This window comes from Xyrauchen texanus, chromosome 24 (genome assembly GCF_025860055.1).
Source record: "Xyrauchen texanus isolate HMW12.3.18 chromosome 24, RBS_HiC_50CHRs, whole genome shotgun sequence".
Classification (NCBI taxonomy): Eukaryota; Metazoa; Chordata; class Actinopteri; order Cypriniformes; family Catostomidae; genus Xyrauchen; species Xyrauchen texanus.
In genome coordinates, this window is record NC_068299.1 from 19553761 (window position 1) to 19625849 (window position 72089).

The 72089-nt window shown below is 37.4% G+C and overlaps 3 protein-coding genes and 1 pseudogene across 6 annotated transcripts; 3 read left to right on the plus strand and 1 right to left on the minus strand.

Annotated features, from left to right (window-relative positions):
- Window positions 1-23855: 23855 nt before the first annotated feature.
- Window positions 23856-26354, plus strand: LOC127618193 (homeobox protein MSH-C). The gene is made up of 2 exons (XM_052090503.1): window positions 23856-24342; window positions 24862-26354. The coding sequence occupies exons 1-2, from the start codon at window positions 23934-23936 to the stop codon at window positions 25275-25277; spliced, it is 825 nt and encodes a 274-aa protein (XP_051946463.1). The 5' UTR covers window positions 23856-23933; the 3' UTR covers window positions 25278-26354.
- A 217-nt stretch (window positions 26355-26571) lies between these two features.
- LOC127617523 (zinc finger protein 511-like) lies at window positions 26572-30153 on the minus strand (annotated as a pseudogene).
- Window positions 30154-31546: 1393 nt separating this feature from the next.
- Window positions 31547-41213, plus strand: LOC127618189 (zinc metalloproteinase-disintegrin-like brevilysin H2a). 3 transcript variants are annotated; one of them, XM_052090494.1, is made up of 25 exons: window positions 31547-31880; window positions 31975-32081; window positions 32201-32274; window positions 32383-32455; window positions 32564-32640; window positions 33138-33321; window positions 33455-33514; window positions 33604-33672; window positions 33811-33980; window positions 34122-34203; window positions 34342-34475; window positions 34600-34777; window positions 35168-35257; window positions 35363-35558; window positions 35722-35788; window positions 35929-36097; window positions 36655-36732; window positions 36958-37042; window positions 37181-37298; window positions 37411-37594; window positions 37712-37747; window positions 38514-38564; window positions 38690-38761; window positions 38867-38941; window positions 40192-41213. In XM_052090494.1, the coding sequence occupies exons 1-25, from the start codon at window positions 31829-31831 to the stop codon at window positions 40234-40236; spliced, it is 2526 nt and encodes an 841-aa protein (XP_051946454.1). In that variant the 5' UTR covers window positions 31547-31828; the 3' UTR covers window positions 40237-41213. The 3 variants fall into 3 exon arrangements, with proteins under 3 accessions (XP_051946454.1, XP_051946456.1, XP_051946455.1); XM_052090496.1 differs by lacking the exon at window positions 32201-32274 and having other exon boundaries at window positions 31865-31880; XM_052090495.1 differs by lacking the exon at window positions 31547-31880 and having other exon boundaries at window positions 31979-32081; window positions 32232-32274.
- Window positions 41214-41569: 356 nt separating this feature from the next.
- On the plus strand, window positions 41570-50817 carry spef1 (sperm flagellar 1). Of its 2 annotated transcripts, none has more exons than XM_052090504.1 (7): window positions 41570-41704; window positions 41964-42075; window positions 43163-43313; window positions 43545-43590; window positions 45334-45394; window positions 45582-45678; window positions 49961-50817. In XM_052090504.1, exons 1-7 carry the CDS (start codon window positions 41590-41592, stop codon window positions 50072-50074), a joined length of 696 nt encoding a protein of 231 aa, XP_051946464.1. In that variant the 5' UTR covers window positions 41570-41589; the 3' UTR covers window positions 50075-50817. The 2 variants fall into 2 exon arrangements, with proteins under 2 accessions (XP_051946464.1, XP_051946465.1); XM_052090505.1 differs by having other exon boundaries at window positions 45593-45678; window positions 49961-50097.
- The last annotated feature ends 21272 nt before the right edge of the window (window positions 50818-72089 follow it).

Sequence of the window (72089 nt, forward strand, 5' to 3'; positions counted from 1 at the left end):
AGATAGATAGCAACATATTGTGTTTCTTCTTCATGATAAACCACAAATAATCTTAACGAGATAATAGATGAACAGATTATATTCCTGTGTTGTATATTTCCTTTTTTACCAATAAGATATTACTTGTATTGATTAACACATTACATTTATTTCAACTGATTAATTAAATAATTTCACGGACCTATGCACAAAATAAATTCTTTCTTGTAAGAGTTTTCATGAGGGCAAGTACATTAAATACCATTTGAGGAAGAGATAGTAATTCATGTCTACAGAGCTCTGCATAGGAAGGGCTGTTTGCGTTTGAACCTCTAGGTTTGCTATATTGTAGGTCAGCTTGTAGGTGTACTGCAGAGGTGTGGGGTGATGTTACAGACTAGGAGAGAGTGTGTTTGCTCTGCTTATTATGGAGAGGAGCCAGTCTTCTCCGAGACCATGGGGAGAAGATGGCAGCACTGATAGCAGCCACATGGGTTCCATCAAACTAATTGAAGCAGGCTGCTCTGCACCAAATCTGAGCCCTCAAGGATGTGACCAAACCAATTGATTTAAAGGCAATAGAAACAGTACTCAAGAAATTGCATTTTTACCAACAGCCCATAATGCAAAGCAGGGTTGTTTACTGCTTAGTAGGTGTGTATGGCTGAATATGTATTTTACTTTTACTGATTAGAGAGAAGTATGAGCCCACACGCCGCAGGGTTTTCAGGGATAGAGCTTCACTTCAAAATTGCGAGTGATGAAGGCATTCTTTCCAGTGCAAGAAACCGAGTATGATATTACAAGTGATTCTATGCTTATGTCAGATGCCTTTGCTGCACTGGAAGATGTTGAATGAGATCTGGAAATGACAACTCTTCACATTCAGCGTGGAATGTTTTAATATATTGATAAAAGTGGAATTACCTGCAATTGTTACTTCAAGGATCCATTTCTACTTGATCTAACCCACACAAACAACTTAGGTTTGTGTAACCTAATTTTTCAGGTTGATTTAGTCGATTAGTTAACTTTTTAGACTTTAATAAAACTCATTTAGATGTTACCACTTGAAACACATTTGTAGGTTACCTGAATATTTATAGTGTAAACTTAAAAACTCTTAACATAAAAAATGTCATTTGTGTGATAACATCTCAATTAACAGGATTGATTCTTGAATATATTATTTAACATCACTGAATCACCCTGAATACATTAGGTTACACCAAGAAAACAAATTTGAAGGGTTAGAAAGGCAGGAAAGAATGATGGAAAAAGTTTCTTAAGGTAACAATTGGAGGATAACAGTGTAGTTTACAGTGTAATTGAATGTAATATGATTAGACATAAAATAATAAAGACAATTTTTAAAAGGCTTTGGCAACAGAGAACATGAATACACTAATACACTGTGTATCATGATGTTTGATAAAAAATAAGTGTAAAAAAATAATCTGAATAAAAAATAATAATAAAAAATAACCTTGCAAGATTTTATTATAGTCAAAAATATTTTAAATAATTCTGAATCAACTTGAATGTATTAGGTTACACCAACAAAGGTACATTTAAGTGTCAGATCAGGCAGAAATTATTTTTCACAAAGTAAGGTTTTTTCTGTTAGTTTTTTTGTTTGTTTGTATTTGCTTTTGTTTTTACAAACAATCTGAAACAATAGTAGATCACATGATTGGTCACCAATATACCAAGTCTTTAAAGAACAAGAAGCGCTTGGGAAGTAAGTACCAAACAAAGCTTTCTTTGTAACACACATCTGATCAGCTTAAGTGTCACATCTCACTCATCTTCAAATTGTGTTGAAAATGATAGCTGTGTTAGTGCTCTCTTCAGGGACTAAAATAAAAATGTTTTTCATTTTGATTCTTTCTGAGCAAAAACATAATTTTTTCAATCCAGTTCAAAAGTTCTGCAGCCACCTTTCCAGATGGTCAGAACAAAATAAAAGAATGGTTTGTTTCATTCTTTTTGGAATGACAGTACTTTGAGCTAATGGATGAAATACAAGTTGCAGTGTTGCCAGATCTCGAATAAGCAATGTGTTCTGGAAAATAAAAGCAAAAAATAAGCCATGTGCCTCACCAAAATAAGCCATTAAGTTTTTTCCGGTGTGGTGAATTTATCATCATAGAAATTATAACAAGCATACATTTAATTTACTAAATTTTTTATTACAGATTTGCTTCTCAGTCAAAACCCGGCAGCATAGAATCTGCATCATATCTATGAATAAAGACTTGAAAACAACCGAGAAATGTACTTTTTACCTCTAATAATGTTTTCCTTGTATCTGGATTAACCGTGCATGTATGTGTATTAATTATAAATAGTTGTTAATAAAGTCTTCATTCACAGAATACTACATCCACAACAGGCAATTAGGCAAAGACATTTGTGATGCAGCAGTTTCCCTCAGGATCAAAGTACATTTCATTTTTTCAGGCAACATAAAGTGGTGTAATTCCAAAGATTAACTGTGATAAACCCTTCGGCCTTTGGTTTCTTGAAAAAATTATTGGAAAGATATTAACCGGTTATAATTGTGTACCAGCATTTTTCACTCCGAAACAATCGAAAATTACATGGCTTCCATTTTTGGTTTATGTTCTTTGAACCATTTTTAGTCCCTGGCTCTCTTATCATAAGAGATTTAAGCAAAGAGATAACAACAAGGCTTTCAAAAAAAGGATCCCCCTCATTCAGAGCAGATTAACATAGGTCTTCTCTAAAAAAAGATACAAAAAGATATGCCAGGTTAAACAGCCAGTGGTCAAAACAAGCGGTTGACCTAAAATACCTTTTTTCTAATTGTATGTCATTCCACTAAACTAGACATCCTTGTGTGTGATGGGGCAGGGAGAGACAGGGCTCACATGCACAGCCTGCCCATTGTTCAGAGCCATTGTCCTTACGATTGTCTGGCTCCAGACCTCAGAAACCCTAATTACATGTCTGTAAAAACCACATACAATACCAATGTAACAAGGTAGCTTATCACTAGAGTCTCTCCATGCCCAATTTTCATCCTCTTTGTTAAGCTTTTCTCCATGTCTTGTGTCTAAAGTAAAAGGAAACATATTGTACTTATTAGCTATAATAAATTAAGAAAACATAAAAATGTAGATAGCCAGATAGGTTTCCTATGGTTTAAGGGGTGCACAGGGTCCAATTGGTATCTGTGTTCAAATTAAAATCTGTAAACAGGCAGTTCAAAGTAAAGGTGAAAAAGAATATTACTTTTACAAAGTGTTTTTTTTTTCTTTTGACAGAAAATGTCACTATTTAACCACCCTAATGTTGCTTTAAACCCATATTACTTTTTTCTTCTACAGAACACAATATTTTAAAGAATGTCGCAATCAGTGATTTACACACAGCAGGAGTTGTTAGTGACACACTTTAAAGCTCCAATATCAATATAATTGGTTCATTACATGTTCTGTTATTAAACCGTTATACAATTACAATAAATGATATATGATGTTATTGACATGATGACATGCAGTATATGATTTGGCCTCTTACACGAGTTGATCAATGATTTGATTTGAGAGTGAATAATAAATAAAATATAGGTCTATTGGTCATGCATAGTGACTGTATGTCTTCAGAACACTTGACATAATAACGTTTCGGTCAGATGGACAACTTTTCACAATTTTGGGTGTTTTTTAAAGCTTTAAAGTGAGTTACTATTAACTACTATTGTACAGAAGTCAGCATTCACGACATTCTGTAAAATGTCTCATTTTGTGTTCCCCAGAAGAAGAAAAAAAATCTTACAGGTTTGAAACAACATGAGGGCATCTAAATAATGACAGAATTTTCCTTTTTGGGTGAACTATCCCTTTAATAAGGATTTTCTCTTTATCAACATTATATAGATGGGAACTCTATAGTCGGAAACATTTTTTTATAGCATACAAAAATGCATGATAAATGTTAGAATTAATAGAAATGTTATTAAAGATTACCAGCTAATACAAGAGATTATTCATACAATTTGCAATGAAACTGCATACATGTATAAAATCCATACATTTCTTTTGCTTATATGATGTTTCTTCAAAGGCTGCACCAAGAAGGCCATTTGAGTCAGTAATAGGACATGACATACAGAGAAAAACATACAACCAAGGTCAAATATGGTGCTTGTTAAGATAATGAATGCCCCATGTGAACACTATTCTGTACAGCTCTCACATACCCACTCATGAAACTGAAGCCAAATAACTTTTTTTTTTACTTGTATTTTATGCTGAATATTGCCCAAGTCTCCAAACATTCTGTTTCATTCTGTATGGAAAAGACTCACGCTCCCTTACCAAACTGACACCAAAGAAAATATCAATCATAAATATGAAAGTTTCTGTGCCCTCTGTTGTAAGTTCTGATGTTTCTAGCATATATTTACAAAGTGATTCTGAAATCTCTGATGTTAGTGTTAAAATAAATGTTTACATTTTGCATTTACTCTTCCATTCTCAGTCTACTCTACGATATTGTAAAAAATTTAGTTTAAGATTAAAGATTAAGTTTCTGCCAAAAGACAGTGTAGCACCCCATAGTTTGGCAATGAAAAAATGCACACTTTACTGGGCCGTATTAAAATAAAACAAGCTACTAAAAGTCAACAGGAAAGCTTGGACTCTTTTTTTTTTAACAGTGCCTCATATAAATAATGCAGAACTTAGTGATTCTCACTAAACTGGATTATAATTGCATTATTGGTTTATGTCAACTCCTGAAATATCCCAAAGGGAAGTTCTTTGCCAAAGACTTGCCTTAATATGTCTCAAATTGTTACCAGCTGACTTGAGAAATGCTTCTCTTAAAAACCTCAAAGCAAATAATACAAGTAGCAGGCAATATTCATAACCCTGTTCGGTTTTATTGGTGTTCATTCAATGGCGACATGTAGATCACTATTTAATTACATGTATTTTGTCTAATGCTTTGCACGAAGTCTGCGATGTAGTTTAGTCTCCTCAAGCTGTCTCCTCAGGCTTAGTTTTATCCATGCTACTATGAAAGCATCTCTTGACTTTCTTACCCTCCTGAGACTATCATCAGAGCTTTGTGGAGTCAGATCAAACCCATAATAGCCCTCTCTCTCTCTCTCTCTCTCTTCGGCTTGAGACAGGACATAATGTCTTCCGGCAGTGGTTTAAATACACCCTACCAGCAAACTTAGATCTTAAATATTAAACTAAGGAGGCATTTTAACTTTATAGCTGAAAACCTGAACTTTGTTTACAGCTATGAATTAATCCAACAGCCAGATCTGTTTACCACATGATAGATAATGTTTTTGCATTACATTATGCCTAGCTTTGGGCTGTGGGAGAGATTTCGATTACTTCGTTTTTCGGACTTTCTCAGCTGAGATTGACCAATTATGTCAAGATGGTGACAAAGGGCTCAGAGAGCCTGGTCTGCATGTCTTGTGTCTACCTGGTCTCCATCTTTATCATTAAGGACTTCTATGGAGCGAAGAATAATAAGCTTGTAGTTGTAAAGTTTGCGCAGGCTGAAGGCAGGATGAAAACAAGACGATGAATTGCAGCATCCAGGTGCAGTTTTATTTAGTGCAATAAATCCTAAAATTGTGAATTCAAAAGACTTGACTCATAACTAGAGAACATGAGGGCTTAAATATAAAGACATGGGCAAACACATGACAAAGACAACCAAAGACAAGGCTTAACTAATAACAAGCTAACAAGAATACTAAATCATGAACTAGTGAAAATACAAGACAATAAACCAATGAGAACAAGACACATGAACATTAGGGAAACAGGATATCACATGACTAGACAAGGAAGTGAACTAATTTCACAATAAAAGACCTTTATTTTATTTAAATGTGACAATGGAAAAGGCCTTTAAGCCATATAAAACTAGCTGTACATATAAAACTAACTGTACATATAGCTATGAAAGTAATACGCATGCACTGAAAAGTACGAGAACTTCGGGAAATTAAACATAATTATATATCTGATTATAAAACTTTAAATTACATGAACATATTTAAGACAGATAATATTATTATTATTATAATAATAATAATAATAATAATAATAATAATACAATTATTATTAATAATGTTATTATTCAAATAATAAAACATTTGAAAATTGTGGGTGTTATTGAACCAAATTAGATTTCTTGCATTTTCTGCACATTTCTGCAGTTATGTTGTAATGCATGTTAAAGCACATGTAATTCCATCTGCGTTCCATCGCCTTAAATTGTTTGTCCAAGGTAACAAGTAAGTAGAGTAGTAATTCACCTTATCGAATTGAGAATGTAATTAAGAGAAAAGTAACCAGCCCCAGGTAGGCAATAACAAGTGGAGTTGATTCAAGAAAACCCTCCAAAAGTACTTAGTGAAATTAGAACAGAACTGATAACATCTACTTAACAAACTTAATTAGTTCTGGCACACAGATGTTTCAAAGTATTCCAGGCTGTCTATGATAAGGTTGCCCCATCTTTGCATTTTGTTCTTGGCACATGCAATGCTTTATGCTATATCCTACAATGGATGATATTTTAAACCAATCCGTTTTTATCTAAAAGATAAAATATCCCAACAGAGGATCTATGTCATTAGTTCCCTTCATGTTAATACCTTCAGTTCACCCAAAAATGACATTTCTGTCTTTATTTACTTACCCTCATGTCATTCGAACCCCAAATTACTTTCTGTCTGATGTGAAACACAAAAGGAAATGTTGTATTAAATATCTTGATTTAGTGCTAAAAACAGTGCAAGTTCTCGCATAGAAAGGCACTCCACTGTGATCGAGCTTCTCTCATGCACACATGAAGATTTTCATAGAAAATTTACTTTTTGAGTTGTCGCTGTGCAAAACCGATAATATTCCTTCAAAATACTTGAAATATGATGCACAATTCAAATAGATAACTTTTATGACAATTTGGGTTCTTTTTTAAGCTTTAAAGTGATGCCATTTTTCTGAAATGACAGACCAAGTTATTCATTAAAATATCTCCTTTTGTGTTCTGCATAAGAAAAATAGTCATACGAAATGAGGGAGAGTAAATTATGAAAGAATTTCAATTTTTAATAGTTCACTATTACGGTAACACTTTACAATAAGGTTCCATTTGTTAACATTAGTTAAGAACATCAGTTAACATTTAGCATTTAAGGTTTCACACACAGAGAGAGAGAGAGAGAGAGAGAGAGAGATTGTTTTTTCACTATTATTGTATTATTGTATCTTTTATATTATAGATTATATTATATTATATTTTCACATTATAGATTATATTAGATTTTTATATTTATTTATTTAAAATCTATATAGAAACAACTTTGTAATGCTTTGGCAATATTGTTATAAAACTGTCATGCCAATAAAGCTGAATTGAAATTGAGAGAGAGAGAGAGAGAGAGAGAGAGAGAGAGAGAGCAAGAGAGAGAGAGAGAGAGAGAATAAAGGGACATGATTAAGACTTTATGTCCAAAACAACTAAAAAGCAAGTTTTTCTTTAATATTGCAGATTACACGCAAAACAGGAAAGCCAAGGGGGGACGTAGGCACACTGGTGTGAACTGAGACCTCACCACTGTGAGGAAAAGTCACGCAGTGGTGACTTTGGGCCATCAGCATCAGGAAGCCCAGCTCCCTTGTCCACTTAAGTGTCTTGATATGAATGTGAAAGCTGTTGTTAATAAAAGTTTCAAAGGGAGAGATGAAAAGGAGTAGAAATTGAGCAGCCTGGGCAGCATTATTCCTGCTCTGTATGGTGGCTGCCCTGGTGGAGGTGTTCCGCCAACTGCAGGGGCTCACAGAGGTCGCCGGAGATGTCGCCACCATCGCCCGTGGGCAGGGGCGAAATCGCCCGCCTCTCGCAGGCTTCAAAGAGCTGGGCAATTACACTCAAGTAGCCAAATGAATAGACGTCTAAGCTTGCCAGTAGTTTCTTCAGAAAAACAGAGGAGGCATTTGAAAGCGAGAGGAGGGGAGAGCCACACCTTATGAGTAATGTGTAACAACTCATCTGATAATTGCAGGGGGAAAAAGCTGCCTGTCTTCTCTCTGAAAAAAGCAACTTGCGCCAACTGTTGGCTCTGACCGTAGACAGAAAAACCAGAGAGGAAAAGGCCGAATGGCAGTTCTCCATATGAGCAATGTTGTTTAGAGAAGGCGTCCATTGTGAATGCTCCTCTCGAGCAGTGGCACATACGAAGTCAGCTTCCCATTGAGTGGCCTGAAAAGGGCTTTTGATTGGAAATTGTTCTGGTAGGAGAGCACACCTGCAGTGAGCGGTCTATAGAGCCTTTTGGAGGGCCCAGCAGCTGCCAGAGCTGTAAGTCTGGGCACCTAGTGGTTCGAAGAATAGAAGCTGTGGAGTCTTTCAATGCAAAGCCACTTAGTAACAGAAGGCATGTGCCAAGCTTGCAAAGACAGAATGAAAAGTGCCCTTCAGAGTTGACTAAATATCAGAGGGGCACTTTTTTAAAACTCCCCCAGCTCTCTTTCCTCACTCCACTCTCGCAAATCTATTTGTGAGAACAATAACAGACCAGAGAGCCCAAACCACAGAAATATACCAACAATCGCCTGGGAGAGGGGTGAGGAACTCAGCCGGAGTGTGGAAGCCATCAATTACATAGAGCAAAAGTTAAAAACCCAGTGGGACTGACACATTAGAACGTAGAGATATGCACGACTGCAGGCAATGGAAGGTTCTACTGTGCTGTGGTCAGGCTAAAGAAGGTCCCAGAAATTTTCCCTGTGGAATATGGACTATGACTGGGAACGTTTGACCACAAGTCTTGATTTTTGTTGCACAGTTCCATCTTCCATTGTTTGGAAATATATCTTAGGTGGGAGGATTGTATAATGCAAAATTGCTCTTCAGAGACAAAACCTGAAAACCGCTTGTTGAATAAACCGCTGTTAAAATTGGAAAGTAATTTAGACAAATATTGCATGCAGTACATTGCATATAAACTCCATAAATCAAGTTAATTTCCTGCTGTAAGATAAACACACACATTTAACAACAATTGCACTGTGTAGCATTTGGGAAAGTATTAAAAGTCTGACAGACTTCACAAACAGCAGAGCGCCTAAAAAGGGATTAAAAGCAGTTGACTCTCCGGGCACTGATGTCCCATATTCCCTCGCGTTCTTTCGCCTAAAACCTTCTGAAGATGCCGCCTGACACATAGAGAGCCATGTGCAGGAATCACACAAAGCATTGTCAATTGAAGCATCTCCCAGCAGCTAATTTATGATGCCCTCAAAGCAATTTTCACAGTCAGAAAAGTGCAATTGTATTTTCCAGCTCATTAAACCCAAGCACAACAAAGCTTTCATCCTCCCGCAACCCCCTCCCTCCCTTTCCACCCCTCCAACCCACAGTCTGCATTTCAAAAAAGGCAACATGAAAACACAAGCCTCCGCTAAGTGTAAAATAAACATTTTGCTCTCATTTCTCTGTTTTTATGGTCAGCACCAGGAATTTGTCTGTGAATAAGGCATGGATGAGAGCACTGCAGCTTGAAGGATTCATAAACGTGGAGCCACTCAGATTCAGTGAGAATGTAATGCTTGTTTATTCAGAGGGCCTCTCTACTCTCCTCCTTCCTCTTTGTTCTGGGTTTCATGGGAGGACTTGGAAATTGTAATCTCAGGACAATCATGCTGACTTATTTGTTCAGGCCCTGTCTCACTCGTAATCACAGTAAACCCTTTAAATCAAGTGAGTACCTGTTAAAGAGCCTCACTGTGAGCTGCCTACATTCCCCTGCCTTGGAAAGCTCCCTGCTTGAAACACTCTTGAGTGCTTAAAAAGTGTTAGCAGTTAAATCAATCTCCCTTAAAAGTGTGCTTGATAGAAGGGCATTGCTCAGGTTTGATCTTTGTTTTTTTATGACTTGATCTGACATTAACACAGTTCAGTTTCCAACACTTTAGTTTTTTTGTGTTTTGTGTTTACTTTGCAAGTGAGGAATAATGCTAGAATATGCTGACTATCACTCCTTATTGTGTTTTTTTTTACATGTAGCTTCTAGACTTATCCTTATAAACAGGACCTAGCATATCTGGTACCAACTGAAGTTTTTTTTTTCTTACATGATATACAAACAAATGCGTTTGCAGAGGTTGACATGGAGGGTCGCTGTGCAAAATTGCACAAGAATGGCCCACTTTGAAGAAATACTGAATATCTGCTTAGGAAAATGTGCCCTCAGGAACATTAAGGGCAGGTTTTCTGTCAGGCCTCAATCAAAGTTGGGCTGAACAACAGAAAGAGATCATTCACACAGTGTCAGATGCTTTTGTGGAAACAAATTCATTGTATGGATAGCCAATGCAGACAGAGTGAGAGCAGGATAGAGCATTCAAAATGTGTGGTCACATTCTTCGGTTCTTGCTAAACCACAAAATGGCCACAATTAGTTTCTCATCCCTATAGTCAAAACCACGTGACCACGCTCATTGTCCTTTGCTTTCCCTCAAAAATCTTGGTTCAATCCCACAGCTAGAGTCCAGAAAAATTGCCTCAATTATCTGTCGTCATCTCTGTGGTGCACCTTAAGTGTTATTTGTTTTTAGTGTAATGGATCTAAAACTCTGCTGGAATAGAAAAGAGAAAAGAGAGTGACTGGAAAAATGCCAGTAACTGAAACTTAGTCTGTCAGGGCTTGCTATTAAAATTGATGATAAAATTGATCATTCAAGCATTTCCCTCACAGCATGCTTTCAAAATGATTCTGACATGAAAATGGCACTGCAAAACCTCAGGTTATATTCTGAAAATCTACTTCCAGTCCACTCAAGATCCTGTCATTAAGCAACATATTCTCACAACTCTTTCTATACTCGTGTTTACAAATTCCTTTTTTTGTATGTATATGTCAGATAAAGCATTTCATATCTATGTTTTCGTATTTTTGAATGCTTATACAGCATAAGTGGCGGGCTACATATAACAAATAAACAGATTGAATAGATTTACATATATAGTATATATTATGTACAGTATATATATATAGTGTTGGGGTTTGAGTTACTTACAATAAATTATCATATAAAATTTATTGTGCCAACATTCCAAATATGTACTTGATCTTTTGCGCACCACAATCCATTAACTAACTGACTAGGAGGAGGGTATGGCCAGGCCGTGAGGACGCATGCCTGGTGGTGAATTGTCTTAATCAGTCGGAAGGGGGATGCCAGTTCAAGAGAGAGAGAGACACACGCAGCCGCTATCTATGTTGTTTAACATTATTTAAGTCATTAAAGTTATGTTATGTTGTTGGGCCTCATGTACTCAGATAGGAGACAAAGGCAGGCATACAATCATAAAGCCTGACTGCAGCCTGTAGGAACACTCGGAGCCTGATAACACGAACAGCACCCAAATCATACAAAGGGAGTCTAAAACAGACTACAGATCCCTTCAAGCCTTGCTCACTTTATACCTAGGTGTGGAATTCTGAACTCTGAACTCCTATTGGATGAAACGTACGACAGAATGGTCCCTCAACCATGATGTCATTGAGAGTATAAAACCTCAGAGATCCTTCTAAGCTTTGCTTGGCAGTATGCGCCACATCTAGTTGCAGCCCTGCTGCTCCCAGGTGTAGCCTTGATGCCCGAGGAAGTAAGGTACGTACCTGAACTTTGGCCATACAATCTCCATCTCGCTAGACGAGCCGAGATTTCTCCGTGTTCCACCAAGCACGCTAATGGTCTGAAGGAGACCTCTGAGCAATCTGTGTCTCACCCTTTTGCCTGCAGAAGTGATGAAAGAATATTTATTTTCCTTCTTCAACCGAGTCGACTTTGCTGATATCTCCGCCAACATGCCGAGAATCAGCTGCCGTTCCGCCCACCGACAGAGCAAGGAAATGGCCTCCCGTCATCAAAAGAGCTTCAAGGAACCGAGTCAAACGGCGGACGAACACGCATTTAACCCGCGTTCTCACGTGACTGTCTGTGGGAGAGGGAAAGAGTTAAAGCTCGTCACCTGGGCTGTAGTTAGTCTAACATCTGTCTCTCATTATACTAATGGCGGAGGGAGACCTGATAATGCACGCCAGTGCATCAGAGTGGAAGAGAAAGAGAGAGAGAGAGAGAGAGATGCACGCAGCAGCGTTGCATGTGTGTCTGTGTCCTTATGTTTTATGTTGTTTTAAGTTCATTTATGCATTAAAAGTTTATGTTGATTATTCAGTCGGTTCTCGCCTCCTCCTTGCCCGTCCTTTAACTGTTACAGTTAAACCAATCCATATTGTTAAGATACACATGACCATGCCCCATGCCACAGAGGTTTACATCTGGGCAGAGATAGATTATTATAGTGTGTTATTCTAGTGTATCAAGGCTATTGCTTGTATAGTTTACGGGTCGCTGGGTCCGCTCATTGCTGTTAATAAAACTCAAGGTATTATTGTAACTTACTGTTACCACGAATGAGATTTGCTGTGTTGTCATCCTACCACATTGGGCTGTTTGTGCATTTCTGCCATCGCGGGTGAGACCGGCACACTGAGTTATCCCATTAAAGAACCAATGACGGATTACGAGCCATTCACCATATCTCTGAGTGATAAAACTATTGGTTGCCTTCTCTCCCACGATCGCTAAAACTGGCTTCGGAGCCATCACTCTGTTCTCTCTCTTAAATGAGCGCAGGGGATTTAAGCCGCGATGACTAGGGCCATAGACAGCCTTAGTGGCACTGAAAAAGCCTCTGATATCACCTGAATCTGCCAGTCTCTGGAGTTCTAGAGCCTTTTCTGTCCACCATTTGTTCTTGAGCTCCCTCATCAATCTCTGAACATCAGCCTAGGCTCTAGAGTGTGCTGTCCTTTTGGCCTCACATGTTATGTCGTTTTGCCACTCTCGGAAAGCTTTTCATTTTCTGGAGATAAGTTGTTCTATCTCTGTGTCATTTTCATCAAACCAGTCCCGATGTTTCCTGGACTGATACCCAAGGGTGGATTTGCATGAATCATGGATGGTGGATTTGAGAAGGCCCCAGTGGTCTTCGATGTTATCAGGATATTCTTGCAGAAGGCTTTCCTTGAGAGAGTCCTGAAGTAGCTGCTGGGTGGCAGTTTCATTCAGGCTGTCAAGGTTCAGTCTTCGTCGGGCCTGCTTCTTCTGAATCCTCCTCCTCTTTTTAAGTTTGATGGACATTGTGGATCGGATGAGGTGGTGGTCTGTCCAGCAGTTGTCAGAGGAGCACACTCACACACACACACACACACACACACACATTCCTCTCATGTATTATAGGCTTATCTGTTACCATATCTGGTCATGTTACTGTTTAGTTTGTAGTTGGAAGTCGGATTTTTATCGACTGCATTGTATTGATAATTAATTGATATTACAGCATCAATAAACTTTGTTATACTTTAAAGAGAAGTGTTTTTGTATTGTTCTGTATGCACCAGTGTCAAGGGCTGGCAGGGGATGGCAGTGCTCGGATTCAAGCCTTCATTGTTTTCCTTTTGAAAGTCGATGTTCTCCTGGACGTCGACTTTCCTAAGAGAACAATCCTATATTGAGACTACTATACTGTATAACTGCTGCGGTACACCAGGAAGTGAAGGAGCCATTACCATCTGCAAGGGGTTGAGGACTCGCTGCCGTCTGCCGGGGAGGAGCAGCTGTCATCCTCCAGGGGGTGGAGGAGTGGCTGAAGACCAGGTGGTGGCATGTCCAGGGACTGGCGAGCAAGTTTTTCTTTCCCTCTCACCTGTCACTCCCCTCATCTCTCCCAGGGCTCCAGAGAGGCGGGGAAGACCTGCCGGCAGAAGAACAGCCGGAAGGGCAACACTTCCCCTCCAGGAAGGGAGGGGAGGAGAGTACCTACACCGTAGGATTCCCCGGCCTAAATTGGGCGGTGGAGGAGTGTGACGAGGAGGAGGGAGTAGCCGGGCCGTGAGGATGCACGCCCGGTGCTGAACTGTCCTAATCAGTCGGGAGGTGGATAAAGATGAGCCAGAGGCATCAGTTCGAGAGAGAGAGAAACACACACACACAGCCGCATGTCTATGATTGTTAAACTTTATTTATGTCATTAAAGTTATGTTGACTGTTTTTCTGGTTCCCGCCTCCTCCTTACCCATCTTGTGAACCCTGTTACACTAACTATTTTGTTTTATCTATCTATGCATTATATTTTATGTATGCCAATGTTTCTACACATATATGACTGAGAAATGGGGAGGCTGCATTAATAGGTGTATGTAGGTACTCAAGCAAGAGACTCTGTGGTGGGTTAAATCTCTCATCTGGGACACTCAGCAGTTCATGGGCAGCTTACACTTATAATTGTTCAAAAACATGAGTTTGAGCTAAAGCAGACCAGATTTTTCTGTGGGGAAGTCAAATGGCTTTAGGAATAGGGCCATGATGTTAGCCTAAACTGATTGGGTCAGGTCAAGCTCTTGTTAAGTCAAATAAAAGGTCAAGATACTTTCTACTTATCTGGGTCACCTGAGGCCTGTGTTTTAAGTGCCCCCTCTGGACAGAGTAAAAAATCTTAAGGAAACCCTAAGCACATGGACATTCAGGCCAAAGCAGTTTCCCTTTTTGGGTAGTTAAGCATTTATCACAACAACCCATTGGGTTCTGGTTCAAGAGGTCTGTGGAGAAATGCTGGTCAGAGAGTGAGAAAAGACCTCTAAATCATCTATCTAAATGAGTAATAATTTCATTTACATTTATGCATTTGGCAGACGCTTTTATCCAAAGCGACTTACAGTGCACTTATTACAGGGACAGTTCACGCGGAGCAACCTGGAGTTAAGTGACTTGCTTAAGGACACAATGGCGGTGGCCGTGGGGATCGAACCAGCGACCTTCAGATTAACAGCTATGCCCACTATTCCACCACCACTCCATTTCAAGCAATAAAACAGCTAGTACATTGATAAACTGACAGTACTAGTAAACAGTTTGAACAGACCCTCCCATTCACTTGAATGAGAAAGGTTGTCCAAACTTTTGACTGGTGTGTCCAAACATTTGACTGATGTATGTCATGGGCACATAATGGTGGTTTATGTTTATGATTTTTTATGTTTATCATATGTTTATGTCAGTATGTAGCTGTAGCCCTGCTGTTTATCAGGCTTGCTAATGCTAACGCTACCTGCAGCTCTGTGTGAGAGGCACAAACTGAGGATAGATTTAGCCAGTGTTCTGATATTTATACTTGGCCTGGCAGCTGATATGAAATATACTTCTGAGTCTTGCCTATTATGTCACAATTAGGGAGGGGCAGAGAATTTGACTGAACAAAATTTTCAAATCCATCAGAAAGATTACGATTTGGATTGTGTTGCTATGATATTAGACAGTTTTTAGTTGGAATAAACTTGAGTAATCACAAACATAACCACCAGTATGTGCACATTCTATGTTATTAACAATGTCCTACAACAGAAAATAACTCTCAGAAACTCTGAATTGATTGTGCTTACTTTTGAATGCTGGGAAACCTGGAGTAGGGTTAACCTTGTACTCTATAGTAGGCTATCATTTGTAATAAATGGCCATAGTCAATATATTTTTGGACATGAAATGTCTTTGAATCTGTCAGAATGTGGCTTTTTCTAATGCTATATACTGTACCATTGAACCCACCTGTGCCAAATTCATGGCTATTCATTGACATGTGTACTGTAAATTTGCATACACATGCAGCAGATCAGTAACCACATTTCCCCTCAATCCCTGACATTATTTTTGAAGAGTGGCTTACTGATTTATCTGTACAGTGACAAAAGATGCTGCGTCCTGGCTTTTGTGCGTGCCTGTGTTTGTGTGTGTGTGTGTGTGTGTGTGTGTTGGTGTGTGTGTGTGAGCGTGTATCACTGTGTGGGGACCAAATGTCCCCATAAGGATAGTAAAACCCGAAATTTTTGACCTTGTGGGGACATTTTGTCGGTCCCCATGAGGAAAACAGCTTATAAATCATACTAAATTATGTTTTTTGAAAATGTAAAAATGCAGAAAGTTTTCTGTGAGGTTTAGGTTTAGGGGTAGGGTTAGGTTTAGGGGATAGAATATAAAGTTTGTACAGTATAAAAACCATTATGTCTATGGGAAGTCCCCAAAAAACATGGAAACACAACGTGTGTGTGTGAGTGTGTGTGTGTGTGTATCGGTTGGAGCAGACTGATAATAGTGAGAGGACAGGCAGGAAGATGAAGCAGAGCTCCTCCTCATAGCACAACAGTATGTGTATTTTACTAATAATCGAATCTTCAGCATTGGAAACTGACTTATTTAGGCTTTGGCCAGACTAGTTTAAATATGAGGATGAATCACTACATGTAATATGATCTCCTTTCAGACCCTCCGCTGTGCTTTCTGTCTGCAGTGTTACGCACATGTGTAGCTGTAAAAAGCTGACAAGAAACCCAGTTATGCATATACATGGCAGAGAAATCGACGTTCTGCAGGAGAATTATACCTCATTTACATGACAGTTAAAAATCAGCTTGGAGAGAGCCGATTGTAAGTGCATCTAAGTGAAAAAAATGCTATTTTATAGGCTATTTGTCCAAATGACCAGAAAGAGTAACGGTTCTTCCATGCTCATCTGCAACACAAAGTCTTACATTTTATCCATAAAGTCTATCTCCTATCCACATACTGTGTAGAGTAGCTTATGTGTGGGTACAGGCTTAATATGTTTTCTTTTCTTTCTCAACTCCATAACTCCACGACTCCACCCCATGAATGCCAGATTGCCTACACAATGTCAGATTGCCTACACACCACTAAAGATACTGATCTACCACAGGTCAAAAATATCCCTGTCCTTCATACACTTAACTTCATATTTTATTTACTAAGATTGTTTATTTTTCTGGGATCTGTTATTCATTTTACTGTGGAACAGTACTGTGGAACTGATGGACTGAATAGTGATGTAATCACTAAGATCCTAAGACGCAAGGAGCCATAAACCTTTTTGCTTAGCTAAGTCACTATTGTTCATCTGTGGAATAAGGTGTAATGATGTTATAAAATAAATTATATATGTTAATTAAGTTTTAAATAGAACTGTTAAGAATGCAGATGCTTGGTCCAAATTCCATAAAGTATACCAACTGTTAAGTATGTACTATATACACTAATCTTTATAGTACACTGTGTTTGCAGTTAGCATTGAGGTTTTTCTAAAGATGTAATACTTAATTTGGTCTGATATTATTTGGGTCGTTTACCTGTGTAAACACAAAAGACTCAAAACTTGATGAGACACAGCTAGAGTTACTTTTTAAGCTGTCTACTTCAAATAGATTTTTCATTTACTATAGAGTACATGCCAGATCTATCACAGCATTTTCTTACTATGGCAACTCCCCCAAAATCCCAGTGTTTATGAGTGGGCTTTGTTTCAGCGGAATTCAATTGTTTACCACCATTTTTGCATTTGGTTGTTTGCATTCAGAGTGTTTATATATATTGTGTTTTATGTTAGAATTGAGATCATGTATTTGCCAAACGGTGCCTTTTCAACTACAGATTTGTAAAATGGCTTGGCAGAAGAAATGGCTTCATATTTTTTATGTTGATTTGTTATCATCACTGTTTTTAAATATGCAATCCTCATGTTTTGGGATATTAATATCCATTGTTGTAGGGTTGCTAATATATTAAATGTTTAGAGATTGCAGCAGCTTGTCAGTTATCCACTGTTTAGAAGACATGGAAGATAACTGTACATGTTATGGAAGACCAACTTCATAGTGTATGTGTGCGGTAACCATGGTATGCTCACCCATTAAGCACAATAAACATTTTTATGTTTGTTAATGTTCAACAATTAAGAATAAATAGTTAAATTAATTGTTTGCTGTCTTTCTGCAGTTATTGTTGAAGCTTAAAAAGGTGTCAAGATTTTTAAAATGCTGTAAAATTTTATTTTATCTGAATAATACTGGTAATCTGTAAATTGTTTTATTTAAGTTACATTACTGATACTGTAAATTAAAAAATACAGTATTAAAATTGGAAATGACTATATTTTATTTTAAAACACTTCTACTGTATTCAAAAATATACTACTTGGACATTACTGTGCTTTATTTTACAGGTAAAACACTATTACCATAAACAAAAAGCAGTACTTGTGTTTTATTTTGCAGTTACATGGTTGCTACTGTAAGTAAAAACACAGTAAAAATATAGTTTTTTCTTCTACGGTAAGTTACTTGTTAGTTGTTGCCAGTCAATTACTGTGATTTTTTTCTACAGTAAGTTACTTGTCATTTGCTAATAGTTTATTACTTGTGATTTTTTTTTTTTACAGTAAGTTACTTGTCAAGTGCTGTCAGTAATTACTGTGAATTTCACTGTAAGTTTCTTACAGTGTACCTTCGTTTCTCCTGACGGCCAGTCCACACCTGATTGGCCCCAAAGTGCTTCGGCCCACCGGGAAAATGCCTGGTATGCCAGATTACTAGTCCAGCCCTGATTCACATTAACATACTGTATGCTTATGTTTCACAAAAATAGACACTTTCTTTTAAGTTGGTTTGGCAAGAGAGTATCTCTCAAGGGCATTAATGCAATGTACAAACGCTCAGGGTGAAAAACCCCATCTTAAATATAAGTGACTAGAACCATGAGAAATAAAATAAATAAACTGAAACAGCTAGTGACACCTCAGAGAAGAGAGGTACGTTGTTTTGTTAACATTTACACAACCCTGGGTTCATATTGCTGCTCTTGTTTGCTGCAATTGATACAGCAATAATCATTATACAAGAGGTAGTTCTCCCCAGATTTGGCAAAGGCATGATTGTGAGATGTAAATAATAGTTTTACTTTTCCATGAGTGGGATACAGCCGTTGTGGTCTGCCTACTTCTGTCACATCAACGCTTAATTTTGGCCACCATTTCACAGAGGGTTATAACTGTGTCCCTTTGTGCCTCTGACAAGATACTCCAAGGGTTTAAGGTTCCAACTGTCCCTTTAAAATCCTGGAACAATGCTCAGATGTAATCCTGTTGGAGCTTGATGCCACTTGCTTGATTTTTCATGTCAGTGGTCAGTTAATGGACATCATGTGCCTTGTGGCAACAACTTCATCTTAGACTGGTCTGACTTCCCACAATGCTCTTTAGAATTGAAGTGAACAGGTGCTCAACAAAACGTGATTTTTTTTTTTCATGGCAACACAATGAGGGTTTAAATGATTCTGCATACTCACTGTTGTCTGACACAGATTCCTTTATAGATTGCAGTTTCTAACATTTTTAAAGAGGTACAATTAGCAGGATCACATTTTATTCGTTGTTATTGTGTTTAATGGCTCTGAAAGCATTTCAGTCTCTAGTTGACTGTAGTGTTTGAATCATTGCACTGAATCAGCCAACTTTCAACTACACTGTGAAAATTTACATTCTACTCCTAGGCGACCTTAAAGGACAGATCTACTTTTAAGGTCTGTAATGACTTCTGACAGAGTTTACTTGCCTCCACGCTGTTACAGAAATTACTTCTGGAGTCAAAGGCGGAAATATCTGAAACAGAACACCACCCTGGAAGCCTAAAGCCAAACATTATAAAGTTATCCTTCAAGAGGGATATTTCATATAGGTATATGTATGAAAAATGCAAAAGATAATAGGATAGATAGAAAATGTTATGAATGTTTTTCAGCATAAATATGTTTACTTGACAGAGTTAAATCTGTGACCAATAACAACTAAATGACATACAAAATGGATATACAAAATGGAATAATAATAATTGTCTAAACTTGAATCTTGTGTGAGAACCTTATTTGTACAATGGATTCAAGAGTTGCCAAATTTAAGTAGAGCCATGGACAGACTGCACCCCACTAAGACACAGCTTGATGCAAAGATGAAAACACTCAAAATTGGACTACTGTAATGTGCGTATGTAAATTGATCTTGACTTGCCAACAGAACAAGATCTGGTTAAAAAACAAAAACTTTGAAGCCAAAAGTTCAAGTTCTGTGCTTTAGAGTACTCAAAAACACTGGTCTCATTTAAAATGGTTACTTATATCCTTTGAAATCTCTGCAATGATTTTCTTTGGTCGCATAAAAGCCTATGATTATAACATGATGCCATTACAATCTGTATGGATATGCCGCAAGATTTAATGTTTGCAGACAGTCCATTTTAGCCATGAGTATGGAGAAGCATAGACTTTGTTATGAAGATCGAAATCTGTGAATATGACAGTCAGATGTTTTATATGCTTAGAAGTATTGCATTTTCATGGTCTTCATGGTCCAAAGAGAAATGGGGCACAGATCAGAAAGACACAAACATGCTAGGATGAGATTACAAAATAGAGCAGTAAAACAACAGAGATATAGGGATGTGACCATAAACTCCATAAAGGACATATATAGAGGGGTTATCCTCTCTGAACTACGGCGTAACCACACATCTGTGACTGGCTCAACGTAGAGCATGTCTGCACAGCTGGAGAGAGTATGAAATGTCTTGAATTATTAATGTCACTCGGTCCAAAATGATGGCAATGAAACTTGAAATGTAGCTATTTCACACATTTGTGTACAAATGGTATTCCATCCAGTGCTAGCATTCTTCTGGAATATTAGTCTGAATTTATCAAATCTCATTCAAGGCCATGTAAATCTTGAATATTTCTTAAACTGCATGGACTCAATTTTCACAACAAAACACACTAAGTTTTCTTAGTAAATAAAAAAACAAACATACTGATTATTAAACACATCACTCTATAACGTGCACAACTTTTCCCAACAATTTTCCCTTTGAAAAGAAGGATCAACATGCAATTCTGCCTGTTTTTTTTTTTTAAACATGAGAATCAAAGTTAAGGATGGATGAGAAATCTTTGTAACCCCCTTTGGACATAGACAAACATTCCTTCAAGAATCAGATCTTTGCAAAACTTTGAACTCATGCACAGAGGGCTAACATAAACAGAATTGTGCTGCTTAAGAGCAATTGTTCCACTGGCACAGCAATAGTCAAATCATAAGGGATTCCAAAGAAAAACATTTTGTGTTTACATTTCGAGCAATTATACTAACCTTAAGAAGAGTAACAGGAAAAATTAATTATTCAATAAAAAAAGGTTGAGAGTCAATGGAGACTGGAGGAAAGATACGTGACACTGAATTTCCCCAGATATAAAATAGCATCCTAAGATGACGCAAAGGAAATGACTTAATAGCTATATAGAAGCAGAAGGCAACAGTGATGTGCTCAGACAGAAAGCTTAATGGGGTCTTCTAGCATATCAACTTTGACCTCTGTTGCCAAAAAAAAAAAAAATCCTGGTTTATTAGTTTCAGTGAGCTAAATTTCTGTTCTCTCTTGAATTACTCTCTTGACACAAAAAATTACTTATCAAATATACTTTTCAATATTCACTATTCAAATTTTGTTTACTAGAGTAATGGCAAAACCGATTTTAAAAGCAACAAATGTGATGTTTCTGAGATTCTCCTTATCAGTTATTAAATTATTGCAAAAACATCACTCCAGAATCAGTGTAGTGAACAGGTGAATAAATGGCCCAGTTTTGTATACATAAAAGTTGTTTGGGCTCTTTGATATCTTAACCTTGTCAGCTTCTACCATTTTGGGGAAATGAGCACATATGCACACTACACTACTTACAGTATTTTGCTTTGTAATAAAGCAGAGAACCACTTCCTCTGTAAATGTTTCAATATGTGCACTGGTTTTGAAGAACACTTGGAGAGGTATTCTCATGGGAGGAGGTTACATGGGCCTAGCAATTACATTCACTAAGGATTTTGCAGAAAAGCATTCTTCGATTTTAAGATATTTTAGATCCATTGAATGAGCTACAAGGTTACCTAATTCAAAGTGTTTGACAGACAGACAGACAGACAGACAGACAGACAGATAAACATAGATAGATAGATAGATAGATAGATAGATAGATAGATAGATAGATAGATAGATAGATAGATAGATAGATAGATAGATAGATAGATAGATAGATAGATAGATAGATAGATAGATAGATAGATAGATCACAAATACACAGTAGTTTATACCATACTTTTGCACACTAGCCCTTATAAGGCATTAGGCATAATTTCTACAGTTTTCAAAAAGACAAATTTCTGCAATTGTCTATTAAATGTTTCTAACCAATTTTTCTAACCTGCACTCTTAAAATATCAAGCATGGCATTGTATAAATGGTATGAATCAGATGAACTGCCAAAGAACAGTCTTTGACCGACAAATCATTTAAAATTGATTAAAATATATTCTGGCTAAAAGGCAAACAGTTGACCTTTAATGGATCCATTTGAATTGTTGAGGTGAAACACAATAACTCTTAGTTTTCTAAAAAAAAGTTTTCAGCTATTAACAAGAACATATGTTTTACAATAACATAGTAAATGGCATAATTAAAATTCAAAGCACTGAAAGAAATTGATTTCTTGAGTTCTTCAGGTCTCCAATGGCATGAAATTAATGTCATAATCCAAATGCAGGCCCCCGGCTACTTTGAAGATAATAATTACAACCAAATGTGTCATGAAGACAAAACTTTTAAAAATACTTTAATACTAACTGCTAAAGAAATTCAATTTAATATACAATTCAACATTAAATAATAAAAAAAAAACGTATTAATTATTCGAGTTATAACGAGCCACACATTCATTATTCAGTGCATTTACCATCTTGGCACACATGCCCAAATCCGTTTTTAGTAGAAAATGTATTTACTGTAAGCCACCTACCCTATTTTTTCCTGTTATATTTTCGAATAAATCTACAGAGTAAATAAAAATGATCAAGTCTAGCGCTTCTGCAAGAGGCATTCAGTGAGGCAACAGTTAACCGAGTGGTGCGCGCTGTCTGTGGGAAGTGATTGCCCTCTGGCTATTGCCTTGACATTAAACTCTTCGAGGACAATTGGTTAAGTGGAGTTAACTGTTGCATATTCTCCCTGAGGTAGCTTCCTTTTTGATCTTGCCGAGACTGGCGCCTTCCAAAACAGGGCTAGTCTGCGTTATGAAATGCTTTGACTTATGAGGTTGCCAGTTGCGCCCCCATGGAGGCTTTTTGCTGGCTTAAAGGGCCAAGACAGGCTTTAAATTGCCGTAATGCAGCGTGACAAAATCATCGTCAATTCAGTCACACCATTTTGTCCAGACACAGTATTAAGGAAAAAGTTGAGAGTTGTTTTTTTGTCATTGAATACTATTCAACTTATTAATATTCGTTTTTTAAAAGCAAGCCTGACACAATTTAGAAAAAAAAAAAAACAACATTTATAATATTTTCCGTGGAAAATAAAGAAGAACTCTGGTATGTCCAATTACTATCACATGCGAGAAATAAAACCAAAATGCAGTTAAATTGCCATTAACTAATAACTATTGTTGTCTTAAAGAAATTCTCACAAAAATTCGCAGACGCAGAGGCAAGGAAGTGGTTTGTTTCGCTGTATGTTTTCAATAAAACTTCAGTTAATGAGTAGGCCTATGGAGGCCCGCTATACAGACATCCCCTCTGGTTAATTGCAACAAAACTTCTCAAATGGCTCCTTGACTTCAAGTCTGGAGCCCCCAGAGCAATCAATAAACCACCTCGGCAAGACAAGTATGATTAACCATGCAACATTTCTTTCAAAATCATTGTGACGTCTCAAAGGAACTGCTCTGACCAATCAAAATGAGCATGCGGAAAGTCATGTGGGTGACATGTCAAGCCGATTGGAGGGCGGCAAGGAAAAAAGAGAACTTTTGGACGTTTATAGTTGGGAGTGCGCTCAGCTAGGAGATCGAGGCAAGCGTCGCAAAAGCGCGACTACACAAGGGGCAGGCAGCGCTGGAAAAGTAATTTTAGGACTACTCAAATATTCTTATTTTATGGCCCCTTTATCGTTCATGATGAATTCTATTCAGGGGCACCTTTCCCAAGAAGGAAAACTACCGGAACGCAAAAGTGCAGACAAAGAGGAGGCTCAAACCAACGATAAAGCGACTGTCAAAGGATGTAAAAGCAAGGCTTTGTGTCTTCCATTCAGCGTGGAATCTTTAATATCAGACAGAACGACCACAAGGACTTTATACGTGTCATCTGAATCGGGTATTATATCTCCGACATCCGGTGCAGATGAGCGGCTGAGGCTCTCACCAATGGCTCTTTACGCAGATCGAAAGATCCCAATAGACAGCGTCTCAAACCTATCCGACTGCAAGAGAGGAGATATGGAGGAACTTAGTGACAAGGGACAGACCGGCTGGTTTCAGACGTCCTCGTACACCTCTCCGCCAAGTGAGTGGTCAGATATCACAGCACAGTATGGGAAGCCTGTCAAAACATTTCGCACTTTAATGCAATGACGCATGACATATAATAAAGATTTGTTAGCCAGATAAACGCAAATAGACTGGTTACCACATTCCTCGAATAATTATATACATATTTCATCAAGCTAATTTATTATTGAAACGAGTTATAAAATGTTTGCATGATGGCCAATGTGATGTATGTGACGCTGTTTAGAAGGAAGTCCAAGGGCGTAATAATGCTTATGCAAAGAACGCATAAAGTTGCTCATTTTAGGGCATTACATTTAATTGAGAAAGAGTGATGGATTTTGCAGATTTCTACATATACCTTTTGAAGTACAGGCTAATCTGATTTCGCACCCTAAGCTTAATGAAATCCTAATAATAAAACAAAAAAAAAAAAGTGCAAACCAGTTAGAAACAGCCACTATCACGTGCGGCAAATCAATACAAAATGTAATAGAATTATTCTCATATTAATGTGTTTAATTTTGTTTTGCAGGGCACTCAAGTCCACCCCCGTGCACCCTCAGAAAGCATAAAAACAACCGAAAACCTCGGACCCCGTTCACCACCTCGCAGCTACTTGCTTTGGAGAGAAAATTTCGTCAGAAACAGTATCTCTCCATTGCGGAGAGAGCGGAATTTTCCAATTCACTCAATCTCACTGAGACTCAGGTTAAAATTTGGTTTCAAAACAGACGGGCGAAGGCAAAAAGACTCCAAGAGGCCGAGTTAGAGAAACTGAAACTTGCAACCAAGCCATTATTACCTGCGTTCGCCTTTCCGTTCCCACTAGGAACACATGTTGGTTCTCCATCCCTCTACGGACACTCCAGTTCCTTCCCTAGACCTGCGTTACCAGTCCCAGGACTTTTCGGTGGGCCAGTAACCTACGGAATGTATTACTTGTCTTAACCGACTGAAGCACGTCCTTTCTATAATTCACCGTCAATAACTGCTGTGTTTTTGCCAGTCAAAAGACGAGTGAAAAGAGCAAATGTGTTCTCTTTAAAGAACTTAAGCAATTATCCAAATTTAAAAGAAATGACTCTTGCTATAAGTTTACTCCAAAAGTGAGGGTCCCAAAATTGGAATGGGGGGCTTTGAGTGTGCAATGTATTTCCGCCCTTAATACAAACTTTATCTTGTATAATATAGAATTAAGCAGACATACAATTATGTAGCTAAATGTATTTTTACCTATAAAAGAAAATAATTTCCAAGAGATTATTTCAACTGGGGCACACATCAGCAGAGGGACTCACATGTTGATATGTGATGTGAAAACACTCCTGCATATTTTACACTTGATAAAAAATAATTTCAGTTTTACTACGTCTTATGAAATTGCATTTCATAAGAATAAATAATTCGGGCCTAAATGGATGTCAATGTGAGCAATATTCTACATGTCGTATCTTCACGAAAACCAAAATATTATAGAGATTGTACCCCGCAATAAGTTTCGAAATGCACGCTGCCAACAGGTCGGCCAAACCTCACATTTTTCACTCTTTCTTTTTTGTCAATAATTTGACAGACTACCTAATGTTTACCCAATTAAACCCAGATTTTAATAGCCTTGCTTGTTATTCCATTGAAATGTACAATGAAGAAAAGCATCGCCCGTTATCGTGTAACTTCACTGAACTTGTCCTCACAAACAATCGTTGTTACTTTTTTTTACGTGCTGTTGGATTCAAAGAGGATTTTGACCTGTTTTTTGGTTTTTCGTCTGATTAGCCATTATCCCTTAGTAGGCTACATGTATGTTAGTTTGCTAGGTTGTAAGATTAATCACTAGATTTTTATTACTGTAAATACACGTATATATTACAGATTTTTGCATTCCCCTTTTGTTCCAAATAGGATTACTGATATTTATACACTGTTTACATTTATCTTGTGTAAATTACTGTATATTTCATGTGTATATACAAATTAGAAAAATAATCTTTTGCATTAAAAACAATAAATCTCACAGAGACAGATGTGTACAATGTCATTACTATGTCCACCAGTTTTTTCATTTTTTTTCTTTATAAGTAGCCTACATTAAAGATTTAGAGAACCGACGATTAGGGATTTGGCAAATGTTCAATTGAAGGGGAATCAACGCTAAATTGATTTTTGTGTGACGGGCAGCGTGAATAATTTCAAAGAGACACCAAAGAATACTCCTAAATCTAAATGTTAAAAAGGCATTTTAAAAAGAAACAAAAATAAGTAAAAAATGCAATTCTTTAAATAAAAATGTATTTAAAATAGTCAATGTTTAATATATGAGTACTAGAACCTTTATACGCTATTAATTAAGATACAAAATCAAAATCTCATTGAAACATTTGAGAACACACATTCATTGCAATGCATTTGTACCTTTATACGGCGTTAGACATATATATAAATTAAATTGATTTTAATTGTTTGGAAAATATTGCAAAACTTCTCAGCACAACTGATACTCTTTCACATCTGATTATACATCTCATCCAGAGTAAAATATATAAAGGGGACAGACATTTAAAAAAACAATTATTTTGAGAAAAGTTTTATTGCAAAAATAAAACTTACTAATACAGCTCTGAAAAAAAACACATTGTACATTTACCAAGTGTGCGAATGCATGACAAATTTTCAAAGAATGAAAGCTTAGGCCTACTTCTTCCTTCTTCCTCCTTTGAACCCTCTGACTGAGCCTTGACTGAAGCAAATGGATGGTGGAACTCTGTATATATAACAGTCATCATAGATAATTATGATCACTGAGTAATGATATTTGGCAACAATTTAATATTTAAATATTTATAATATGATAATGAGTCAACCCACTTGTATGAATATTGTAGCTTTGGATTAGTTGCATGCACTGATCCATTTCTACAGCCTTCAGGCTTTCTGACTCGAGTCAGAGACAAATCCATTGACTCAGAGCTCTCATATGTGCATCCTTCTGAATTCTGTTGTACCATAGGATTGATTACAAAAAACAAATAAAAAACAATTAATTCAGTAAACTAAGAATCTCTTTTTCCAAATATTTGCCATAATTTAAACTCAGTATTAATTTCAAACCTTCCGCTCTTCTTTGATTTGTCAAATCTGAAGTCTGCTGGATAGCTATGTGTTCTGATAAGATGCTCTTTCCTCTTTGCTCGTTTTGAATTTCAGTCCACATCCCTCAACCAAGCACTCATCCTGAAAAGCAAGATTAAAGATTAAATCACCATACAGATACAATTTTCCAACAAATGAGCAGAGCGTATTTTTGTTGGTTCAAGACGTGAGTGTAGGCCTATAGGGAGAAGGGGAAGTGTACTATATTTTTCTTTACGGCTGGTATGTTTTGTCCTATAAAATAATTATGAAGTTCCATGCTATTTCAAACACACACACACACACATCATTTTAAAAGCCACAAAAAAGCCAGTAAGTGGCATAAATTCACTGCTCATATGAGATGCTTGGTCTCACATTAGTTTGCACAACTAAAAAACAACTAAACTTTTAACAATGGTTTTTGTGGTATTTTCACTTATTGTGGACGTTCACAGCAGATATGGTTGTTCTTACCTGGTAGGCATACGCCCAAATCATTTAATACAAGACAGCATTCAATTACATTTTGTAGGACCAATTAATTGCTGGATATAAATTAGCTTGACATATATTTTTGAAAGGTCTAATTAAACCACAATGGCACAGTATCATCAACTTCATCAAGCTGAGTTATATTAAACTACATCTAACACATATTCTGACACCATTCAATAAAACTTTTGTGAATAAAGTGACCACAGCTCTCCATACGACAACATGGATCCCTCTACATATGTGGCACTCATGACAACTAACTTTTCTGGTGTTGCTAATGATATTACCATGCACTGCTTCTCTGCCATGGGCTGGAAGAGAGAGTCATTCGACTCCAATATGTGCATGTCCAGTAGTCCATTTGACGGAAAAGAGCATTTGCAGTTGGAGCATACATGTCGATGCAATGAACTGTAGTGGTGTTTGTACCCTTCCAATGTGTCAAATAATTGTATGCATCCCGCAATGTGACATCTGAACTCTGAGATGCTAGGAAGAGAGGTGAGATAGTGATATATTAATCCCACTTTATAACCGTAGCAGTTCAGACTACTACACAACTACACTGTAATTTAATTGTTTAATTTTATTGTTTGAACAATTATAATGCATTATGATCTGTCACAATGAGATCTACAATTCATATAAAGATTTTATAAAATGAGCAAAGTAATAATAAACATAATGCCGATAATGAGACCAACTTGTGGCACTCACTCACATTGGAGGCAGGTAATCATCTGCAATAGATGTTACTGCATCCTGTAGATCAGGGGTACTCAATTAAAGTTCCAAGAGGTCCGGTCTCTCACATCAGACATTATGTAGCTTACATGATGTCAGAAGTTATATAGCTAAGAAATTATGTATCTTTTTTAAATAGTTTGTATAACTTTCCATGTTGACAGCAATAGTATTTTGTAAAAAAAAAAAAAAAAAAAAAAATCCTGATGAGGACATTGGGGGCCCAGAGACATCTAGTTGGGTCTGAGAGATCTTTTCCAAAAGATTAAAAAATGTAATCAAGACTTCATCAGTCGAGGGCACTTGGATGTGAATATTAAAAGATATGATCAACAGTTTGTTTTGAAGCTGAATGACAGCACTCCAGTTTTGTTGAAATATTTTTAAATTCAGAATCTTTGTATGGGACATAGGAGGACTTTTGACAGATAAAATACTGTGGGTTCAGGGGTGTCCCCTGAGAGAAAATGTATATAAATGTAAAAGCCTGAATGGACCATTTTAATATTTTCCATAAAGTGAGAATCTACCACCAACAAACAAACAATTTACATAATAGTAAATCATTAAATATCTGATTGATAAATTTAAGGATAAATAGGCTTTCCTTGCCATGATGGCATCTCTGCTTAATTTTCACAAGACAAAAATTTCTATATTATGAAAGTCTCGTAACATGCTGATTAATTTAGCAAAAACTTTTCTTTTTTTTAAACGCTATAGTCTTAAGGCGGCACGTTAACTTGTCCTGACACAAAACTGGCTTAGCTGAGTCGGCTGAATCACAACAGAGAGATGAAAATAGTATCACTTTACTCAATTTTTGTTTTCTGCAGTGAGTTTAAGCGAATTATGCCAGTATCTGTAGCAGTGTCTTCGCTACTGTTGTTAAAATAACCTCACCAGCAACTCGTAAGTACAGTAAATTATGCTTTATACGGCGCGTGCGCGGAGCGGGAATAAAAGTGAGGAGTGATGAACGTGCTTTATTCCCGCCCAAGAGAGAAATATTTATCTTTAGCGCTGAACGGTATTTATTTCCGATACATCCCCACCCAATAGAAGAAACAATAATAAGACAGGTTATGTGGTAAACACATCACACATAACGTTAGTTTTCAGTTATGTCATTTTCAAATGTCTTCACCAATTTTAAGTAGGTTAGCACATTCCGAACTAAACATGCAATTGTTGTTGCTATATTGGCAGATGGGAGACAAAGTTTTTCAAATGTAATATTTAACAGAAACAAATTAAGCTTTACTCCTGATAAAATATTCTTGTAACGCTGAGGTCTAAATCTGAATGGTGAAACAGCATTTTCAGCTTCGCCCACTCTTTCTTTTTGTTGAAATGCAAATTAAAATTCCCTCTTTTCAGTTACTGGTATATTATCTGCAAGAATTATTGGTCTACCAGATTCTAAAAGTTCAATTAATTCAGGTTGCAGCATAAAATTAAAAATTTCAGTATAGTAACTGATGCTATGAGCATTCCTTCACTGACAGAATACCAACGCGCTTCCGTGTCAAACCCTTCCAAAATAAAAGTCTCTTGACTGCACGCACGTTTACGTAATAATAATAACAATAATAATAATTATTATTATTAATAATAATAAATTATTATTATTATATTCTATTAAAACAAGTTTTATTTTTGGTGAAGAGCAAAATCTCATTCAAAAAGATTTAGTTTTTCTTTTATTGCCTTTCACATTAGCCTGTTACTACATTCACATTAAAGGGATAGTTCTCCCAAAAATGAAAATTCTCTCATCATTTACTCACTCTCACACCATCCAAGAGGTGTATGACTTTCTTCCGCAAAAGGCAAGCAAATATTTTTAGAAGAATATCTTAGCATAAAAGTAGCCTAATTAATAAAACTCCAGTAAAATAAATCTATATCTTCAGAAGCAATATGATTGATGTGGGTGAGAAACACCAAAGTAATCCATACGACTCCAGTGGTTAAGTTTATGTTATCATTTCCAGTGGTTAAGTTTATGTTTATAGGTATTATTGATGTGGGTGAGAAACAGATCAACATTTAAGTACTTTTTTATGAATGCTCCTCCCTCCCCAGTAGGTGGCTATATGGGCGAAAAATATGAATCACCAAAAAATAAAGAAGAAAAATTTGAAAGTCAAAGTGGAAATTGATTGTAAACAAAAAGACTTAAATATTGATCTGTTTCTCACCCACACTTATCATTATGACTAAGACAGCAATTGCGAGTGGGGTGGCCAATGTTGGTGGCCAGGCTTAGATCCATGATGGCCACGACTACCTCAAAGCTCCGCCACTGCTGCTAACGTTCCCCTAACATGCTGGGAACATTCTACTAACCTAAAGGGAATGTTCTATTTATGTTAAGAACATTTTCCTTGCTAACCAACAGGGAATGTTGGCATATCTGTTCTGGGGACGTTCTGGGAACCAGGAGCTAACGTTCCCAGAACGTTCTGGGAACCAAAAATTGTTAGCTGGGGAAATATTCATTTAAAAATCTTTGTTTGCATTGTTGTTTGTGCAGAAGAAAGTCATACACATCTAAAATGACACATTCATAGAATATTCATTTTGGGGTAAACAATTCCTTTAATATCTGTTTGACCCGTGTAAAATAAAAACTGCACCTGCAGAATATAATCACAAGATGTCAGCAAAATCTAAGAACTCCACACTACTTGCTTCCGCGCTTCAACTTGTGAGTAGACGGCTTATAAATAAAGATTTATTTTAAATAATAATCAAAGAGCATCTATAGGCTACAATCGGGGCTCAGCCGGAAAGTAGCCTATATTTGCCATTTCCATTCATTAGCCTACAAATTAATACTATTAATTACATTTACGCTAATCAATAACTTTTCCGGTAACGTGCATCATATATTTTCCATACAAACAAACACATTTTTTTTAAAATTATTAATTGCGATTACACGAAAATCTTGATACGTTTACAGATCCGTTGACTCAAGTGTGACCGGATGAGGAGGTCGTAATCGTTTTATGTTAATTTACCGGATAACTGAGGCGGAGTAGTAAGTTTTCAAGTAGCCGAGTTCCTACATCAGCTGCCCAAAAGTGCACCAGAGACGAGGTGCTGCAGGACATTTAATCATGCGATACACTGGATTATTTATATCACTGCTTTCTTTTGTTTATACATCGGGTGAGCGCAGAGAATTTTCACTACGCTAAATAAAAATCAGCCTTTAATATTCTGATCACAAATACTGATTCATTATTTACCTCGTGCGTTTCAGAGACTCTTGAGGCAGCGGATCCAGCTTTACCTCATGTGATGCGCTATGATGTTGTCCGACTTCAGGCACTGAACGAGCGAACGAAAAGGAGCGCCTCTTCTCTCAAGGTTCGGTCATTTTCAATCTACTTTTGCAGACCAAAATGTTATTGGTATATCTTAGGTTTATTAGTTAAAAGCCAGCGAAGTAGATTACTTTTATTTATGAATGCCTGCTACCCCGTTAGACCTATCCTGAAAAACTTGAATATGCTCTAGCTGTAGATGGGAGGAACTTCAGAATTTCTTTGCAAAGAAATAGGTGAGACAAATAAAATCAACTTATGCTGTAAACAGTATGCTGTGGCAAATAAATAATCTGTGCCTTGTGTTCACACTAATTAAACTAAGTTTCTATCCTCACATGTAGAGAGCTTTTAGGAAAACATTACACTCTGGCACATTATAACGAAGATGGGATTTTGGAAACTTCAGGCAATACTGTAAGTTTAAACAGCAAAATAGCGAACGTAATTAGATTATTATTATATAGTATGTAATGATTATGAAATGTATATTATTGTTTAATAGTGCTTTTTTGCACACTTCAGGACCACTGCTACTATCAGGGATATATACAGGACATAGAGGATTCTTCTGTCAGTGTTGGTCTGTGTTCTGGAATGCAGTAAGGAAACATTTTCATGTTGATCAACTTATGTCTAATGTTTGTTACATACACGTACAGTTCTTTTTTTTTTTTTTGTACATTAAAGAATAATACGGTCTGACATTTCAACATGGCAGTTGCATTTCTGAGGATTAACAAAGTAGCAGTCAGTGTTTTGATACTTTATATTCTATAAAGGTATTAGTGAATAGCATATAGATAGACCTATTTAAATTCTAAATAACTTTTATTGTAAAGTGGCATCAATGTTTGCGGTGTAGTGGTTAAAGATTTGGGCTGGTTCCTTGTGCCTTCGAGCAAGGCATTTAAATATATTGAAGGTCCAGGGGGATTGTGGCTTTAAAAAGTGTACTGTGTCTTTGGATAAAAGTATCTGCTATGACTACTTATTTAATATAAGTTCAGTTCCAACTAATGTTTCATGCTTAAACTCAGGTGCCTAACATTTCTCCTTCAAAAGTTTTATATATTTTTTTTTATTACATTTTTTTTAGAGGATTTCTGAGAGCAGAAATGCAAGTTTACTTAATTGAGCCCCTAGAAGAGTCTGTGGATGGGGACCATGCTATATACAAACAAGAGCATTTAAGGTCCAAGCGGGGGGCTTTTGGATACATTAATGACACTGTCAATGACCTTCGTCCAAGATTTAGTGGGCTGTATAAAAGCAAAAATATGGTAATTACTAAGATTGTGATGAATGTGATTGGTTTAGAGATGAAGAGTGTGTTTAGTTTAGCCATTAGAAATATTCAAACATTTGTACAATTAACGGTTTAAGGAGAATAACTTTATTTCATCTGCTCGTCAGAAAATCCCCAGTGGAAGAGAGCGGATTGTTGAGTTGGTTTTGGTCGTTGATCATATGGAGGTATAAATGGAGTTTAATGAACAAATAATTCTTGGTTTCTACTGTGTCGTACTTATAATTGTTAAAAATACAGATGATATTTTATTTAGTACAAAAGGTTTGGGAGTTTAAAGGACATTGAAGCAAGAATGATGTTGGTCGCTAATCATGTGGACAAGGTAAATTCTGTTCTTAAATTAATGTGTTTATTGTGTGGTTCTTAGTATGTGATTTTCAGTGTATGAATTTATACAGTTATGAAAATTTTATTTTTTATGTATTTCTTTTTGTTATGGTTCTTTTGCTTTCACTCTCAGCTTTACCGACCTTTAAACATACGTGTCATGTTGGTTGGGCTTGAGATTTGGTCTCAAAGGGACATGATTGATGTCAGCTATATACCGAATGATACTCTGGCAACATTTTTAAAATGGTGTCAGGACATTCTTATCAAGAGGAAGAAGCATGACAATGCCCATTTTATTACGTGAGTCATTGGCTGCCTATCTTAATCATTCTCTTTAATGTGAATACCACATTTTTACTTAAAACTGAATACTCTTTGTTTAAAATTGGTCTTTAACCCTGGTTTTTGAGAAAATGGCTTAAGGTTTCTTTTTTCATTTAGTGCTGTAGATTTTCAGGGATCCACTGTTGGGTTGGCAACAATGAATGCTATGTGCTCTCCATCCTCTGGTGCTGTGAATGAGGTATGTTTACAAGCATGTATATTAGTAAATGAAATAAAAAAAAATAAAAAAATACAATTATCTTATCATTAAGTAAATATGTTTTGAAATAAGCTTTGGTTGTGGTAACATTAACGAGACAAGTTTTTCTATACAAAGGACCACAATGAAAACCCCATTGCAGTGGCTTCTACAATTACCCATGAAATGGGACATAATCTGGGCATGTCACATGATAATGCAAACTGTGGGTGCTCCTCTAGGAAGGGCTGCATTATGCAAGACACCATTGGGTGAGGCTAATTAAAAACACTTTTTACATAGACTTATGCTATGACACAACAAGAAACATGTGACCATGATTTCTTTCCTATATAGTTTTACTATTTTACAGACCATAATGTCATCTTCCCACAGGAGTGTTTATCCTGACTCTTTCAGTGCATGCAGTCAAGCATCCTTAAAGACATTTTTGCAGAATTATGATGCCAGCTGTCTGCTAGATATACCAGATGATGGCGAACTATATGGGGGCCCAGTGTGTGGGAATGCTTTTGTGGAAAAAGGCGAGGAGTGTGACTGCGGAACTGTCAAGGTTTGACATGTTGGTTTACAATTTTCCCAGTTGTTGCAACTTTAGTTTCCCAGTTCAATTCTGAAATCACTAAAATAGTGTGGCAGGGCGGGGCCGGGTTGTGATTCTACACATCCGGTCCCTTATCAGGCTAATCAAGCCTCTGAGAGGGATAAAGGCCGACTGCGGAGGATGTGAGAGAGAGATTGTTTACGGACCTGTCCGTTGTGTGCGTGTGTCTTTGTCTTTTGTTTAAGTTATTCATTAAAATATTGTTTATATTGGCAAGCCGGTTCTCGCCTCCTCCTTTCCACTGAACTACGTTACAAATAGCTATATGTTTTTAAGTATATTTACTCTGGCAAAGGATATTTTGTTTGCACATTAAATTTTGATTTCATCTGATTACAGGAATGCAACAATCCCTGCTGCAATGCCTCCACTTGTCTGCTGGTCGAAGGTGCCCATTGTGCACATGGGGAGTGCTGCCACAATTGCCAGGTATCAGCAAATGTCCCTTAAATTAAAGCAGTATATCCATATATGACATGAGAATTATTTGTCGTTTAGAACCTTCATTAGTCTCTTGTTCATCCTCCCTTCTAGCTGAAGAAATCAAGCAGTCTGTGCAGACAAAGTGCTCATGACTGTGATTTGGAAGAGTACTGTACAGGAGAGTCAGTCTTCTGTCCCAAAGATGACTATAAGATGAATGGACTCCCCTGCAATTCTAATCAGGGTTACTGTTACAATGGACAGTGTCCAACACATCAGGAACACTGCAAGTTTCTGTGGGGATCAGGTACTTGGTCATTAAAAAAACACTTAATTAGGGTTGCTCTTTATGCTGGTACATTTCTTTTGTTGAATCAATGTTTTTTGCCTAATGAATTTCACCAAAGAACAAGGAATGAATGACTAAACCAACTTAGTAAAATAAAGTAATTATCTCTCAATATGTTCAGATGCTGTTGTTGATGACAATTCCTGCTTTCAGCACAATGTATATGACAGAACTTCAAAATCTGCTGAGTAAGTGTAACTTAAATTGTAACATGAAATGTTTTATTTGATGTTGAAAACCAAAATTTATATTTTCAACAAGAAATCTTTTGTGTTGTGATCTGCCCTTTTTTCTTTTTTTTATGACACAATTATCTCACATCCTCTAGGCACATGATGTGTGGGAAACTATTCTGTTCTGGTGGGAGTTTATTCCCTATAACAGCTAAAAAATTTAGAGTAACCTTGGAATCAATAACCTGCTACATGGCTTTGGATTCCTCAACCACAGAAGACTTGGGGATGGTTCCTACAGGCACCAAATGTGGTACTAATAAGGCAAGAAAATTAAATATCCTCTTCCTTTATGACTGTGTGAAGAGTGTGTCAGTTGGAAATATAATTTGATTACCAAACATTACTTTTGCGAATAGAATAGAATATAATCGAATAAAAGTAGAACAAAGAGTCCTGCAACAGAAGGTATAACCCTCACAGAGCCTGGATCTCAACATCATTGAGTCAGTCTAGGATTACATGAAGAGACTAAAGCAATTAAACATATATACTGTAGATAGAAGAACTGTGGCAAGTTCGCCATTCTATCTGCCAACAACCTTGATAAACGGTGAACAATTGTACCTAAGAGAATTGGTGTTGTTTTAAAGGTATAAAGTGGTCACACCAAATATTGTTTGATTTGTTTTTTTTTTTTTACTGCACTTTCTATGCAGTTTATTGATAAATAAAAAATAACATTATATTTGAAAACATCCTCACTATACATTATTCTGTATATAGGCTAAATTGTCTGAGCACTGCTATGTTTATGTGTACTTTATAAAAGCAGTTCACAATGCAGCAAAACAAACAAACATCTCTTTTCCTATCAACAGGTGTGTTACAACAGCCTTTGTCTGGACATTAGTATATATGGCACTGAGAACTGTTCTGATAAATGCAACAATCGTGGGGTGTGTATTTTTCCATATCTGTATGATAATTATTTTTATTCTGTTAGAATTAGGAGAAAGTATTGTTACATACAATGTTTGTCATGTTGTGGTATTTTTAAAGTTATATTATTTGAATGTGCTAAAGGTATTTAAAATGTAGAAGTCGATTTTAATATTCCTTTGAGATTTCTGGTTTGTCAGAGCATCATATAGATACTAAAGCTTGTTATTTATATTACGAAGGTGTGTAACCATGAGAGAACATGTCACTGTAATCCAGGCTGGGCAGCACCCTATTGTGATGTTCAACTGTCAGAATTTCCAAAAAGTAATACCACTTACATCCTTACAAGATCAGTACTACTTCATGTATTATGAGTGAGCCAATCCATTCACTGACCATGCAAAACACATTGTGTGTAGAGGAGAGCAGAGATGATGTCAAATGTGTGCTTTTTATTTACAGGCAAAAGCGCTGTGATAATAGGTGTGACTACATCTGTAGTTGTCCTGATACTGATTGCTGCTATCATTGGAGCAATGTTGTGTCGTAGAAAAATAAATGCAGCATTTAAAAACAAAAGGTACAATCTGAACTCATGAACTACCAGTTACTGTAATTTTCATTTAGTGGTTGAATGCATTGCAGTTGCAATACTATTAATGATGGACATGTTTTCAATTATCATCTAAAAGGTTTTTGAAGGACACCCACACTTCCTCAGGCCAGTGCAATCCAGCATTCCAACCGGGCAGTGCAAAGAACAGCCCCAGATGCGCACAAACACGCATCAGTCATCCAAATTTAATTGAGTCGTCCTCTACTCTAACCTGCAAAGCTCTTTATGCTTCAGCTATGAGCTGTAGACCAGCACCAATGGTAAGATCATTCATTTGCCCCTAAAACAAGCTGTTCTGTTTGTGCCTACATTTTAGAATGTAGGAATTTCGTCTTACGTCCATATTGAATACCTATAACCTTTTTTATTATTCACAGCCTCCAAAGGACCCAACACAAAATAGGATTGAACAGGTAGTTACTCTTAAATAAAAAGGTTAAACTACCTCCCCTCTCAAAAAGACTTCTCTCATCATTTACTCATCCTCATGCCATCCCAAATGTGTGTGTCTTTCTTCAGAACACAAAGTTTTTTAGAAGAATATCTCAACTTTGTAGGTCCATACAATGCAAGTGAATGGTGATCAGATCTTTGTAGCTCCAAATATCACATACAGAAAACATAAAAGTAATCCATTTGACTTCAGTGGTTAAATCCATATCTTCAAAAGTGATATAATAGATGTGGGTAAGAAACATGTTTAAGTCCTTTTTTTACTCTAAATCTCCACATTCACTTTCAAATCTGAAAGTCACATGTGGGGCCTGTTTAGTTTCACTTTTACATCTGAAAGTTAAAGTGGAGATTTAGAGTAAAAAAGGACTTAAATATTGTTCAGTTTCTAACCCACACCTATTATGTTGCTTCTGAAGATATGGATTTAACCACTGAAGTCATATGGATTACTTTTATGTTTTCTGTATGTGATTTTTGGAGTTACAAAGGTCTGATCACCATTCACTTGCATTGTATGGACCTACAGAGCTTAGATATTTTTCTTAAAAGTTTAATTGTTCAGTGTTCTGCTGAATAAAGTCATACACATCTGGGATAGCATGAGGGTGAGTAAATGATGAGAGAACTTTCATTTTTAGATGAACTACCCCTTTAATATATTTTCAATATATTCTTGGTTGGATAGTTTTACAACAAATTTACGTTACATCTATATTCTATTAGATTGTGAAACCCTCCATCCCACCTGTTTCCAGAAACATTCATCCTCCTCAGGTGAGGCCTAGAAAATCTTTTTGTCGGTTCAATTAATTTTGAAGATGACATGCAAGCCAAAAACTTTGCGAGAGTAAATCATTTTGAATTATGCATATGTCAATTCTTGTGATATTTCTATCTAGGCAAAACCCCTATTGCCACCATCTAAACCACTATCTCCGTCAAGACCTTTACCACAACTGACGCCCAAACTGGTAAGAGACAATTTCTAGTTATTTCTTTGTTTAGTCAATAGCTAACCCAAGATGCTAGTGACATAAATCCTATTCAATACTATTATGTTTTCTTTGCACAAATAGGTGACTAAACCAAAGCCACCTCCAGTGCCTCTAGCAAAACCTGCAGGGTTACTACCAGTGCATACTCCACCACAGGTGAATTTACATTTTGGATTATAATGCCATTTTTGTACAAGTTAATATGAATCTTTAGGGTCTAAATGAAAACTTTGTAATATACTTTTATAAAAAATTCTCATTAGTATTTTAAGAAAACACAAATTTTACCTGCTCAAAAACAGCTCTGTTTTCAGCACGCCGTTTCAGAGCATATGACTTTAAATGATAATGAGCTTTGGTCACCCCGCCCCTCCGTTCTGGAGTTATTCTCCGTATAACTGTTTTTTGACATTACTTCTTAATCAGTAACATACAAGTAAACCAGGTGTAACTTAGTGTTACCATGTTAACTGTAACACCTGCGTACACAGTTTTTAATAACACAATAACCATAACGCGTTGTTCATTATAAACGTGGGATTATGAATTATATTGAGAACGTCGTAACGTTATGGAAAACATGCCGTAATGTACCCTGAGTGTAAACATTAGCCACATTCATTGTGAAGCGTGCAAGCGATTTGCAAAGATTAATATAAAGGTTAATAAAACGTTACACTTACTTCTTCTGGAGGTGCAGAGGGAATATAATTAGTTGGTACCGAATCTTTTTTCAGCAGCAGCTTCTTAGCAAAACCAGCTTTATACTGACCCTCGTTTATAAAGCAGTCTGGTGAAAAATGATTCGCGCAAACATGAACGCATTGACGTTGCCCGTGGGGAATATTCCCATCGTAAACAAAACTCAGCCACTGCGTCTTCAGCGGTTCAGATTTAGGAACATGAAAATGACTGCTGTGTTCATTATTACACCGAAGAACAGAACACCACAATCGCTTAGGCGCCATTCTGCTCCAGTGTATCAACAATGATGACGGACTATGATTGACAGCTCGCTCACGAGCGAGGGCGGGTCTGTGTTGAAACACTACTGTCAATCAACAATCCTGGGAGGGGCGTCCGACCGTGTGACGTCACACGGTCGAACGGCTCGATTTGAGGCAGGGGAAAATATATAAGGAGATTAAAACAAAAACACTGGATGGATTTTTATCATAATAGGATGGTTGTGTACAGGCACAGCCAACACACATGTCAGTACAATCAACTTGAAAAAGTGCATGTACCATTATATGACCCCTTTAACATGTTTTATTGCTTTTAATTTTTTTAGTAACCGTTCCTGGAAACTATAAAATCACTGTTTATTCATTAAAATGCCTGACTGTCTATTTGACTAAATAACTAAATGTCAATGTTTTACTGTCCTTTTGCATTCACTGTAGGTCATCCAGAAAGTAGCACTGAAACCACCTGCCAGGCCCAAATGACTTGGAACAGTTTGAGTCATTGGGAGCTTCAGAAGAAGCTTGGTATGCAAAACAGGGGGAACAATTTATGAGCTGAACAAAGCTCATCTTTCTTTGTGGTATTGCTGGGAATGTCAAGATGAAGTTAAAGGAGATGTTAAAATAACATGAAGCATTTGCACTCACTCACTTTCTCTGTTATCTTGGTACGACTTTGTACTGTATGTTTCTGTTGCTGTATTTTGGCCTATTTCTGTTTATTTTTTCTATGTTTTTATTTGTTTTTTAAAGAATATGATTTGCCGCAGTTAACAGCCATTTCCAGTTGTGTGTGAAAACAACCAGCAAAATGTCAATACAGGGCATCCAACATCCATCTAGTTAAATCCATGCAAGTCTACAAAGTCCCTCCTTCAGAATCATATTGCCTCCCAAGTAGCAGAGAAAAAGTCTGATATGTTATAAAGAACAATTCTTCAAAAATAAGTTTAGTGCTTCCAAAGTTCAAGTATACTTTGTATCTCTCAGCAGGTAGAAGAATTGAGCAATTTCTGATGCCAAAAAAATAAATAAAATCCTTAGTTTTACACATCTTGAACTGTTTACAAGATATGAGACCTATTAGACTTCTTTGAACAAAACCACTGGATGCATTCAGTGCCTTGTGAATCCGTAAAATAGCACACTCACTGTCCTTTGTTTGCCTATATTTGCATTTTGTCTTTATATGTTTCTGAAAACTTAATTGTTGAGTTTAAAATTTGATTTGTGATCTTTGTGCTTTTTTACCCTCAGACAAAGGCAAAAATTTGTTTTTAGACCACCTACAGTTTAAGATAAATCTTTTGATCTCAGCTGGTCTGATTTTATTCTTTGAAATTCTGAAAATAAATCTTAATTATAATGTATGATTTTATATTTGTGAACTATAATAAAGTGTTTCACATTTTCTTGTAATTTGCTGGCAATCACTCATGTTTTTTTTACTCTAAGATATATCGGTACAATAAAGTTCTTTTTGTTAATATTATTGAATGTTTTGGGTATCATGAACTAACAATGAACAATATTTTTACAGCATTTATTGATTGTGGCTTATGTTAATGTATTCAAATATGTAAGTTCATATGCATTAGCTATTGTATACAGCTTTAATGTTTAAACAATATTAGTATATGTAGAAATTAATATTAGCCAAACTAAGATTACTAAATAATGTACAGTTATTGTTAGTAAAGTTTTACCATTTTGAGATATTTTGAATCGCATTGTCTAGAGTAACGAGATGACCTCTGTCGCGCCCTGTATTTTTTAGTTGCCTAGTAACGGTTCAAACAACCAAGCTTTTATTGACGCAAAAGCTTGTTTCAAATTATGGACAGTCCTAAACTATTAGACGAAGAAGTTTTGCAAGATCTATACGCGTGGATAGATAAAATACCACTCTCTAGACCAAAACGGAATATAACAAGAGATTTCAGCGATGGAGGTATTTAGTTCCTTTAATAAATAACTAAATAACAAGGCAAAACAATTATCTTACAATTGTTGACATTTTAAGCATGGTTATCCTGCATTTGACCATTTAGTTAAAAAAAAATCAGGCCGTATCTCACGTACTGCTGGTATAATGACAGGTTACTGTTAACTAATATAGGGCTAAATCTTATCATTTTACTCTTCTCTGTACACGCGCATTTTTATTGAGGAAGGACTGTCAATACGTATTTTAACATTTTCATATGCAGTTATGGCTGCAGAAGTAGTGAGGCATTTCTTCCCTAAGTTGGTGGAGCTGCACAACTACACACCCGCTCATTCCACGCAACAGAAGCTGTGTAACTGGAGCACTCTGAACAGGCAAGTGTATTTATTGGTTCTCCACGCAGACAGTAATGCAAACAAACACACACTGCTTATCTGACCCCCGCATGTCGTTTGACACATTCCCCGGAGGATTGCAGGAATGTGACATTACACCTCAGCAATAACACTGGACATGAGACCTGAACGTTAACACTAACAGTGTCTCAATATAGTTAATGACTACATAGGAAGCATTTCTGGGCAACATATATCGAGACAATAATGTGCGAGAAATCTGCTTATACTTGACAAGTGAACATACTCTTTTAATTGCAATATAAAAACTTGTCAAAAATAAAATTGAAGAGTAAAGGGATAGTTTACAAAAAAAATAATAAAAAAAAATATCTCATCATTTACTCATGCCATCCCAGACTTTCTTGCTTCTGCTGAACACAGATAAAGATTTTTAGAAGAACATTTCAGCTCTGTAGGTTCTTAAAATGTAAGTGAATGGGAACAAAAAAGTTGCTGTTCCAAAAAGCACATAAACGCAGCATAAAAGTAATCCATAAGGCTCCAGTGGATAAAACCATATCTTCTGAAGGGATATATGATAGGTGTGAGTGAGAAACAGATCGATATTTAAGTAATAATTTTAATTTAATTTTTTACTTAAAATTCTCCTCCCTGCCTAGTAGGTTGCGATAGGCATGACAAATGTGAATTGCCAAAAACAAAAGAAGAAGAATGTGAAAGTGGAGATTGGTAAAAAAAAGGACTTAAAATGTATCTGTTTCTCACCCACACCTCATATTGCTTCTGAAGATATGAATTTCACCACTTGAATCATATGGATTTCCTTTATGCTGCCTTTTTGTGCTTCAACATTTTGGTACCCACTCACTTGCATTGTTAGAACCAACAGAGCTGAGATATTCTTCTAAAATCTTTGTTTGTATTCAGCAGAAGAAAGAAAGTCACACACTTCTGGGATGGAAAGAGGGTGAGTAAATGATGAGAGAATTTTATTTTTTTTGTGAATTATTCCTTTAATGATTTAGTTAACAGTGTTTAAATTAAATAAATAACTTTGTTGGTCCAGACTTGAAAAGGAAATGAGTACATTTTCTCATTTCAGAAAAGTTTTCTCCAAGCTGAACTTCCACATACCTGAGCATACAATGAAGAAGATAGTGGTCAGTACTGCAGGCTACATTGAACAAGTCCTTTGCTCTCTGAGAGAGAAGATTGAGGAAAAGACAGCAGGAAATGTATTAAATGGCACACAGGTTAGTGCACGCTTGCATTTATGTAGTACATTTGCAACTATGTGTTCTGTTTCTTTTTCCCTGTTCTTCACTTTTCATCCAAGCAGATACAGAATGTAATGAATGGTTTGACATACATAATGAGAATGTAGTATTGGGATGTAATGTTTATTCACAGTTGTTAAATTCCTTTGGAATAGTCAAATTAAACCTTCAAATAAAAATGTAACCCAGTCTTATCCTTGTTTTTAGGACTTGGAATATTACAGCACTACAAATGGACAGCTGAGATTAACAGGTATTAACCATAAAACATAGGACTGTGGCTTTTACAGGACATGATACATCACATGATAGGATTTTGAGCCAGTGTTCTCTCACCACAACGTTTTTTTTTTTTGTTTTATGGGGGACTATATTGTGTTGGTTGTCAATTTATATAGACTGGATTGACTATTTTTTTTTATTTATTTTTTTATTAAGAATGAGCATCTATCAGTTTCATTGCTTACATAGCCCATCTGTTATATCAGAACATTAGTAAGTACATCAACATTAGCTTTTTAAGAAGCTAAGCATTCAGTGGTCATAGATGATCTGATTGTCGCGTATCTTAGAATAATCAGCCCTTGGGTCAGCAGTATGTAAACCAAACTTTGAAATTAGCAATTAAAGTGTCAGCAAGTTCCAATAGGGTTATTTATGTCTTTAAATGTGCAAAGAGGAGAAGTTTTCTTAAAAGAGGATTGTCAAGACATTTGTAATGAGGTGATCAAGGTTTTCTACTTTCCATCATGAGCTTGATCTCCCTTTAATTGCTTAACTTTATCTTGTCTTATTGCAGACATATTATTATTATTATAAGAGATTTATAGATTTTATTTAAATGAAAAAATACAGTTCTATTTATCTCTATAGGATTCTGAAGAAATGAATCTATTTCTATCCATAGATATTAAATATATATTTGAAACAGCACAGACAAGTATTGGAATCACTGCTGAACTGAATGTTTATTAGAACAGAATAACAAAAGTGACATCTGTGGAAATAAACCAAATGCCCTGCATTGTCAGGACTCTCTTACCATTACATAGAGGGGGGCTACATATGTCAACCCTCTGTTTTCCACACCTCATCATCATGGGGTCTTGATTGTTACATCGTCTGGTCTGTTCAGGTTCAACTCCCTCTTTTCATGATGGAACTGGCTCTACATATCAGCTCTATTCTCCAGATAGCCCTTAATCACTTCCAACAGGCTCAACATATTTGGCTAAAAGCCCTTCAGCCCATTGCAAACTGAAGCCAACTGTACACTATTAAGTCTTAGATGGGACCAAAAAGGCTAGATTGTTTCTGACATATATTATTGAAGAGCTTTTCTGTTGGGAAACATTGGGCCTGTTTTTCTTTTCTTTTTTTTCAGTAGGTGCTGTTCCATTTTAGATTGTTATTGTAAGCTTATGGGATGTTTATGAGGTGAGGCTCTGCTTGTGTTGATGATTCAAAGCTTAGAGCCAAATAAAATTCTTCTGTTCTCTAGTTACAGTGGACTGCTGTCTGGTGCCCCGTCACTGTGCCCTTTTGACCTTATTGTGTTTAATGGGTTCAAAATGAGTCTAATTAGTTTAGCCTTCCTGGCTAAACTATTCTCATGAGCTTTAAATCTTCAAGTATGGGAGAGTACTACTCAGCTAAAGGGAGAGAGGACATTGATGCAGGGTATTGTGAGGGTAAAGTCTCAATGCCTGAATTTAGTCTGGAGGGATTCTGAAGCATCTCTCTGTGCCAAGACCCAGTGCTTAAAGCAATGAGTTTTAGACTGTTGTAAATAAGCCATGTCATACAACATTCAATGTTTGCCTGTCTGCTTAAGTCCTTGTTGGTTTCAAAGCCAAATGTTTTAAATGCATTACTCAATATACCTGTTGTATCTCTAAAGTCAGGGCTTTAAATACCTATTCTATATTACTGGTCTAGCATAACTTGTTTGCACAGATTGGAGAAATCCTTTCTCTGTTTTCTCAAATTTCTACAGAGAATCATCAGGTGATTATTGAGACCAATCCAACCACTGTGAAGTTGGCACAAAAAGTCAGGTATGCAAGTTTTTCTATGGAATGACTCCAGAATCTTTGATCCTTAAGAAATATAAAGCCCATTACTTAGGTATAGTTATGTACTGTGATGTGATTCAAAATGACATTTTAAGGTTTAAATATATTTTGAAAATTGGAAGTAGGCCTGTGGGAAAAAAATTATTTACAATGGAGAAATCTTGCTTAGTGCTTCTGCAGCCTTGGGATCAAATGTGGATCCAGCCTTCCGTTTGGTTTTGGAGGAGAAGGAACAGGCCATTTTGGCTTTACAGGAGACTGTTGAGGTGGGTTACTCAATTTAAGATAAAGTCTTGAAAACTTTGTCATGAACTAAAGGTGCTATGTGACATTTTTTCAATGTTGCCCTTTGGCGGGAATTAAACAAATGTGGTACATTAGTGACGTATATTTAAAGAAGAAATGGCTGGACTACAAACAGCCCATTTCTTGGAGTTCTTGAGCAAAGTTGTCTGTTTGAGAGAATAACTGTTTTGTGTGGACTTTGTGCTTTGTAACTTTGCAGGCCCTTTACATGCACAAAGAACTATGTTACACATTAAAGGAAAGGTAAAATCCCCAAAAGCATAATAGGGCTTCTTTAAGCACCTTTAGCATACAGTGAGGAAAATAAGTATTTGAACACCCTGCTATTTTGCAAGTTCTCCCACTTGGAAATCATGGAGGGGTCTGAAATTGTCATCGTAGGTGCATGTCCACTGTGAGAGACATAATCTAAAAAAAAAAATCCAGAAATCACAATGTATGATTTTTTAACTATTTATTTGTATGATACAGCTGCAAATAAGTATTTGAACACCTGTCTATCAGCTAGAATTCTGACCCTCAAAGACCTGTTAGTCTACCTTTAAAATGTCCACCTCCACTCCATTTATTATCCTAAATTAGATGCACCTGTTTGAGGTTGTTAGCTGCATAAAGACACCTGTCCACCCCATACAATCAGTAAGAATCCAACTACTAACATGGCCAAGACCAAAGAGCTGTCCAAAGACACTAGAGACAAAATTGTACACCTCCACAAGGCTGGAAAGGGCTACGGGAAATTGCCAAGCAGCTTGGTGAAAAAAGGTCCACTGTTGGAGCAATCATTAGAAAATGGAAGAAGCTAAACATGACTGTCAATCTCCCTCAGACTGGGGCTCCATGCAAGATCTCACCTCGTGGGGTCTCAATGATCCTAAGAAAGGTGAGAAATCAGCCCAGAACTACACGGGAGGAGCTGGTCAATGACCTGAAAAGAGCTGGGACCACCGTTTCCAAGGTTACTGTTGGTAATACACTAAGACGTCATGGTTTGAAATCATGCATGGCACGGAAGGTTCCCCTGCTTAAACCAGCACATGTCAAGGCCCGTCTTAAGTTTGCCAATGACCATTTGGATGATCCAGAGGGGTCATGGGAGAAAGTCATGTGGTCAGATGAGACCAAAATAGAACTTTTTGGTCATAATTCCACTAACCGTGTTTGGAGGAAGAAAAATGATGAGTACCATCCCAAGAACACCATCCCTTCTGTGAAGCATGGGGGTGGTAGCATCATGCTTTTGGGGTGTTTTTCTGCACATGGGACAGGGCGACTGCACTGTAGTAAGGAGAGGATGACCGGGGCCATGTATTGCGAGATTTTGGGGAACAATCTCCTTCCCTCAGTTAGAGCATTGAAGATGGGTCGAGGCTGGGTCTTCCAACATGACAATGACCCGAAGCACACAGCCAGGATAACCAAGGAGTGGCTCTGTAAGAAGCATATCAAGGTTCTGGCGTGGCCTAGCCAGTCTCCAGACCTAAACCCAATAGAGAATCTTTGGAGGGAGCTCAAACTCCGTGTTTCTCAGCGACAGCCCAGAAACCTGACTGATCTAGAGAAGATCTGTGTGGAGGAGTGGGCCAAAATCCCTCCTGCAGTGTGTGCAAACCTGGTGAAAAACTACAGGAAACGTTTGACCTCTGTAATTGCAAACAAAGGCTACTGTACCAAATATTAACATTGATTTTCTCAGGTGTTCAAATACTTATTTGCAGCTGTATCATACAAATAAATAGTTAAAAAATCATACATTGTGATTTCTGGATTTAGTTTTTTAGATTATGTCTCTCACAGTGGACATGCACCTACGATGACAATTTCAGACCCCTCCATGATTTCCAAGTGGGAGAACTTGCAAAATAGCAGGGTGTTCAAATACTTATTTTCCTCACTGTATATGCCAGCTGGCAAGAGATGCAGATGTCGCAAAAGGAAATAGGTATTTCCTGTGCTGTCATCCCAGCAATTGGTTAAGAGCTACAGGTCACTTTTTCTCTGAGAAATGGTTTCCTCTCACTGTTGCAGATGTAGCAGAAATTGTCAACATCAAGATTGGTCAATGAGTCACTGTGAGTTCAGCTGCTATGATTTATTTTACCTACAGTTTTAGAGATAATTTACCCAAAAATATAAATTCTGTCATAATTTACTAACCCTCATGTCATTCCAAACTCATATGACTTCTTTCTTCTGTGAACATGAAAGGATACAATTTAAAGAATGTTTCGAATGATGATTTACAAACAGTACAGTTGGAAAGTGCATCACTTAAAAGCATTAAATGTACCCAAAATTGTCATAAATGTAGTTGAAACTCTGAGTCATCTTCCAAGTCTTTTGAAGGTATATGATCACTGTAATTTGAAATTTAAGTCATTATTCACTCTCAAAACAAATAATTGATCAACTCATTTTTACAGAGCCCAAATCAAATATAGTGACTCATCAGTAAGATCAAACCTCATTTGTTCTTGTGTCATGATGTTTGGGCACTAGACACTCAAGCATTTTGAGCTCTGGTTTGGGCTTTATATAAATTTGATTTGATTTGTGAATAATGACTTAAATTTTGGTCTGTTCGTCATACAAAGGGATTGTTTGCCTTCAGAAGAGTTGGATTATGATATGTGAGTCTGCAAACTTTTTACGTTTTAGACATTATCCACTGTTATTGTATGGAAATCAGCGATTGTGACATTATTTAAAATACATCCTTTTTTGTTCCGCAAAAGAAAGTCCTGTGGGTTTGGAACAATATGAGATTGAGTATAAATAATGACAGAAGTTTCATTTATGGGTGAACTTTCATTTAAAGGGTTAATTCCCCCAATAATAAAAATTCTCTCATCGTTTACGCAACCTCATGCCATCTAAGATGTGTATGAATTGCTTTCTTCTGCTGAACACAAATTAAGATTTATTGAAGAATATTTCAGCTCAGTAGGTCAATGCAAGTGAATGGTGGCCAGACCTCTGAAGATCAATAAGGCAGATAAAGGCAGCATTAAAATAATCCTTAAGACACCAGTGGTTAAATCAGTTTATACCACGGGTATGTTGATTGCTTGATTCTTACTTGTTGACGGACATTCTAAGGTGTGCAATTATTTTCCAGTAAACACACGGCTATGAAGAATGACAAACAGTGTCTATAATATCCCAAATATATTTTAATTTCAGTTGAAATGCACCTTTGCGCTCCATCTCTCTCTCTTTTGCTGTCGTGTCGCACACACCAACACCCACACATGCTGACACTGACACACATATTGTACATATGCACAAACACACACATAGAGACTCAAGTCACGACTTAATCAATAAAAAAAAACTTTGATAAATACAACAGTTCCTATTTAATCTGAAATCCCTTTTAATATCTGAAGAAAGCAACCTCATGCTCCCACTCTTTCTCGCTCTCACTCCGCTTTGCTTTGTGGCTGCATTACCACATTTGGTGTGCTTTATTTTTCAATAATTCAACAGTCCGTCATTATTCCTTACATCATCTGAAGTGATCTAATCGGTTTTGGGTGAGAAAAGACAGAAATGTATCTCTTGACAGATATCTCCTTGGCGATCATGATTGCAAGCTCCAATACACTTCCTATATTGCCATCAAGCACTCTGCGCATGCATCAAGCACTAGGAAGTGTAATCGAGCTTTAAACCATGATCGTGCCTAGAGATTACAATGGCAGGATGTACAGTGAAAAAGGAGTTATAATTTGATCTGTTCTCACCCAAAACAGACTGGATCACTTGATAAGATATTGATCAAACTCAAATGGATTATTTTAATGTTGCCTTTTTGAAGCTTCAAAGATCTGGCCACTGTTCACTTGCATTGATCTTTGCTTGTTTTCTATAGAAGAAAGAAAGTCATTCACATCTGGGATGACATCATTTTTAGGTGAACTATTCCTTTAATGTTGTAACAACAGGTTCAAATGCCAGATTTTTTTTTATTATTATTTATTTATTATTTTTCAATAATAATAATAATAATAATAATAAAACTTATTCAGTAACTTTAATTAAATTGATTCAACTTTTGCCAGTCACAGCCTGGAATGAAGTGTTTTGTCCCAAAGCAGCCACAGAGAGATTGTGACATCAGTAACTTTCCGTTCATTTGCAAGTTTAGAAAACCTATGGTTTGAAAACACCAACATAGTGCACAATTGATCACAAGCCTATACAAGCCAAATCTCCTATATATGTTTTACTTTCCTCTAGATTTTACAGATTAAGGTAAACAGATTGGAGCACCTTGTGCATCTTAAGGACCTACGCATTGAGGACCTGACAAAGCACTTAGAGCGATACAAGACACGCAACAACATCTCATAATTATACTGTATTACAGTCCACCATCAGGCATTTTATTTCAGGAATTTAACTGAATACATATTATACATACTTACTATATACTGTAGTAATGAACTGTAACAAAAATATGTTGTTTTTTTTTTTTTTCTAATTTACCTGACCTGTTGTGATTGTTAGCACTCAGAATAAGGAACATTGATGGCAATTTCAAATTTGGCTTGTAAAAAAAAGTTAAATAAAAACATTGTAAAAGTAGAAATTAGAATCCGTGGACTAGCATACTGAATCAGCAGAGGCCATCGAACTACTGCAATCTATGCTTTACATTTCCACAGTACCAGCAATACCAGTTTACTAGCATCACTTGTGCCTGTTTTGAATTATTTTTAGGATTTATGTTGTATTTTCAGTAAGAGCTTGGTTCCTCTCTCTCTCTCTCTCTCTCTCTCTCTCTCTCTCTCTCATTTTTTGTTTTTATTTTCAAGATACCTCTATGTACTGCTGATAGTGTTGAGAATTACTAGTAACTGAAATTGCATTTGTTTTATGTGGAATTATGGAAAGTATATTTTATTTGATTTGCTTTGACGTGTTTCTTTTGTGTGTTTGCCAAAATATATATAGCAACTACTAGTGTAAAAATATACTAAGAATTTATGGATTTTCTATTGTATCCAGTAAATTGTTTTGATAACATATTGTAAAGTAAATACAACAACTTGTTAATACTTTATTTTGGGATCTTGTTGAACATGTTATTATGTCCTATCATTAGACTTAATACAGTGTGGAACTGAAGCTTTTCCAGTGTTGTGGTCTGACATGTTTGTGGCTTATTCTCAATAGCATCCAGACGTTAGACTGAATGCAAAGGGTTTGTATTAAATTTATGATTTATCATCTGACTGATCATCAGTTGCTCCAGTCCATACATATGCTCAAAAAACTCTCTACATATGCTCATAACCCCCTGCGATACTTTATCATTAATTCATAAAGTTTTAATTTTTTTAAGAATGGTCAGGGAATGACTTTAATTAATATATTCATCAACATTCTATAACACATGCTGAACTTAAAGAAATAGTTTTCCTAATCATGAAAATTATTCCAAAAACACAATGTAGGCAGAATATTAGTTTTAGTCACCAATCACTTTTTTTTCTCTTTATTTTTTTTTAAAGAATGTGAAAGTGAATGGTGACTGAGGCTAACGTCATGGTTACTGTTGTAACCTCCATTCCCTGATGGAGGGAACGAGACGTTGTGTCGAATGTAGTGACACAACGGGTCTTTCTTGAGAGCCTGGTGTACCTCTGATCTTGAGAATAGCCCAATGAGAAATTGGCAGACAGAATTTGCATGTACCGCCCCCGGACATACGGGTATAAAGGGAAGTGGGTGTGCGTATGTCAGTCAGGTTTTTGCACTGAGGAGCCAAGAATAAGGTACGGCCAATCACAGTGATATGTCTAGTGTCATGGCAAAGTGGACACAACGTCTCGTTCCATCCATCAGGGAACGGAGGTTACAACAGTAACCATGACGTTCCCCTTCTGTCACTCAACGTTGTGTCGAATGTAGTGACACAAGGTTTCAAAGCGCCATGCACTAGACCGTGTTATGTGAACTGCTGACACAGGTGCAAGCAGGCCGCTGCGTGCTAGAAGCAACTGTATCGGCTGCACATAACCCTCCCCAACGCCTCCAGAAAAATTTGTCATATACAGACGCTACATGACCAACATGGGAGCAAGCCAGCCAGCCACTGCTTTTTCTCTCTCTATGTTTCTCGCATCTTAATGCTATGAAATGCATCGGGGAAGGCGATCTTTCCCGATCCTATTCTTTCAGAGGGAAAAGACCCTGTGGAGACCACATCCTGCCCAGACTAGGGGGAGGTGATATGTGGCCAATACACCACATGGGTTGTCAAGCCACACGTGGGAGTGGCGTGGTGGTAGGTCCTACCTGATGAGGGAGGAGCTCCACAAACACAGCGACCGGGAGCAGAAGGACTGCCCAAGGGAGATGCAGGTCCACCGACAGGGGGACCGTACCGTAGAAAATACATCACAGGCCCGTTGCTCTCCAAATTGCCTTCATCGCCGGCCAAGCTGGCCTTAATCCTGTAGGAAGAAGACGCGGTGCGGGGGGCGGCTGAAGTGGCTTTCCCTCGGAAGGGAGAAAGCCGCAATCGCAACGTTGCCATGGCTATGTTCTCGCAATGAGTCCTGACACGTGAGGCAGCACTTAAGCCTGTCAGGAGCGGACAGAAAACAGCCGCATCCAGGAACTATACAGAGGCAGGAAGACATCTTTAAAAAGATGCATCCTGAAAAGGACATTCAATGCCTGCTGTGTATTGCTATTTTGTGTAAACTCTTTTAGAGAAAACAAACCCTTTTAGGAGGAAAACTCTCTTTTAGAGAGAAGCGCTGTCGAAGCGCCCAGGGGAGTGGACTGCACAGCGTGCAGAGAAGGAGAAAGCCACTGGTGATGTGCCATAGATCCAACAGCAGTTCTTCGCCAACAGAGGTGAGTGGAGCAGTAGTGAGACTCAGCTTGCTGCTGCACAACTGCTCAGCTCCGAAGAAAAATTTAGTGACATTCAGACCATATTTTATCCCCAAACTAATCCTCTCTCAGCTATCTTGGCCAAAGGAAACTTTTTGGAACATATATGCAATCACTTTGTGCCTCTCTAATGAGGCATGTGTTTATACTAACATCAACCCAATGTGAAATCTCAGACTTAATGTAAACATTTCTACAGCAAAGTTGAGGAGAGGAAAAAGCCATCTGTCTCTCTCCCTCTCTCTCTCTCTCTCTCTCTTGAGATTATTATGAATTATGAAAGATTTCTCACAATTGACTGAATATTGCTGGATATATTCTGAAAAGATGTTTCATAGGGGATTAAAATTAAGAAATTGATCATCTGAGCATTCAACATCTATCCACACATTTTTCATGACTCCCAGATGACTCAGGCCGAGCTCTCAGGCCTTGGAGAGACTGCAGGAACATGCAGAATTTGGAGGTTGGATCCTTGGGTGGTACACCAGCAGAAAAGTTCTCTGAGTCACACTAAATGACAATCACAAGCACACATGAGCCCTTCAGCATACAGATTCCATAGAGAGCATACTGGGAGAACATCTGGAATTGGACTTGTTCTCATGAAGAGAGAGAATGAGTGCGGTACTTCCTCTGGCCTCTAACATGGTCTCATATTTAAGTCATCTAAAGTGAAAATAAAGGAACATTTACAAAAGGAATGGATATAAAGGAGAAAATGTTAATAAAGGTAAAAGGAACAGGTAATGATGCAGGTAATCTTCTTCAGAGGGTTTTTCCAGGATATGAAGAAATGTCTTGAAATGAAAGAACTTACTCCTCCACTGGGACGTGCACAGAACGGGGGAAGCAAGGGCACAAGCCCCTTTCATTCACAAATCTAAAGGTGCCATTTTGGTTGCAAGAAAAATGGGAGACATTTTAATAATTTAATTAAAATTGTTAAATAAAACTAAATAAAAATCTCATAATAATCCCACAATAACAGTAATTGTGTGTTATTATGAGATCTCTTTGTAAATCGTGACCATATTAAAGAAAATTAAGCAGAGGTGCCTTTAAGAGTGCGCAGATTGGGGGCAGATTCCAGTCGCAAGTGATCCTCCCTATACTCACTCCGAAGTGCAGCAATAGTATCCAGCTGCAGACCCGCAGCACCACCAGTTTCAGAACCCCAGCGCCAGAACCTGAAGTGAGGGGCGGAGCTTACGTTCTAAACCGAGTAGCGTCACCTAACGTTTTGGAGCGTAGTTTGCTTTTATTACAAACGAAAAATCATACTTTATACGTATGTTATAATGACACATTAAGGTACAGTAGGCCTACAATAACCATTTTAAAACATTGATCTTGTGTAATATAATTGTATATAGTTATCCGTTTCATTGTATTATGAGAGTTACTTCCTGATCATGATGGTGAAAAATAATGCTTGAAACTTATGGGCATTTTATATAAAATATACTTTATTTCACAAGAACATGTGCAGCATGCATTTTTCTTTATGTAAAATAAAACATGTCAAAAAACTAAAAAAGAGAGAAAATTCAGCATAATTTTAAAAGAAACAATAAAAATATATACAACAAATGACCAATTCACCCCTAGGCCCATTTTATCTTGACAATCCTGTATAAATTAAACTTAAAATGTATCAAATGAGGAATTCACTCTCAGGCCCATTTTGTCCTTACATTCTTGCAAAAATAACTCCATGTCATCCCTGAACACAAAATGAAATAGAAAGGGCTCTCTGGAAGCTTCTGACTGTTCCAGGAGATTGTTATGGGCCTTTTCCTTGTCGTCTTCATTCATTCGAATGAAAAGAGGCTCTTCCACTGGACCCCTGAGCAGATGGCTGTTGGAATGGAGCCATTTCACAGCTTCTTTCATGTGCCGGATTATTGGGAGCTCCTTCATTACAGAATATTAAAGGAAAATGTGACTTTATAAATGTATTATATGTTAAGAGATTATATATACATATATATATATATATATATATATATATATATATATATATATATATATATATATACATATATATACACACACCACCTCACTGCTGCTAAGCGTAGCTTGTTCTTCACATGGAAGGGACTCTTGTAGGGTTTCTGCACTGGAATATATATCTTGGTTAATTTAACATTTATCAGAAGAGGGTGCAAATGTAACGGTGGGCTGGAGTAAATGTCCAGTATCTACCTTTCAGAGAAAACCCCAAAGTTCTCCAGAAGAATAAGCCCACCAGCTCCGTATGTTTGGAAAGTCGCACTGGAAGACAAAAATAGAGAAATCTTGATATCCCAACTGCTACAACATCATAAAGGTCAATTACTTGAACTGGTAATTACTTACAGATGTAAAATCAAAGGGTGCTCCCAAGACAAGATGTAGATCATACTGGAAAACAGCAAAAATTAAGGAACATTATCTCTGTTAACGTCAAATTAAAAACACTCTTCCTTGTTCCGTATTTAACAACTTTAAAAAATTAAAATAAAAACACCACCACACCAATCACTGGTTTAATTATATCAAAACAATGTCTCACCATCAACATGAAGACTCCACAGTTTACACCACCAATCTGTTGGGGGATATCCTAAAAAAAAAAAAAAGCATGAGTTTATTAAGGGTTTGACACTTCAGCAGTCCCAACTTTAGCAGACTTCTTTATCACCGCAAGGCCCATCTACAACACGCAAATATGTATCGAACCATCCGTAGAATTTTTTTTTAATACAATAAAGTATGACAACATATTCAAGCTTCAATAAGATGATAAAGTTATGCACAAATTAAATATTTAGCAGATAAACGCTGAACTTAATATATGCGATAACTTTTCACCACATGATGTCAAAAACGTTAGACAACGTTACACAACTCACCATGCTCTCCGCCATGCTTGTCTCATTGTCAATAACTCCGCCCCTCACTTCAGGTTCTGGCGCTGGGGTTCTGAAACTGGTGGTGCTGCGGGTCTGCAGCTGGATATATCTCAAGTGCAGAGCCCATGAAGTAGGTACTCTGGAGGAAACATTGCATTACTGTATGAATGTACCCTTCGCTAACAGTCTTGTGGAAGTACAGAAGACCTGTACCGCAATGTAAAAAAAAAAAAAAAATTGTAAAAAAAAACAAACAATATGCTATTATTTCGAGATTAAAGTCGAAATGTTTCGAGATTAAAGTCGAAGCTTTTCGAGATTAAAGTCGAAATGTTTCGAGAATAAAGTCGAAGCTTTTCGAGATTAAAGTCGAAATGTTTCGAGAATAAAGTCGAAGCTTTTCGAGATTAAAGTCGAAATGTTTCGAGAATAAAGTCGTAACATATATTCTTAGTGAAGTCAAACTGCTTCTGACATGGATCTAAACATAATAGTAGCTTTTTACTTTCATCTGGGCTTTCAACAAAAGGAAATTCTACAGGTGCTAATCTACCAACATGGCATTACCATTTGTCTTAGGACGTTACAAAACATACTGCGCCGGAATAGACTTTACAGGCGAAAACACTTTTCAGACTGGATGGAGGTAGCCAGCTTTATATCTGAGGAAATCACGGGATCCGTCCAAATGATTGGATACAGAATGATGCACTTAAAATGTATCCAGAATGGATTTACGGTGAAGAGGGAAACAGTGCGGTTACTATTGAGTGTTCTCGACCCAGATGGTGTCAAGTGAAGGGCTCTCTGAGAACATATTCATTTTCTCAATTTTGTTTTGAACAAACTTTCAAGTGGCATCCCCTCCTGCAGCAGTGCCCTTCAAGGTAGAAAAAAATGCTGATTTGAATTTGCCCCAGAGCATCAAAGTGCTGTTACCATATTTCTGACATTGCGCACCTGATGTGCAGACAGATTTATTAATTCGAATGGGATTTTAAACAGTTGCTTCGCTTTCAGTGATTGACATTCAATTTGTGTTTTAAAGAATATTGACATAAACTGATGAAGCTGCCAGTTTGGTTTTGTTGAAACTAATAAACCATTAGACTTATCCCTTTCAAAAAAATACCAAAATCGTCCACAGTACTGCCGATCCCTATAAGCATATTATGTAGTCTGTGTAGGGCACCAACTCCCTAGGGGGGCACCAGAAACTCCATCGGCTGCCCTTCCTTGCATGTTATACATAATTCAAAGACCCTCTAGCATTCGTGGAACACAGTCGATCACCTAGCGCTCACACTTTTTCACCGCGCTTGCACTTTCTCATCACACCTTCATACTATGCACAACGTTTCCTGGGTAATGCCATGGTACTGAATGATTGATCATGTTTGTGTTTCATGATACTCTCATGGTACTCCAAGGTTCTTTAAAAAATAACATGGTTTTACTATGACACATGTCAAAAACATTGGGTTATCACAGACCATGTCTGAAAATAAAAAAGTGTAATACCATGGTGCTATTTGTGAGAAATATAACAGAAAAGGCTATGATTTGTGATAAAGGAAACATTTATACAATTATGTACAGTGTGTGTGTGTGTGTGTGTGTGTATATATATATATATATATATATATATATATATATATATATATATAAGAAAATGGTTAAATACTCAAAAGCAAATAAATTAGTTAAGTATTTATAATTACTACTCATTAAAAAAATAAAAAACCCTATTTATCCTTCCACCCCTGTCCCTGCTAAGGTCTGTGCACGTCACTGCTCCTCCATTACCTTTTTGAGTCCAGTGTGCTTGATTAGTGTTACACTTCTGATAAATCCAGTTTCCTAATGTTTTGTTAGACATCACAATGTTCACTTAAGCACAAGAATCAGCTTTTCAGATTTTACATACTAATCTCGGATATTCCCAGATTACATACATCAAAAAATACCTTTTTGGCTGAACCTGATTCAGTCCTAGGCAGTGGTTCCACATATCTGGAAATGATTGAGAAATGAGTCATCTTAAATTAAAATTGCCATGTAATTTAAAAGTAAAAACTTCAAGTAGAAGGAACTTAGGTTAGGTAAACCCAACTAAATTTTATATAAAAATTGAACTTTCTTAATGATATGCTAGCTAATGACAGAAAATTTTATCATGCTAAATACTTGCTGCTTGGAAGCACTACTGAGTTGCTAAATGGCAAAATATGTTATATACTCCGGTAGATTGGTCCCGAATCTAGGCTCAAGTTCCACTATTCACCATTATGTTAACCCCCAAAACTACAACAACAAAATTCTTCTAAATCTCACCATAACAAAACATTAAACACTAACATGTCTCATTATAAACCAGCCTAGACAAACATGGGGATTACATGCTGGTTAATCCTGTCTTGTCAGTGGGGATATCAGTAATCTGTGGTAGCATAAAACATGAGATACATATATTATTATTAGACCTACTTCTAATGAAGGGTTTCTTCAAAAAAGTTATTAGTATTCTATCAGGTTCTTTCTGGAGTAAGAGTACTTGATTAGATCATTCTTACACTGTTTTGAAGGGAACTGAGGTTTCAAGTTTTAAGTTTTATTAGTCACATACATAACCATACACAGTACAACATGTAGTGAAATTCTTGTTATGACTTTCCTCCCCCAAATTTACGATAATTATTATTTATTTTTTTAATTAGAGATATATATATAGATAGATAGATAGATAGATAGATAGATAGATAGATAGATAGATAGATAGATAGATAGATAGATAGATAGATAGATAGATAGATAGATAGATAGATAGATAGATAGATAGATAGATAGATAGATAGATAGATAGATAGATAGATAGATAGATAGAGATGAGTAAAAATACAAGTAAAATTTTTTTTATTGAAAACTAGTCCTACTGTTGTCTTTGATTCAGGGCACGGATGGCCTGGGGAAAGAAGCTCCTTCTCATTCACTCTGTTTTGGCCATCAGGGAGCAGAAGCGTTTCCCTGACCGAAACAAATAGAAGAGTCCATTATTAGGATGGCTGAGGTCTTTCATGATCTTCTTGGCTTTGGTCCAGCATCGTTTGCTCTAGATGGACTGCAGGTCAGGGAGGTTGATGTGGGTGATGCGCTCAGCTGATTGCACCACACTTTGTAAAGCCAGTCTATCTTGTTCTGTGCAGTTTCCAAACCAGGCTGTAATGTTTCCTGTCAGGATGCTCTCAATGAAACAGGTGTAAAAGTTTTTTAGCAGATTGAAGTCTTTTAGGCACCTAAGATGGTAAAGACGCTGACGGGCTTTCTTCACCACGGTGTTAATGTGGCAGGTCCATGACTGATCATGTGAGATATGTATGCCAAGATATCAGAAACTGTCCACACTCTCCACTGTGGCCCAGTTCATCATAATGGGGTGGTAGTTCCTCGCCTTCTTTGTGCTGAAGTCCACTATCAGCTCATTGTCTTGCTGACATTCAAAAGGAGATTGTTCTCCTGGCACCAGTCCTCCAGGCCTTTAATCTCCTGCAAATAGGCCCTCTCGTCATTAGAGATCAGGCCCACCACAACAGTGTTGTCGGCAAGGTGTGAACAGAAACAAATCAGTACATGAATCAATAGCAATGACCAACAGTAGGCCAATGATCCATATTGCTGTGCTGTTTGGTGATGAGCTGCAGAGATCTTTAACCCAAGTACAAGGGGGTTACTTCCTGCAGCTATGCCCAAGTGTTCTACATGACAATGTATCAATATTTGGAAGTTGGAGGATATCATGTCAAGTAAAATGACTTGACAATAGTGTTGTTTTTGTTGAGATGATAAAACATTTTTGCAAGGTACAGTTCCAGTGAAGGAAAAAAGAATATTTGTTTGACAGAGTTGTAAGGGATAGACTTAATTACTGTCCCAGAGCATCTATTTCTGTTCATGACTGTGCTATCTGAAAGTTTTTTTTTAATGTTCTTTAAATTACTCTTGGAAGATTAATCATGGAGATGTTTGTAGCACAATGAAAACCACATGCTAATCAAACTGACTGAAAAACATACAAGAAAAAGAATGGCTTTATACCAGGTGCTAATTGGCATGGTTATTGGGTTTTCCCCCCAAAGATCATGTCTTTTTTGATAAAACACTGTAGGATAGGAAAGAGCACCATAAACCTAGTGGGGATCTGATTATGGTAGAAGTTTGTATTGATTTGCATAGATGTTAGTTTTGTGTCTTTGACTGCAGAGAGAATGCTCACATAAGTAAAGTTCACTCTGTTTAACTTTCTGTCTATGTATTCTGCCAACATAAAGTGACTTCCAGATCCATCAGTCAATATCAATTCCTCTAAATGACATTCATCCTGGCCAATGTACAGAGACATATAATTTACTGTTCTTTATGCATGGGCTCATTGACAATTCCAGAATTCCGAATGGCTTCATTTAAATCTATTAAATGCCTTAAATATTGTGTCAGTCTTAAAACAAACCATTTCAGGCAAGCATGGAAACAATTTTAAAGTCAAAAACAGAGCGAGTGATAACCTTAGAACTGAGACAGGTGTTATCAGAGAAAGATGTTAAACTGGTGACACACTCAGGGGTACAAAGAGACTTTTAAAATCTTTCCTACCAAAAAACAGACATGCACTAAGCCAGGAGATAGCTGTTACTTCCTATGGCAAGATAAGAGAACCAAACACATGCATTCATATAAAGAATGTAATATGAGGTCATGCTGTGTACAAAACACATTTACTTAAAATCACTCACTCACTGTGACTTTTCACATTAGATAAAATAGTGCAATCAACATATATTGCAAAAATCCTATTTCATCAAGCCACTAAAGGGGACAAGCAGAACAAATTCACTTGACATGCAATATCGGATTTGGGCATGTAAAACTCTCCTGTATTACTGACCTAATCAGAGCAGACTGAGAAAAGCCAGGCTTATCATATATCATGTCTCTTGAGAAGTTACCCCATGCTATATTCCAGCTGTAAGATGCTACAGGGAACGGAGCGGGGTGATGAGCCAGGCTGAACACAGAACACAATTGTTCAAGCTACTACCAGTAATTGTCATGGGAATAGGGCTGCCTCTTATGCCAGAGTTTAACCAACCACTACAAAACCTGGGCACTGCCCTTCCTGTAGTGGTTGCTCACAGAACTGTCATCAACACTACCCAGAAAAAAAAAAGCTTTAGCAAGGATCCTGCTAGGATGATGGCATACCTTTTATATGTAATAACTTTAATAACTTTTATGTTTAATAACTCAAAATAAAATACAATTAATTTACTAGCTGGAAATAAGTGCAGATTTCATGTTCCAACAGTGCACACGTGGCTTATTTTCTAAAGTCCACATTGCATGTGACTAAATACGGAAAGAAAACTTGGCACCAATCCTGAGCGGAGTACGGCTGTGTTAGTGACATATCCTGTGTAAGTCATTTGGGAGTCATTATCATTAGTGAACCTTGTCTTAACAAAACTTTTTCGAACAAAGCCAGTTCTGTTCAGTTGGTGTTTTCGTCATTAGATTAATTACAAAGCAAATTCATATAACTATATGTACAATCAGCAATAACGTTGACATGATGTCGACAACAAAGAGGACACACAAAAAAATAATGTATTCAGTCATGAAGGTCTGTTGGTTTCTCTATATATAACCCAGACCATTACTCTTGGTGGAGCCACTTCCTAGACATCTTTGATGTGTAGTACAGGAAGGAAATCTAGGGCATCTTGATACAGTGCACCTTCACACTTTCACAAGCACACATTAATTGAAACATATTCTCAATTTAGAGGTGCACTCCTTTACCTTAAACAGAAATATGTTTCAAATGCTGTACACTATGAGATGTAAATTGTAATCATATCAGTCTAGAAGAAAATGCTGCTTTATTCTAATTGTGGTTGGTGCACATTCATGAATGCCACCATGTTCTTTCTTGAGATCACATATGGCTGAATATTATCAGAGACTATTTAGCTCGAGACAAAGCACTTCTATTAAAATTAATTGGAGAAATGAGAACACCCAATATGGCAGATGTAGAAAAGGAAGTCCAGCCAAAAAGAGCCAATTACCTTTTATATAAAGACATCAACTGTCAGACAACTCTAGAACGTAAAGCCGCATTAGCTGGCCCAGCCTGAAAAAAAGCTGTTATTTTTAGTGTGAGGCTAAATGTAGCCAGTGGTTGTAAAGAAACAACACAAGATACAAAAATATATTTTTGGGGTTTGATTCAGATGGCTGTTTTATAAAAAAAATTAAACCAGCTGTCGCTGTGGCCATATTGTATTTAAAAAAAGAATAAAAAGTGTAACATTGAGCAGGCTGAAGACAGGCACAGGAGCAGACAAAGACAATGATGTGACGAACACAAGTGAATATACTCCAGAACGTGTATCCAAAACAAGCGTGAACCATGGCTTAACTTGACTTGACTAAGACTTGACTACAACACTACAACAAACAATTCCTGACCAAGGACAATGGCAAACATGAGGGTTTAAATATATAGACATGGGGTAACACAATGACAAGATAACCAATGACAAGACTGAACTTATAACAAGACAAACAATGACAGGACAAACTAATAAACAATATAACACATGAAACATGAGGGTCACATGACAAGAACAGGAAATCACATGACAAATTACATGACAGGAACAAGGAAGCACTGAACTAAACTTCAAAATAAAAGACATGATAAAGCATGGACATCAATCAAAACATGGAAAAAAAAAAAACACATTATCATTACATATGCCCCCCCTCAAAGGGTGGCTCACGATAACCCAACAATAATAAATAAAAAAAACAGAACAGAATTCAAAATGGAGCTTGTGGACCTGGACCTTGGGGCAGGGGCAGACATGGGCTGTGAGGTAATTTTACCAGGGGACCAGATAGGGCTAGAGACCACAGGGGACCAGAGGGTGCTGCAGACCACGGGGGACCACCAGGGCGGTCCAGGCAGCGACCAGGGTTAGCTGGTGGAGGTTCCGGAGACCAGGGCGGACCAGGCAACCAGGGCGGAGCTGGCTGAGTACCTGGAGACCAGGAAGGAGCAGGCGGAGGATCTGGAAACCAGGGAGGTCCAAGCAGGTGACTAGAGACCACGTCGGATCTGGCAGTAAAAGAGCATGAACATCAATAAAAACATGAACAAAAACACAGATAACCGTACAGTACAACGAAATACTAGAGGCTAATGTCAAAAGAAAATACAAACAGGGCATTAGTCTACCCATATGCTTCTGCATACATCACCTTAATATATGCTATCATTCACAGCATTTTATACATTTAAATACTTGCTTAAATAACTCAAAGCATTTTATTAATTTAGCATGCTTAAACACTCACAGTATTTTACTTATTTTAAACCAGATTTTAAGGAGATGTATAACAGTTTAAAACAATAGAATTCTCATTACACATGTTTTCACATATAATACATTATATTTATTCACTTAACTGGAAAACACTCTGGGCTATAAATCATTAAATTAGATATGATTAATTCTAAAATGTACATGTGCACCAAAACGTGGTCAAACTCCTCACATACAATCCATATGCATCCTTATCCAACACATATTTAAAGCAATTTATAAGCATTTTGTGTAAAATGTTATATTTACCCAAGGAATTATCAACCAATGAACAAAACCAGGTGTCGTAAAACTCAGTTTCTTAAAGGATTCACAGTTTGCTCTTGACCTAGCAGCGGAAGATGCATCTAATGGAAAGATGCTGGGTTGACTCCAAACAGCAAGTAATGTGGTGAGTGTCTAGTGGTTGTTTTTCTTCACACACGTCTTAGCTATGTGTATTTCCCCCATCCTGATTTCTTCTGTTTTTGTGTATATTTCATATTAAATTGTTTTAACTATTACTGCCAGCCCTGTTCAATCAAATCAACACCTACATATAACTTTTTCACCAGCATGAAGTTGGTTAAAAGGTCTCACCCAGTAGCATACTTTGCCAAGGTCTAAAGAAATTCTAGAAATGTTGATGATGATGATGATGAGGAGGAGGAGGAAAAAGGTGATTGAAATACATCAGTCTGGGAAGGGTTACAAAGATATTTCAAAGGCTCTGGGATGGGGCCCTTAGTCATGGAAGATTTCTATAAATGGAGAAAACCTGGCACAGTTGTGAACCTTCCCAGATGTAGCCGACCATCCAAAATTCCTCCTAGAACACAGCAACGACTCATCCATGAAGTCACAAAAAAGCCAAGGACAACATCCAAGAAACTGCAGGCCACTCTTGTATCAATAATGGTCACTGTTCATAACTCTACTATCAGAAAGATACTGGCCAAACGTGCCATCCATGGAAGAGTGGTGAGGCGAAAACCACTGCTAACCCAGAAGAACATAAAGGATCATCTGAATTGTACCAAAATACACATTGATGATCCTCAAACGTTTTGGGAGGATATTCTGTGGGTATAGTATAGACAAGAGTCCTGTTACATTTGACGTAAATCAAATAGAGAATTCCACAAAAAGATCATCATACCTATGGTCAAGCATGATGGTTGTAGTGTGATGGTGTGGTGATGCTTTGCTGCTTCAGGGCCAGTGCGACTTGCAATAATTGAGGGAAACATAAATTCTGCTGACTTCCAGAAAATCCTAAAGGAGAATTTCTGGTCATCTGTCTGAGAGTTGAAGCTCAAGCGCAACTGGATTATGCAGCAAGACAATGATCCAAAGCATAGGAGTAAGCCCATCTCTGTATGACTCAATAGAAGCTAAATTAAAGTTTTGGAGTAGCCTAGTCAAAGTCCTGACTTGAACCCGAGAAGCTGTGGCAGCACCTTAAAAAAAAAACTCCAATGTGGCTGAACTAAAGCAGTTCTTCAAAGAAGAATGGGCAAAAATTACACCACAGTACTGTGAAAGAATGATCTCCAGTTATAGGAAGCATTTGGTTGCTGCTGAAGTTGGCACAACCAACTATTAAAGGAGACCTATTATGCCACTTTTTACAAGATGTAATATAAGTGTCATGACATGTGCCTCCAGAATGTGTCTGTGAAGTTCCAGCTCAAAATACCCCAAGGATCATTTATTAACAGAAAGTTAGCGTTTTCGGGTTAAAAATAACGGCATAGCTCTGGTCTCTGTGAATACAATCAGAGACAATGGTAACTTTAGCTGCATTAGCAATGGAATCAGCTAACAAGCACATTCGGAAAGGTTATTTGCAATCATTCACATAATATAAAGTGTGATACTTACATCTTCAGGATATAGCTGGAACATGAACAGTTGGTACTGATCCATGCTTGAATTTTTTTTTTTTTTTTCAAATATTGTCTCATTCACAAAGCAGTCCGCTTTATTTGAAAACTTATTAAAAATTCAATTATTTGCACAAACATACACATTTTTGTATGTTTTGAGGCACATTTCCTTCAAAAACAAAACTTGTCCACTGCGTCTTCAGTGGCTCTGATGCCGGGAGTACACGAAGACTCTTATGTTCACTTATACAGCCAACAACAGAACACTTATGACGCTTACAATGCTGAGACACTATTCTTCTCACTGTATCTGCTCCAGAGCAGAAAAAAATGGCGGACTGTGTGTAGATAACTTAGATAACTTCACATGGGTGATATACACTAATTAGCCATAACATTAAAACCACCTGCTTGGGGCATTGGTAGCTCAGTTGTAAAAATGCTGGCTAACACCCCTGGAGTTCAGCTAGTTCGAATCCCATGGTGTGCTGAGTGACTCCAGCCAGGTCTCCTAAGCAACCAAATCGCCCGGTTACTAGGGAGGGTAGAGTCACATGGGGTAACCTCCTCATGATCGCTACAATGTGGTTCATTCTTGGTGGGGCATGTGGTGAGTTGAGCACAGATGCTGCGGTGGATGGCGTGAAGCCTCCACATACGCTATGTCTCCAGCTCATCTGGCACCAACAATCATGCCACAGTCCAAATCACTGAGATAAAAATTTTTCCACATTCTGATGATTGTTGTGAACATTAACTGAAGCTCCTGACCCGTATATGCTTGATTTTATTCACTGCAGTGTTGCCACATGATTGGCTGATTATATAATCACATGGATGATAGTTGGTGCCAAACAAGCTGGTTTTAGTATTTCTGTAACTGCTGATCTCCTGGGATGTTCACACACAACAGTCTCTAGAATTTACTCAGAATGGTGCCAAAAACAAAAAATATCCAGTGAGGGGCTGTTCTGTGGATGGAAATGCCTTGCTGATGAGAGAGGTCAACAGAGAATGACCTGACTGGTTTGGGCTGACAAAGTTTACAGTAACTCAAAAATTTAAACCAGCTGTCAGCTGTGGCCATATTGTATTTAAAAAAGAATAAAAAGTGTAACATTGAGCAGGCTGAAGACAGGCACAGGAGCAGACAAAGACAATGATGTGGCGAACACAAGTGAATATACTCCAGAGCGTGTATCCAAAACAAGCGTGAACCATGGCTTAACTTGACTTGACTAAGACTTGACTACAACACTACAACAAACAATTCCTGACCAAGGACAATGGCAAACATGAGGGTTTAAATATATAGACATGGGGTAACACAATGACAAGATAACCAATGACAAGACTGAACTTATAACAAGACAAACAATGACAGGACAAACTAATAAACAATATAACACATGAAACATGAGGGTCACATGACAAGAACAGGAAATCACATGACAAATTACATGACAGGAACAAGGAAGCACTGAACTAAACTTCAAAATAAAAGACATGATAAAGCATGGACATCAATCAAAACATGGAAAAAAAAAACACATTATCATTACATATGCCCCCCTCAAAGGGTGGCTCACGATAACCAACAATAATAAATAAAAAAAACAGAACAGAATTCAAAATGGAGCTTGTGGACCTGGACCTTGGGGCAGGGGCAGACATGGGCTGTGAGGTAATTTTACCAGGGGACCAGATAGGGCTAGAGACCACAGGGGACCAGAGGGTGCTGCAGACCACGGGGGACCACCAGGGCGGTCCAGGCAGCGACCAGGGTTAGCTGGTGGAGGTTCCGGAGACCAGGGCGGACCAGGCAACCAAGGCGGAGCTGGCTGAGTACCTGGAGACCAGGAAGGAGCAGGCGGAGGATCTGGAAACCAGGGAGGTCCAAGCGAGGTGACTAGAGACCACGTCGGATCTGGCAGTAAAAGAGCATGAACATCAATAAAAACATGAACAAAAACACAGATAACCGTACAGTACAACGAAATACTAGAGGCTAATGTCAAAAGAAAATACAAACAGGGCATTAGTCTACCCATATGCTTCTGCATACATCACCTTAATATATGCTATCATTCACAGCATTTTATACATTTAAATACTTGCTTAAATAACTCAAAGCATTTTATTAATTTAGCATGCTTAAACACTCACAGTATTTTACTTATTTTAAACCAGATTTTAAGGAGATGTATAACAGTTTAAAACAATAGAATTCTCATTACACATGTTTTCACATATAATACATTATATTTATTCACTTAACTGGAAAACACTCTGGGCTATAAATCATTAAATTAGATATGATTAATTCTAAAATGTACATATGCACCAAAACGTGGTCAAACTCCTCACATACAATCCATATGCATCCTTATCCAACACATATTTAAAGCAATTTATAAGCATTTTGTGTAAAATGTTATATTTACCCAAGGAATTATCAACCAATGAACAAAACCAGGTGTCATAAAACTCAGTTTCTTAAAGGATTCACAGTTTGCTCTTGACCTAGCAGCGGAAGATGCATCTAATGGAAAGATGCGGGTTGACTCCAAACAGCAAGTAATGTGGTGAGTGTCTAGTGGTTGTTTTTCTTCACACACGTCTTAGCTATGTGTATTTCCCCCATCCTGATTTCTTCTGTTTTTGTGTATATTTCATATTAAATTGTTTTAACTATTACTGCCAGCCCTGTTCAATCAAATCAACACCTACATATAACTTTTTCACCAGCATGAAGTTGGTTAAAAGGTCTCACCCAGTAGCATACTTTGCCAAGGTCTAAAGAAATTCTAGAAATGTTGATGATGATGATGAGGAGGAGGAGGAAAAAGGTGATTGAAATACATCAGTCTGGGAAGGGTTACAAAGATATTTCAAAGGCTCTGGGATGGGGCCCTTAGTCATGGAAGATTTCTATAAATGGAGAAAACCTGGCACAGTTGTGAACCTTCCCAGATGTAGCCGACCATCCAAAATTCCTCCTAGAACACAGCAACGACTCATCCATGAAGTCACAAAAAAGCCAAGGACAACATCCAAGAAACTGCAGGCCACTCTTGTATCAATAATGGTCACTGTTCATAACTCTACTATCAGAAAGATACTGGCCAAGCGTGCCATCCATGGAAGAGTGGTGAGGCGAAAACCACTGCTAACCCAGAAGAACATAAAGGATCATCTGAATTGTACCAAAATACACATTGATGATCCTCAAACGTTTTGGGAGGATATTCTGTGGGTATAGTATAGACAAGAGTCCTGTTACATTTGGCGTAAATCAAATAGAGAATTCCACAAAAAGATCATCATACCTATGGTCAAGCATGATGGTTGTAGTGTGATGGTGTGGTGATGCTTTGCTGCTTCAGGGCCAGTGCGACTTGCAATAATTGAGGGAAACATAAATTCTGCTGACTTCCAGAAAATCCTAAAGGAGAATTTCTGGTCATCTGTCTGAGAGTTGAAGCTCAAGCGCAACTGGATTATGCAGCAAGACAATGATCCAAAGCATAGGAGTAAGCCCATCTCTGTATGACTCAATAGAAGCTAAATTAAAGTTTTGGAGTAGCCTAGTCAAAGTCCTGACTTGAACCCGAGAAGCTGTGGCAGCACCTTAAAAAAAAAACTCCAATGTGGCTGAACTAAAGCAGTTCTTCAAAGAAGAATGGGCAAAAATTACACCACAGTACTGTGAAAGAATGATCTCCAGTTATAGGAAGCATTTGGTTGCTGCTGAAGTTGGCACAACCAGCTATTAAAGGAGACCAATTATGCCACTTTTTACAAGATGTAATATAAGTGTCATGACATGTGCCTCCAGAATGTGTCTGTGAAGTTCCAGCTCAAAATACCCCAAGGATCATTTATTAACAGAAAGTTAGCGTTTTCGGGTTAAAAATAACGGCATAGCTCTGGTCTCTGTGAATACAATCAGAGACAATGGTAACTTTAGCTGCATTAGCAATGGAATCAGCTAACAAGCACATTCGGAAAGGTTATTTGCAATCATTCACATAATATAAAGTGTGATACTTACATCTTCAGGATATAGCTGGAACATGAACAGTTGGTACTGATCCATGCTTGAATTTTTTTTTTTTTTTTCAAATATTGTCTCATTCACAAAGCAGTCCGCTTTATTTGAAAACTTATTAAAAATTCAATTATTTGCACAAACATACACATTTTTGTATGTTTTGAGGCACATTTCCTTCAAAAACAAAACTTGTCCACTGCGTCTTCAGTGGCTCTGATGCCGGGAGTACACGAAGACTCTTATGTTCACTTATACAGCCAACAACAGAACACTTATGACGCTTACAATGCTGAGACACTATTCTTCTCACTGTATCTGCTCCAGAGCAGAAGAAAATGGCGGACTGTGTGTAGATAACTTAGATAACTTCACATGGGTGATATACACTAATTAGCCGCAACATTAAAACCACCTGCTTGGGGCATTGGTAGCTCAGTTGTAAAAATGCTGGCTAACACCCCTGGAGTTCGCTAGTTCGAATCCCATGGTGTGCTGAGTGACTCCAGCCAGGTCTCCTAAGCAACCAAATCGCCCGGTTACTAGGGAGGGTAGAGTCACATGGGGTAACCTCCTCATGATCGCTACAATGTGGTTCATTCTTGGTGGGGCATGTGGTGAGTTGAGCACAGATGCTGCGGTGGATGGCGTGAAGCCTCCACATACGCTATGTCTCCAGCTCATCTGGCACCAACAATCATGCCACAGTCCAAATCACTGAGATAAAAATTTTTCCACATTCTGATGATTGTTGTGAACATTAACTGAAGCTCCTGACCCGTATATGCTTGATTTTATTCACTGCAGTGTTGCCACATGATTGGCTGATTATATAATCACATGGATGATAGTTGGTGCCAAACAAGCTGGTTTTAGTATTTCTGTAACTGCTGATCTCCTGGGATGTTCACACACAACAGTCTCTAGAATTTACTCAGAATGGTGCCAAAAACAAAAAATATCCAGTGAGGGGCTGTTCTGTGGATGGAAATGCCTTGCTGATGAGAGAGGTCAACAGAGAATGACCTGACTGGTTTGGGCTGACAAAGTTTACAGTAACTCAAAAATTTAAACCAGCTGTCGCTGTGGCCATATTGTATTTAAAAAAAGAATAAAAAGTGTAACATTGAGCAGGCTGAAGACAGGCACAGGAGCAGACAAAGACAATGATGTGACGAACACAAGTGAATATACTCCAGAACGTGTATCCAAAACAAGCGTGAACCATGGCTTAACTTGACTTGACTAAGACTTGACTACAACACTACAACAAACAATTCCTGACCAAGGACAATGGCAAACATGAGGGTTTAAATATATAGACATGAGGTAACACAATGACAAGATAACCAATGACAAGACTGAACTTATAACAAGACAAACAATGACAGGACAAACTAATAAACAATATAACACATGAAACATGAGGGTCACATGACAAGAACAGGAAATCACATGACAAATTACATGACAGGAACAAGGAAGCACTGAACTAAACTTCAAAATAAAAGACATGATAAAGCATGGACATCAATCAAAACATGGAAAAAAAAAAACACATTATCATTACATATGCCCCCCTCAAAGGGTGGCTCACGATAACCCAACAATAATAAATAAAAAAAACAGAACAGAATTCAAAATGGAGCTTGTGGACCTGGACCTTGGGGCAGGGGCAGACATGGGCTGTGAGGTAATTTTACCAGGGGACCAGATAGGGCTAGAGACCACAGGGGACCAGAGGGTGCTGCAGACCACGGGGGACCACCAGGGCGGTCCAGGCAGCGACCAGGGTTAGCTGGTGGAGGTTCCGGAGACCAGGGCGGACCAGGCAACCAAGGCGGAGCTGGCTGAGTACCTGGAGACCAGGAAGGAGCAGGCGGAGGATCTGGAAACCAGGGAGGTCCAAGCGAGGCGGCTAGAGACCACGTCGGATCTGGCAGTAAAAAGAGCATGAACATCAATAAAAACATGAACAAAAACACAGATAACCGTACAGTACAACGAAATACTAGAGGCTAATGTCAAAAGAAAATACAAACAGGGCATTAGTCTACCCATATGCTTCTGCATACATCACCTTAATATATGCTATCATTCACAGCATTTTATACATTTAAATACTTGCTTAAATAACTCAAAGCATTTTATGCATTTAGCATGCTTAAACACTCACAGTATTTTACTTATTTTAAACCAGATTTTAAGGAGATGTATAACAGTTTAAAACAATAGAATTCTCATTACACATGTTTTCACATATAATACATTATATTTATTCACTTAACTGGAAAACACTCTGGGCTATAAATCATTAAATTAGATATGATTAATTCTAAAATGTACATGTGCACCAAAACGTGGTCAAACTCCTCACATACAATCCATATGCATCCTTATCCAACACATATTTAAAGCAATTTATAAGCATTTTGTGTAAAATGTTATATTTACCCAAGGAATTATCAACCAATGAACAAAACCAGGTGTCGCAAAACTCAGTTTCTTAAAGGATTCACAGTTTGCTCTTGACCTAGCAGCGGAAGATGCATCTAATGGAAAGATGCGGGTTGATTCCAAACAGCAAGTAATGTGGTGAGTGTCTAGTGGTTGTTTTTCTTCACACACGTCTTAGCTATGTGTATTTCCCCCATCCTGATTTCTTCTGTTTTTGTGTATATTTCATATTAAATTGTTTTAACTATTACTGCCAGCCCTGTTCAATCAAATCAACACCTACATATAACTTTTTCACCAGCATGAAGTTGGTTAAAAGTTCTCACCCAGTAGCATACTTTGCCAAGGTCTAAAGAAATTCTAGAAATGTTGATGATGATGATGATGATGAGGAGGAGGAGGAAAAAGGTGATTGAAATACATCAGTCTGGGAAGGGTTACAAAGATATTTCAAAGGCTCTGGGATGGGGCCCTTAGTCATGGAAGATTTCTATAAATGGAGAAAACCTGGCACAGTTGTGAACCTTCCCAGATGTAGCCGACCATCCAAAATTCCTCCTAGAACACAGCAACGACTCATCCATGAAGTCACAAAAAAGCCAAGGACAACATCCAAGAAACTGCAGGCCACTCTTGTATCAATAATGGTCACTGTTCATAACTCTACTATCAGAAAGATACTGGCCAAACGTGCCATCCATGGAAGAGTGGTGAGGCGAAAACCACTGCTAACCCAGAAGA

What these genes read in the sequence shown, in the direction of transcription:
- LOC127618193 (XM_052090503.1), top strand. Translation starts at nt 23,934, where the DNA reads ATGGCCCCTTTATCGTTCATGATGAATTCTATTCAGGGGCACCTTTCC. An exon ending in CTCGTACACCTCTCCGCCAA is followed by an intron (nt 24,343 to 24,861) that starts GTGAGTGGTCAG and finishes TTTGTTTTGCAG; the next exon opens with GGCACTCAAGTCCACCCCCG.
- LOC127618189 (XM_052090494.1), top strand. Translation starts at nt 31,829, where the DNA reads ATGCGATACACTGGATTATTTATATCACTGCTTTCTTTTGTTTATACA. An exon ending in GGTCTGTGTTCTGGAATGCA is followed by an intron (nt 32,641 to 33,137) that starts GTAAGGAAACAT and finishes CATTTTTTTTAG; the next exon opens with AGGATTTCTGAGAGCAGAAA. An exon ending in GCTGTAGACCAGCACCAATG is followed by an intron (nt 37,595 to 37,711) that starts GTAAGATCATTC and finishes TATTATTCACAG; the next exon opens with CCTCCAAAGGACCCAACACA.
- spef1 (XM_052090504.1), top strand. Translation starts at nt 41,590, where the DNA reads ATGGACAGTCCTAAACTATTAGACGAAGAAGTTTTGCAAGATCTATAC. An exon ending in AACTGGAGCACTCTGAACAG is followed by an intron (nt 42,076 to 43,162) that starts GCAAGTGTATTT and finishes TTCTCATTTCAG; the next exon opens with AAAAGTTTTCTCCAAGCTGA. An exon ending in AAGTTGGCACAAAAAGTCAG is followed by an intron (nt 45,395 to 45,581) that starts GTATGCAAGTTT and finishes AATCTTGCTTAG; the next exon opens with TGCTTCTGCAGCCTTGGGAT.